This window comes from Pipistrellus hanaki (genome assembly GCF_964339955.1).
Source record: "Pipistrellus hanaki genome assembly, chromosome: X".
Classification (NCBI taxonomy): Eukaryota; Metazoa; Chordata; class Mammalia; order Chiroptera; family Vespertilionidae; genus Pipistrellus; species Pipistrellus hanaki.
Genome location: NC_140524.1, coordinates 64,848,326 through 64,909,273, shown reverse-complemented (window position 1 = coordinate 64,909,273; position 60,948 = coordinate 64,848,326). Strand labels below are relative to the sequence as shown.

General features: G+C 42.0%; 2 protein-coding genes across 2 annotated transcripts; both read right to left on the bottom strand.

The window, feature by feature from the left end:
* Positions 1–665: 665 nt before the first annotated feature.
* LOC311615461 (uncharacterized protein) lies at positions 666–9,852 on the bottom strand (the record flags this gene model as incomplete). The annotated part of the gene is made up of 8 exons (XM_084870850.1): positions 666–1,259; positions 1,599–1,688; positions 2,052–2,249; positions 7,967–8,032; positions 8,402–8,584; positions 9,109–9,181; positions 9,655–9,697; positions 9,793–9,852. 8 exons carry the CDS (start codon positions 9,850–9,852, stop codon positions 896–898), a joined length of 1,077 nt encoding a protein of 358 aa, XP_084726976.1. The 3' UTR covers positions 666–895.
* Positions 7,785–14,784, bottom strand: LOC311615459 (nuclear RNA export factor 3-like). Its single transcript, XM_084870848.1, has 12 exons — positions 14,699–14,784; positions 14,353–14,506; positions 13,132–13,215; positions 12,909–13,037; positions 12,734–12,808; positions 12,382–12,517; positions 9,793–9,908; positions 9,655–9,697; positions 9,109–9,181; positions 8,402–8,584; positions 7,972–8,032; positions 7,785–7,861 (listed from the first exon to the last, which is right to left on the bottom strand). The coding sequence occupies exons 1-12, from the start codon at positions 14,716–14,718 to the stop codon at positions 7,808–7,810; spliced, it is 1,128 nt and encodes a 375-aa protein (XP_084726974.1). The 5' UTR covers positions 14,719–14,784; the 3' UTR covers positions 7,785–7,807.
* Positions 14,785–60,948: the final 46,164 nt, after the last annotated feature.

Here is a 60,948-nt window from a genome sequence, read left to right as displayed (position 1 = left end):
TATGTAAGGAAGTCCTGGGTTTATTCATCTGGCTAAAGGCCCACAAAATCATTTAGTCTGGCCCTGCCAAGGCATTAGGGGTGAGTTAATTAAGTGTATGACTAAATGTAGCAGGCTAATTTTTAAGTTGATAATTTTGTATGGCCCTCAAATGATTTTATAAATATCCAAATGGCTTTTGGCAGGAAAAGGTTCCTCACCCCTGGGCTAAAGTATCCAAATTTCATGACTAAGTATTTACTAACTGACCCTCCTTCTTTTATAAGATCATTAAAAACTAGTTTCCACCCTGGCTAGTGTGGCTCAGTTGGTTGAGCGTCATCCCATGCACTGAAAGGTTGCTGGTTTGATTCACAGTCAGGGCACACACACAGATTGTGGGTTCAATCCCTTGTCAGGATACATATGGGAGGCAAATGATCAAAGTTTCTCTCACATCTTTGTTTCTAGCTTTCCCTCTCCCTTCATCTCTCTCTAAAATCATTAAAAGCATATTTTAAACAATATTTTCTATTTCTTCTCAAACTTCAGATAATATAAACTAAAACACATCAACCCATCTCACAAAAATGAGTCCCTGTATTAGTCATTTGATATATTTAATTTCAGCATTTTCTTTTCATGTATTAAATTAATATATGAAGTGAAAAGAATACAGAGATTACTTTTTAAAACTGGTTTATTAACTTCACAATACTGCATAAATGATAAGCATCTTTCCATGAAATAGGTGAAATTCTCCTGATAACAAAATCTCACGAGATGGATGAAAAGCACCACATTCAACTAGAAGCTGGTAGTAAAGACCCACCAGAAACATGTGACATCAAAAGATTTACAACAAAGGTATATAACAAACGTGTGTGTTTAGGAAGCAGGTGTCTCCCTATCAACTTCAGGGAAAACACCAAGATTCAAGGCACAAGGCAAAAGTCGTGATGGTCACGGTGAGGGGGTCAGTGCTAACTGCCCGCAGACTGTGACTTAACTGCTTTCCCCTCAGCGTTTCCATCAGCCGTCTCATCTCCCCAGCTCTCTCCCTGTGCTCTCCTCTCAGCCTGGCCTGTGGCTCTCCGAGCCTCTGAGCCCCGGCCCATCTGTACTGCAGGAACCGTCTGCCATTTCCTCTGGGCACACAATAGTCACCAGGCTCTCCTTTATCAGCATCTTGCTCCTTTGCATCCTTTGTCTCCTTTTCCTGTTGGGCATCTTCCACGTTGAGATTTTTAGCCACTGTTCCTCTCTGGACGCCATTGCTCCTAGAAGATAAAAGGGGAGGGAATTAAATTTTTGGTGTACAGAACCGAAGACAGATACCTTACTACTCATCTTTCAGAGTCCTGGATAGCAAAGGTTATTTTTAAAAACTCATATTTCCCACCTGAGAAGCTCCCTACACCCTCTAGTGGGCCTCCAGTCCCAGCTCTCCCACTTCTTTCCCATACCTCGCCCCAAATCCATCATTTCCCCTACAGATTCATCCCTAGGCCTCTTCAGGTAGCCGGGGACTAGGGGTAGAGGACTTGGTGGCTGAAGGCAGGGGGAGGTCTCAGGCTGCTCTATGCATCCGCCCCGCAGCACTGTGCCCCCGCACCCACCTGGGCCTATCCTTGATGTCTCCCCTCTTCTTGAATCTCGCCGCGGGGTGCTCCACTGGATACTTGACACAGACCCACAGACCCACGGATCTGCAGAGGGCCGGGGTGGAGGGAGCAGGACTGTGGCCAAACGTTACTCACCGACTCGCCGCCGCCAGGTCTCTCCCCTCCCTCCCTCTCCGCCCCCCCCCCCCCCGCCCCCCGCGTCTCTCCCCGGAGCGGAGCGGCTTCCCCGCGCTCCCAGGGCACCGGGCGGCGGCGATCTCCACTGCCAAGCGGCTCTGCCGCCCGCCCCGCCCCCGCCGCCCCGCACCCCGCCCCACGGGGCCCCCGGCTTAAGCCCCGAGACCGCCCGCCGGAGCGGACGAGGCCGGGGGACCGGGCGCTGACCCCGGCGCCGGCCTCCGGGGTGCGGGGCGGCCGCTGCCCCGGCCCGGCGCGCCCCGCGCTTACCCGCCGCGCTGATCCGGGCCCGATGCCAGCCGCCGGCGCGGGCAGCGGGAGGGAGCTGGTACCCAGAGGGAGTGACGGCCGCCGCTCCGAGGCTGCTCCCTCCGCAGCTCCGTCACGTGAGGCCTCGCGTCACCGAGGAGCTCCAGAGCTCCCAGCCCCCCGGCCCCCCCCACCCGCCCCCGCCACACACACCCCGACCTGAGAGGAGTTTGACTGGACCCGCCCCCAACTGCCCAAGCCTATCTTCTCCCTCCAAGTCACTGCTAGGCCCTTCCTTTCGCTCAGCCTGGTCCTCTCCGTTCTGAGGGCTCACCCTACGATTGGGGGTTGTTCCCTGGTTACCAGGGAGGGTCTGCACCTCCCTCCCCCCAACAATAGCACATTCTTGGCACTGGCTTTGGCCTTTTCTGCTTTCTCTCCTCTTCTCTCTGGCTATATATCTGCTTCCTAACCTCCATTTCTCTCTCTCTCTATCTCTATCTCTATCTCTCTTTTTAACTATTTTTCAAAGCATTTTTATTTATTTTTAAGTGATTAATACATGCTCATTTTTTAAATGTTTTAGTGAAAAGAATATTTCAAAGAGATATATGCACTCTCATGTTTACCCCAATATTAATCACAATAGCCAAGATATTGAAACAAGTTAAATGTCCATCAACAAATGAATGGATAAAATATATATGGTATATATGTATACACAATGGAACGTTACTCAGCCAGGAGAGCCTAACCATTTCTCTTTATTTCCTTTTTAAAAATCAGTATGGTCCAAGGAACTGAAAAGTATGAATTTCATTTTTAAAAGACACACTTCAACCTGGGGAAGTATAAAACATAATTGTTTATGTTCTCTGGCACTACACAGAAAACATTTTTTGGGGGGGGTCCATACAACTTCATTTTTGGAACATTCTGGCTTGTTTCAAAATTTTACAGATAGGAGGAGATATGTGTTCCTAAACACAGTTGGTGTTTTGAAAATGATCCTTGAAGTAGATCTTTGGGAAGAAGTCCAGTTGTCAGATCATGGCCATTTAATGTAAATAATCTACCTTTTCCCCCTTCTGGGTCAAATTTCAAGTTTTATTAATAAACATGTGCATCTTATCCTATCTAATAAAGAGGAAATATGCTAATTGACCATCACTCTGCTACAAAGATGGCTGCACCCACAGCTGAGGCCAAGTTCCCATAAGGAGCCTTAATGAGCAATCAGCAGGGACCTGAGGCTACACCCTCCCCTGACCCTATGGGGCTTGACAGGGGACGTCAGGCTGCATCCCCCACCCTAGCGTCAGGCTGGGGGACCTCAGGACACACACCCCACCAGGTGCGGCTTGACAGGGGACTTCAGGCCACGCCCCCACCCCACCCCAGCACCAGGCCAGGGGACCTGAGGCTGCACCCCCTTGCTTGGCTGGGCTTGATGGGACCTCAGGCCTTGCCCCATTCCCAGAAGGGCTTGACGGGGGATCTCAAGGTGCACCCTCAGTGCTTGGTCGGGATAACTCAGACCACGCCCCTGCCCAGCAGTGCTTGATGGGGGACCTGAGGCTGCGCCCCCCTCTCAGTGCTGGGCCAGGAGACCTGAGGTTGCACCTCCCCCCCACCCCCACCTGGCGGGGCTTGACCAGGGACCTCAGGCCATGCACCCCACCCAGTGGGGCTTGACAGGGGACCTCAAGGTGCACCCCCAGTGCTGGGTGGGGAAACTCAGGCCACGCCCCCCGCCCAGTGGGGCTTGATGGGGGATCTCAGGCCATAGCTCCCATCCAGAGGGTCTTGATGGGGAACCTCAAGGTACGCTCCCTGCCCTGATCTGGGCTGGGGGACCTCAGGCCATGCCCCCCATCCTGGCGCTGGGCCAGGGGACCTGAGGCTATGCCCCCTGCCAGGCAGAGCTTGACAAGTGTGGGACTGGCAGGGTCTGGATCTAACCCAATTGGGGGGGGAGGAGGGGCAGGTATGGGTCTCATGTGATTTTGAGGCGCATATGGGTGGGCTGGGACTTGACTCTGGGTCCTGTGGTGCACCCCAGACTTTGACAGGAGGAAGGTTTTCATATACATTTTACTATTGGGTCGGCAGCTAAGTAATTGCGGGTTTCACACATATATGGCTTCAGTTGAATTTTTAGTTTGCAGACGTAGTACAAATGTAAAACACATTTTGTTATTTGATAGTTGGCTATTCAGCTGTTAATCAGTAAAAAAAGTTTTTTGATCTGTTTTGTAGTTTTCGTTTGGCGTTCGTTGAAAAATGGAAAATCAAAAGGAACATTTTCGTCATATTTTGCTTTTTTATTTCCGCAAAGGGAAAACGCATCGCAAGCTCATAAAAAGTTATGTGCTGTTTATGGTGACGAAGCCTTAAAAGAACGGCAGTGTCAAAATTGGTTTGCCAAATTTCGTTCTGGTGATTTTTCACTCAAAGATGAAAAACGCTCTGGTCGTCCAGTTGAAGTTGATGACGCCCTAATCAAAGCAATAATCAATTCAGACTGTCACAGTACAACACGTGAGATTGCAGAGAAGCTTCATGTATCACATACATGCATTGAAAATCACTTAAAACAACTTAGCTATGTTCAAAAACTCGATACATGGGTTCCTCAAGAACTGAAAGAATCACAGTTAACGCAACGCATTAGCAGCTGCAATTTGCTAAAGAAACGTAATGAAAATGATCCATTTTTAAAACGACTGATAACTGGCGATGAAAAATGGGTTGTTTACAACAATATGAAGCGGAAAAGATCGTGGAGCAGGCCAGGTGAACCAACTCAAACAACATCAAAAGCTGAGATTCATCAAAAGAAGGTTTTGTTATCAGTTTGGTGGGATTACAAAGGAATTGTCTACTTTGAACTCTTACCACCCAACCGAACGATCAATTCTGATGTCTACATTGAACAACTAACGAAATTAAACAATGCAGTTGAAGAAAAGCGGCCCGAATTGACAAATCGAAAAGGTGTTGTATTCCATCATGACAATGCAAGGCCACACACATCTTTGGTCACTCGGCACAAATTAATGGAGCTTGGTTGGGATGTTTTGCCACATCCACCATATAGTCCTGACCTTGCACCATCTGATTACTTTTTGTTTCGATCTTTACAAAACTCCTTGAATGGTAAAAATTTCAATAATGATGATGATGTCAAATCGTACCTGATTCAGTTTTTTGCTAATAAAAACCAGAAGTTTTTTGAACGTGGGATTATGATGCTGCCTGAAAGATGGCAAAAGGTCATTGATCAAAATGGGCAATACATTACAGAATAAAGTTATTTAGTTCCATGAAAAAATTCTTTGATTTTTTTAAAAATCCGCAATTACTTAGTTGCCGACCCAATAATTTTCTTTCATCTCTGACACTTCTATTATAGAGAAAGGGCAAGTAGCAATGTTAAACTATTTTCTCTAATTAATCCCCGTTTAATGTGCATGAATTTTGTGCACCAGGCCACTAGTTCTATTCTGATAAACATTCATTAAATATGAAAAAGCATTTGCTGACAACTGAAATAATCTGCTGAAGTTTAATGGCTAATACTAATGATAGTTTTGAGGCAGATTGAGGGATGAAGATAGTCAGATCATCTCTTTTTTGATAAGAGACTGGTCTTCCCGCTGCCACATTCCAGAGCAAGCATGTTGAACTGCCTCCTGCAGGCAGCATGTGGCCCACAACAAATATTTTTGTGGCCCAGCCAATATAATGGTATGTAAGAAACGTTTTAATAAAAATTTTGTAACTTAATTTTTACAATATACTGTTATACATAATTATTAATAATGAATTACAACGTTTGCTAATGACTGATTACTATAAAAGGATTGCATTCATTTCCCTTACTCGCCTTATGTGCAGGTGCATCATTTCTATTCACTAATACTAGCAGTGAATATTTTAGCAGCTGATTGCCACGTCATTAATCTTGGACTGACTTGGTTGTTGTGCGCAACAGGAAATATTTTGCTTTAGGAGAACAAGAAAAATAAGTTTATTTGCTTTACACTTATTAATTTGTGCAGTTATTCAGTGTCTGGTAAGTTAATATTCAAGAAAAATATTAATTTTTATTAAAATGTTCTATTCTTTTATGTTAATGATGACTCAGTTCTTTCAGCCCTTTGTATTCAGCATGTCTCTATGGAAATAAACCTACCTTTCTATGAAAATTGAAGCTTTTGTTTTTTTGTGGCCCACATAAACTTAAACCTTGTTTATTTGGCCTGTGTTAGCTTTTGAGTTTGACATGCTTGTTCCAGAGCCTCTCATTCCCTACATTCATACTCCTGACTGTTACTACTCCTGTTATATGGATGGAGAGGTGACCAACGTATTGACCTGAGCAAATCTTTGGGTTCCTTCCTTTTCTTTCCCAAATTCCCACCAAGTGATTCACTTCCCAGATGCATGGTGGGGGCAGGGGTCTGTCCTCATAGTGGAAATCAGATGGGTCTCTTCTACACCTGGTGGTCGGGTATTCCAAGAATCATAGATAAGTGATTGCTGGGGGAAGAGCCTCCCCAGTCAGTCTGCTCTCTCTTCCTTTTCACCTTGTATCAATAATGTGAGAGACACGCGTTGATTTGTTGCCTCCCCCACAGGCCCTGACTGAGGCTGGGAATTGAACCTGTAACCCAGGTATGTGCCCTTGATCAGAAATCAAACCCATGACCCTTTGGTGTGTGGGCCAATGCTCTAACCACTGAGCAACACAGGCCAGTGCAATTTCTGTTCTTTTAAGCCATCCACTTTGTGGTACTGTTATAGAAGGTCTAAAAAAGTAATACAGCAATATAGTGCACATATTTTTCAAAGATACAACTATCAGGTTTCTTCTTTCTTTTGCTAAAATTTGTCTCCATTTTATTTCAATGCTAGAGGCCCAATGCACAAAATTTGTGCAAGCCCTCGCAGCCCCTGCTTTGTTTGGAAGCTCGTCCGGACAGTGGTTCTGCTATTTGGTCTAATTAGCATATTAGCTCTGTATTATATAGGATTCACAGTTCTGGCTAAGTAGGTAATTATGGTTGGATAGCTTTTCATAGGGCATTTCTACTGCTTTTAATAACAATTCTGCTTTAATATCAGTTCCCCCTTTCTCTACTGATTTCTTTATATATCAAAAATATTACTCCCATATCAGTCATAAATGATGACAATTTTTTCTTCCTAGGTTTTTACTGCTCTTTAATACAGTTTATCCCCAAGGGAATTACTTTTAAATTTGAATAGATTTGTATTGCTAAGAAGGTAATACTGTTTTCTGCCTAAAAATGTTGGACTAATATACTAGGGGAGCCACCTCCCCCAGGTCTACCGGAGTAACAGAGCACACTAACTCAGAAGCCACATAACCTTCGGGACATACACAGCCTGGGTTTAGAGGGATCCAGGATTTGAGTCTCTACCACATTGTTTTCCAGGTACTCATTGGCCATCTTTGACTTTCCTCCTCTGTAGACCAATGAATGGATTTTGACTTGAATGGATTTCGCAGGGACATAACATGCAACATCAATCTTTATTAGGAAAAGAATCAGGGTTCCTGGAAGGGACAGATACATAAAACAACCAGCCCTTTGGGTGGATGAGTGTCACTTAAGCATTGACTTATTAGCTCCAACCAGACCTCCTGGCTCAATAATAGGAATATAGTAAGACTGGAGGGAAAACATAACAAAGATGATGAGGATGAAGATGATGACACTCAAGGGGATTTTGGTGAGGTTGTGTTCTTAGGATCCGGGATCAGCCTGTGGGAGGGCCTCCTCTGAGATCTTGTACTTGTCCTGGAGGAAGTGTAGGGAGCTAGTTGGGAGACTAGTACAGCCAGGAGCCCTGAGTCTCATCCCCAGGCCATCCATTCTTCACTCACTTGGCCCAAATTCCCAGACCTCACCTTGTACAGAGTGAGCACCTGTTCAGCCTTCGTGTAGTCCCAGTGGTTATCATGAAGACACCTGGGGAGGAGGAAGGGCAGGAGACATCCATTAGGACAAAAGTGGAGTCAATCTGATAACCCCCTGCCATTTCATAAACTATGTGACAAATATGCCTTCACATTTATATATGCAACGAAATAAGCTCTATGTTGGAAAAATTCCTGAAATCCAAATGTGTCAATAAAAAAATGAGGTCCAAGAAATAAAGAATTCCATAAAGGAATACATACCTGTTAAAAACAACTGTGTTGTTTATACACAATGAGAGAGAAATGTTCAGAGGGACAGGTGAAATAAATGAGCAAAACAAATTACTTGCAAGTTTCTATTATTCACTCCTCTGCTCCTCCCAGCTCCATCCTATCCCCATACACACCCAGCACTCACTTCTGAGACCACTGGAGGCTCATTCCAGACTTGGTGGAGAAAACTTGCACCATTTCTTGCTGCTCCTGGGAGAGGGTGGTCATGGAGCTGGTGGTGGGTGTAGGCACTTCTATGGGATGCATACTCTGAGTTGTGTTGGGGGTGGCGTCCCTCACAAACAGTTCATCATTCATGATGCAGAGACTGGAGAAAAATGGGCCCTCAGACAACTGATGGATAGACACCTCCACATTCATTATCCTGCTTCCACTGCCACTCAGCGACCAGATTGCTCCCATACCCACCAGTATCTGCTCCCCAGATTCCTCTTCCCTTCCCACCTCCCACCCCTTGGAGAGATTGCCTACCAGCTTCACTAGGTTTGTACCCCTAGCCCCATTGCATTTACTCAGTGAAACAGCCCAAGGGAGAGGACAGTTTAATCCCATTTTCAGAGGAAGACATAGGTCACAGAGAGGGTCACGGGATTTCACTCAGGTACAAATCGAGTGAGTGTTGATGCCATGAAGAGAACCTGAAAGAAACCTGAAACACTTTCAGTGTTCTAACTCCAGAGCCCACACTCTTAACCCCTCTGAAGGACTATCCCTGATATCAACCTGCTGGCTTCCCACAACACTGAGAAAACCCTGAGAATATGCACCGTCACATTGCCACAGCCATGAGCCCAGGTTGGGCTGTATGTCCCCCCAGAGCATAACACTCACCTGGAATCGCTGGCAGGGGTAGTGATGAAAGTCCGGGTGAAGGCACGCACAGAGCCCTGAGACCTTCCTTCCACTTCAACAACAACAAACAACAATGCCCCCTTGGAGTCACACAGGCTTCACACACTCACTCAGCTTTCCCAAGTCAGGGTGGGACTGCATACTCATGCCCAAGGAGACAACTATTCTCTGGGAGTCACTGTGCGGGGAATTGGGAGGGCAACATTAGGAGCAATTTCTTCCCACTAACATGGTTCCTACTATGTGCCAGGCCCCAGAACAACCACCTCACAAGTTCATTTAATTCATTGTTTTCAGCCATAGGTATTATTAGTCCCATTTCATAAATGAGGAAAATAAGAGATTAAGTAATGGGCCCAAGTTCTTACAGTCAGGATCTGGGATGATAGCCATCAAACCCCATATCTGTGTTCCCAACTACCAAACTGTGCAGGGCTTATAGGAAGCTGGGAGAGTTCTGAGAGGGAGCCCAGCAAGGGGGAGGGAGCAGTGGACATCTGGATAGGGAACTCTACAGGCACTCACCTTCCTTGAACACCCCATTGACACAGAAGCAGAGCATCTTTTCCTAAAAGGGAGGAACACAGGTGCTCAGTCACCATCTACAGCTCCCACACACCTGTGTCTTTCTTGGCCTGTCTGAGGGAGGAAGCAGGTGCTCACCGACTGGAACAACATGTCCACCACAAAGGAGCTCAGGTCATGCTGAGTTTTGGGCAACATACAGAGGGTGCATATAATGTCACGTTTTGTATGTTTCAGCAGTTGAAAATGCAGGTCTGAAGGGGAAGAACAGCAAAGGTCAATGTTGCCACTCCCTGGGCCCTATGAGAGACCCTTCATGCGCCATTCCCTGCCCAATCTTCCCCACCCCACACGCACTGGGGTCCTTGAGGTTCTTCATATTCCTGTTATCCTTGAAGTACTCAAACAAGCTGCTTCTAGGAGAAAAAATAGGAATAGGGTGTGGAGGTCTGGCCATGAGGGTGCTTCTAAGAGCTGACTGGTTTCTGCTGGAAACCCCCCCCCCCCAACAGAAAAAGAGTTTGAGCTGTGATACTCACGGGGCTGGGTCCTTGGGGTTGAAAGAAATGGTCAGGGAGAAGCAGGCATCGTCATGGTAAGTACAGAGGAGACAGTGCCGGTCTCCAGAGTCATAGATAGAGTAATACCTGTGGTGGAGCAAAGGGGACAAGCTGCTTTGTTAACCAGGCCCCAAATGAGATGTGAGAGTCCCAAACAGCAGTCCCAGGTCCCCCGATTCCTGGTGTTTCCAGGAGTACTTACTGCTGCAGAAATTGCAAGACTAGACTCTTCAGTGGGTCAGATCCAAAGAAACTTCCCTAAAATCACAACAGTCCTCAGGACCACGGCTGATACCCCATCTTCACTCACTACCTGAAACCCTGCTTCATTCCCCCTCCTCACCTTGCAGGATGGTACATTCTTGTGGGCTTCAATCTCAGAATTAGTTGGTGGGGGAGGCTCCTGGTCATCCTGGAGAAAAGGAAGTCAGCCTTTCAGACCAACAGGTGGTACTGAATGATCAGGAAAAGGAAGGACCCAGGAGAGGGTGAAGGTCAGAAGTCAGATGCAAAAGAGCCCTGGAAATTCCATGAGCAGGACTACACTTGTACCATCATCATGGGGGCCCTGGAGCCTGTGGAGAACTTGTGTGAAGAAGGTCCAGAGCCTTTATCAGATTCCCACATGGGTCAATCCACAGATGAGGATTAAGGGTCTGATACAAAAATGTAACTTGAGCCAGACCTAAAGGGGTCCAGAGCAGGTGGTGAGAAATGTCTGTGCCACTTAAAGGAGTCAGTCACAGAGAAATACACTTACCAGGCATAATAATTTGGGGAACAATTCCAGGATGGAGCTGCCAAAATAAAGACAAAACAGAAATGTAACTGAATCTGCAGAGCATCCCTGCCTTGTTGTAGCAAGCAAACCTACACCAGACATATAGCCCAGCTATACTCTAGTGTCACAGCCTTCCAGGGACCTGGGAACCTTCCCCAAGAACTGATCCATAGGAAGAGTACTCGCCCTCCCTCCTGCCCTATTCCCACTCATTCTCCATTCTGCTAGGTAGCTCCCTTCTAGATGCCCTGACTCCCTTCTCCAGTGACATAAAGAGCAGCATTTAGAGCTGCATACTTTTCCTGCACCTGCCACTGTTGGGCTCTGGGATCCCAGTTAGGAATGAAAAACTTGAACATGTTGAACTTGGATCCCATGGGATATTGGTTGAGTCTTTGTCACCTGTGAGAGTCTGAAGTGGGCATGGGAAACACAACAACCATAGGATCAGGAGTCCTTCTCGGGAAGGAATAAAGAAAAGATCAGGCCCAGCTCAGCTTAGGGAGGGGGAATGTGTGGTCCCTTCTTATGATCACTGCCTTCTCTCCTCATAGACCACTATGCGCCTGTACCTATCTTAGTTGGTTTCTGAGCAATCCTACCCATGTTGGGCTACCCAGGGTTCCTCTGAAGGACCAAGTAGGAGATGTTGGTATGTGGAGGGAGGGGCACTGAGAGGACTGTCCTTCTGTATCCTCAACGCTTTGTGCCTTCTGCCTTCCACTTCTGCCTCCAGAGACTCTCTGCTCACTGGTGGTGGCTCACTTCTGGCCCCTTAACTCAGGGAAACCTGGCTTTTCTCAAGGAGAGCCCAACTCGTGGCATTGTTCCAGAGGAACTAATGTCATAACAGCAGCCACCCAGCCCTTAACATAGGGCAGTAAACTTCCCATGTCTGCCTGGGTTTGGAGAAGAGCCCCCTTTGGATCAAAGGAAAGAGGGCTCATCTCAGGGCAGGGGAGGGTAGCTCTTCTCTGCACAGAATAGGAAGACCTGTCTCAACATGAGGACCTGTGTTGGAGGACCTTTCCCATTCCAGGTCACCAGCATCTGACCCAAGACTGGTCACCCCTAGTACTGGCAATGAGGGGATATCACGCTTCCTAGAGTACAATCTTAGGAGGGCATGATGGATGTGTGATGCCCTCTTATGATCACTGCCTTTTCTCCTCATGGACCACTGTGCACCTGTGATCCCATGATTACTTGCAGAGTCAGGAAACTGACTCTAGACCAGGAGAACAGGTGAGCAGATCAGAGGAAGGAAAGGATACCTCTAAGCACAGGTGAAGGACATAAAAAAGAGAGTGGAGGGTCTATGATACTCCCAGAAGATCTATTTGTTGCCTCTGCAAACATATACTATCAAGGGTAGGTCAGGCTCACCAGGGGTGGAAGAGGGTACAACTAACCTTATGTTGGTTGAATTATCTGGTAAGGTGGTGCATGAGGGGTTTCTTTTTGCATTCATGTCTTCTGGCTCCAGCTTTTTTCCCTGGTCCAATTCCTCTGCTGACTTCACCTGTGATTATGGGAAGGAACCACATAGACCATAGAAAGAGAGCCAAGATGCCTGTAGCCCCAGTCCCTTCCTTTTCTAACAAATCCACGTCACTGTCCTTTGTCATCACCCCATGGGGTTCAGTGGCTCTGACTCTGATGTAGTGAAAATGGTGGGGTAGAAGAAGTGGGTTTGAATATGGTTGCACAACTGATCTGGAGTCTGCATTACCTTTACCTGATCCTCCTTTTCTGACTTCAGCTCCTCCTGCACATCCTGGGGTGCATTAGAGGGGATGACAAAGATAGATATCTGCAGAGAACACAAGAGGGGCTGGGTAAGCACCAGGAAATCTGAGCCTTGGGATTAAGCAAGAATTTGCCCCTGTCCTGCCCTCTTGCCCCTAGCCAGTCCTAGTCATGCCTTTGACACGTACCTTCTCATTATTCTTATCGTAAATCTTGCCACTAACATTCTTCAATGCAAAGGCAATACTGGCATTCTCAACGAAGAAGTGGGCCTGCATTTTCTCATAGTGAAACTATAGGGATAGTGACAAGAGAAACAGAATATGAGAACAGAGCCACTGCTCATTGGCCCTGTTACTTCTCATCCACCTTATTGTCTTCTCTTACTTTGACTGGAGTAAAGGGGGTGCTGCATTGCTTCTGAATCAAATTCAGCAACCACTTCTCATCATATTTTATGCCGAATGGAACCTAGAAGCCAAAGAAAAGATAGGAGAGAAGATTGACATAATGGGATCTAAGGTTATGAATAAACCCAACCAGGTTTTCTTTTCAGCCTTTAAAACAACTGTTTAAGATAGGATAGTATCCATTATTGCTAGCTTTTGTACCAGACATGAATTCCCTAAATACCATTCTTTCCATTCAAATAGATTTTCTCAAATAATCAAGTTAAAATGTTTAAAATGTACTTCCTTTTATAAAGTTCTAAGAGATCCTACTTAAGGCAGACTTAGCATTTCTCACAAGGACCCCAGGGACAAAACATTCTACTGCATTCAGTTTGGGCCAAACCGTGTCTTCAGGTATGGAGTTGCTCCATCTCCTTAGCAGTGTTTCCTCCTTTGCTTTTAGACTACTTGTCTCATCCTCTTTTGCAATCAGTCTGTTTTATTTTTTAAAATATATATTTTATTGACTTTTTACAGAGAGGAAGGGAGAGGGATAGAAAGCTAGAAACATTGATGAGAGAGAAACATCTACCAGCTGCCTCCTGCACACCCCCCACCAGGGATGTGCCCACAACCAATGTACATGCCCTTGACCAGAATTGAACCCAGGACCCTTCAGTCCGCAGGCCGACGCTCTATCTACTGAGCCAAACCAGTTTCAGCAGTCTGTTTTCTTTATAATGATTCTCTAAATCTGCCCTTATATGGCCTAGGACAGCGTTTTTCAACCGCTGTTCCGCGGCACACTAGTGTGCCGCGAGATGTTGCCTGGTGTGCTGTAGGTGCAGACAAGACAAGAATTTTATAATTTTTCACTATTTTGTTTACTTAATATTTCATAATAAAGTAATTATAAAATACTTTCTTTGTGTTTATTTGATTCCTATTCAAGAGAATTACTTTATATATAGTCAATATAGGCACAGAGTTAAATTTTTTAACATTTTCTAATGGTGGTGTGCCTCGTGATTTTTTTCATGAAACAAGTGTGCCTTTGCCCAAAAAAGGTTGAAAAACACTGGCCTAGGATGTTAACTCCTACTAATAAAAAGACACATTGCCAACTCCTATGCCTCAGAAAGGTATTTAGCATTTCTACATGAATCTAACACAGCTCCCTCTGTTCACATTAGTTCCAGATTTCTAGGACACTCACTGTGATCTTGAACCAGCTTCCTGATATCTCATCCTGCTTCTTCTCCTCCATTTTTGTCTTTGGAGGATTTTTCTCTCTTTCCTTGTTAATATGGGTTTGGACTTGTTCCTGAAAATGGCCTCTCCAATGATAGCGTGGAATGGCATAGGGAGCACTGTGGGGCAGTGGAGAAAAAGTAGTCTATATATACTCAGGAAGTCTTCTATACATGTTCACCCCATTGATACCTCAGCTAAAATAAAGTTTTCTGAACGATTAACTTGATCTTATCATTACTCATTCTTCCTGGTTGGAGAGAAGAATGATATATTTAACTCCAAGGTTATATATTTCACTGGTCACTTACTATCTTACTCCGGTGTCCATGTGAGCGTCAATTGTTGCTGAATCTCCATCTTCTTGCTTGTGGGATGAAGGATGAGTGCCAGAACTTACTTGTTCAGACACACTGTTATATCTCCTTCGGTAAATACCCCAACGTCTTGGTCTTCTATCTGTGGTGTCACTATCTGGATTGTGCCCTGAAATCAAGAACAACACATCAATGGTCTCAATACTAGAAAATGTCCTGGGGAGAAATAACTAAGAGAGAAATATTATTGATTCTTATAATCTATACTAATAAAAGGGTAATATGCTAATTAGACTGGGTCTACCAGACATCTTCCAGTCTTCTGCTCCTCCTTTTGGACAAAGCCACAGTGGCATGGGCAGAGACAGATTAGGGGCAATCAGGCTGGCAGGGGAGGGTGGCTGGGGGTGATCAGGCAGATGGCAGAGGTGGTTAGAGGCAATCAGGCAGGCGGGCAGGTGAGCAGTTAGGAGCCAGAAGTCCCAAATTGCAAGATGGATATCTGAGGGGTCCCAGATTGAAGAGGATGCAGGGCAGGCTGAGGGACTCCCCACCCGTGCATAAATTTTGTGCACTGGCCTCTAGTCTATATATATATATATATATATATATATATATATATATATATATATATATATAGCCAGTGACCAGAATGCCATAATGACTGGGATGACTGGTCACTATTACATCCATTGTGACCAGCGAGTGCCCAATCAGGGGTGGGGCCGGCCAGCCAACCTCCTGCAGCCCATCTTCTCAGCCAGCTCCGTCCCTGATAGGCTCCCACCACTCCGGTTGGCCCACGGCCCCTCCCCGAGCCAGCTCTGCCCTCAATCTGCCCTCCCCACTCTGATCAGGGGCAGGGCTGGCTGGCCAACCACCCATGGCCCTTCCCCCAGGCTGCTGGTTCCTGATAGGCCTTCACCCCATTTGGCCCATTGCCCACAGCCCCTCCCCCCAGCTGACCCCACTCTCAATGGGCCCTCACCATCCCTATCCGCCCATAGCCCTTCACACAGCCATCTCCACCCCCAGTTACTCCCCCACACACCAATCGGGGGTGGGGCTGGCTGTCCAACCTCTCATGGCCCCTCCCCCAGCCTCATTTGGGAGCAAGGCCAGCTGGCCCTACCCCCAATCTGGGGTAGGGCCTGCTGGCTAATTGACCACAGCCCCTCTCTCCATCCAGCCTAGCCCTGATTGAGCCATGATCAGGGTGGCCTGCCGGCCAACCTCCTGCCATCTCTTCTTCCTAAAAGGCCAGCCCTGATCCACTGATTGGGGCCAGGCTGGCCAGACCCCACCTGTACACAAATTCATGCTCTGGGCCTCTAGTCTAAAATGAAATATATCACAGTGCTCAAAACATTGGAAGGGGAGAGGACAAAATGGTGGCAGAATAGACACTTATGTTCTAAGCCTTGTCCTGGAGCAGATAGAATGAGCAGCTGAAATGAATAACACCCATCCCGAACTGGCAAAGGAGACTCAGCTGGTGAGACAATTTGCAGCCGGTAAGGGCATAGGACACCGGGAGAAGGGTAAAATCAAGGATCTGGGCAGGAGAGATCTGCCAGACCTCTGAGCCCTGAGGGTCAGAGGGAAACCGCATGGCACAAAGCCATGTCCCTGGGGACAGGCACAGTGTCTGACTGTGGAAAGGATGTCCACAGGACTGCTGGAGGCAGGGGATTCTGGGTCCATAGTCATGGCAGACTGAGCCCAGAGGGGGCCACCTGAAGGGCTGATCAGACCATGCAGTGCCAGCAGGAGCCGAGCTCACAGAGGAGCAGTCTTTCCCCTCCCTGTGGCCTGTGCTTTGCTTCACTGAACTTTCAGATAAAGACACTCATCTGTGGCTGGGGTTCAGGAGGAGGTGCAGACTTGTGGAGTCTGGGAAGAGGCTGGGGAGAGTTGGGGCCCAGGAGAAGTGGCAGCGAGTCTGGTACTGGGTCATGCCTGAGCCCGGGACCTGGGAAGCCATTTTGTCCTGAAGAGACCCTCCCTCCAGTCTCCAGGCAACCAATACAGCCACACCCAGATTCCCTCCTGAATGGTACAAAGGATTTAAAAAAATATAAATAGTCCCTGAGAGTCCAAAGGGACTGGCCTAAAGAGAGGTCTTCACTACCAGTAAAGGAAACTGAGAAACTGAAGACAGTACAGAATACTGGGATCTTAAGCCAACCAAAGGAATGACACTTCACTTTTTCATTTTTACTGTTACTTTTTATTATTTTGTTCTCTCTTTTTTTTCTTTTTTCCTTTCCTTTTTTAGTTTGTTACTTTATTTTCTATTTCTTTTCACATTATTTCCCCATCATTCTATTTATTTGCTATTTTTTATTGTTATACATTTTTAAATCAATTTTTGTAAATTTATTATTATTATTATTATTATTATTATTATTATTTTCTTTTTGTTCCCTTTCTTCTTATCCACCCATTCCCTTTCTACTTTCACTACACTGAACTGAGGACCACCCCATATTCATCTAATTCTTAACCTTATTTTCTGTATATAAGCTCAGCCTCTACAGATTCTGCCCCCACTCTCTTTGCTGGGTGTTTGCATTTTTGTTGTTTATCTGTTTGTTCTGTGGTGTTTTCTCCTCTAGTATATATATATACTAGAGGCCCAGTGCATGAAAATTCATGCATTGGAAGGGGGTCCCTCAGCCTGGCCTGCCTCCTCTCACATTTCAGGAGCCCTCAGGGGCAGGAGATGAACCGGTGACCGGTGATCAGGGGAAGGTGATGACCCATCACACCTCTGCTGCTGCCACTGCTGGCAGTGCAAGGCTCAGCAGGCCCTGGTTACCTGAGTCTTGAGCAGCCCTGAGTGGCTGAGCAGCCACCTTTCAAGGCTTCCCTGTACCTTGGACCATCCCTGGGTGGTTGGGCAGCCGAAGCTTGCCTGTGTCTTGGACTGGGCCTGGGTGGCTGGGCAGCTGCCATCTGAGGCTTGCATGCACCTCCAGAATACCTTGCATGGCTGAGCAGCCAACCCTGGGTGGCTGAGGCTTGCTTGTGCCTTGGGCATTAACTGGGCAGCTACCATCCAAGGCTCACCTATGCCTCAGGCCAGCCCTGGGAAGCTGGGGGGTTGAGGGGATTGGGGAACTCCAGAGGCAGGCCCAGCCTTTCTGCATGCATGCTTCCCCGTGGGGCTGAGGTGACTAGGTGCCACCATCTTGTGGCTGTGGGTGCCAGCATCTTTGAGGGAAGGTCAGTCTATTAGCATATCCCCTCCTTATTGGCTGTGGGCACTGCCATCCTTGTGACAGCATGAGGATCAATTAGCATATTCCCTCTTTATTATATAGGATTCTCCTTTTACTTCCTCTTTCTTATTTCTCTCATCTTTTTCTCTCTCCTCGCATATCATTTGTGTTCTCTTTTTTCTCCCCTAATTCTCTTTTCTCAGGTGGTCACTTATATTGGGGTTATTGGTGTCATGAATAGGACTTTCCTAAGGCAAAACTGACGGGGAACCAAAGCTGTCTGTGCCACCCGAGACTCTGCTCCATCCAAGCAGAACACAGAAGCCCTCCTAGCTGAGACACTGCTGATCCTCACAGCCAATTGGCTTGGAGATCAATGCTTCCCAGTAATACCAACAACAAACAAAGCTTAACAACACGACTGCACACACAGCCCACAAAGGGCTGCACCAAGACTGTCCACCTCAGGTAACTAGGAAGGCTGTGCTACTGGGCTCTACCAGGACACGTAGCACACAAAACTATTTCATCAAATCAGGGAAACAACTAAAATGCAGACAAGAGGCAGGACACAAAGGAAGGAAATGGAGGATAGTAAAAGAATGAACATTGAGTTCAAAGCTACAGTTATAGGGTTTTTCAAGAATTTCCTAGAAAAGGCCGATAAAATAAATGAGACCTGTGAGGATATGTAAAGGAATCAACTAGAAATAAAGAATACATTGTCTGAAATAAAAATATTATACAGAGTCTTAAAAACAGATTGGAAGATTGCAAGAATCAAGTCAAATATTTGGAACACAAAGAGCCAGAGGACACTCCTCCGCAGAAGCAAGAAGACAAGAGAATCCAGAAAGTTGAAAATAATGTAAGAAACCTCTGGGACAATTTCAAGCAAACCAACATCAGAATTATGGGGGTCCCAGAAGAATAGAGAGAGCAAGATACTGAAAGCCTATTGGAAGAAATAGTGACTGAAAACTCCCCCCACCTGGGGAAAGAAATAGACTTACAAGTCCAGGAAGCACATATAACCCCAAACAAAAGGAATCCAAAGAGGACCACACCAAGACACATCATAATTAAAATTCCAAGAGCAAAAGACAAAGAGAGAATATTAAAAGCAGCTAGAGAAAAGCAGGTAGTTACATATAAAGGAGCACCCATATGATTATCAGCTGATTTCTCAACAGAAACCATGCAGGCCAGACTGGAATGGCAAGAAATATTCAAGGTGATGAATAGCTTGAACCTACAGCCCAAAATAATCTCTACCCAGCAAAGCTATCACTGAGAATTGAAGGAGGTATGAACATACACTGGAGTCAAGACAGTCTCTTCAATAAATGGTGTTGGGAAAATTGGACAGATACATGCAAAAAAAAAAATGAAACTAGATCAACAACTTACACGACACACAAAAATAAACTAAAAATGGATTCAGGACTTAAACATAAGACAGGAAATCATAAAAATACTAGAGGAATCCACAGGCAGCCAAATCTCAGACATATGCCAAAAGAACTTCTTCAGTGATACCGCCCCTAAGGCAATGGAAGCTAAAGAGAAAATAAACAAATGGGACTACATCAAAGTAAAAAGCTTTGCACAGCAAAAGAAACCATTAACAAAACAACAAGAAAGCCCACTATGTGGGAGAACATATCTGCAAATGTTATCACTGATAAAGGTTTAATCTCCAACATCTACAGGCAGCTTATACAACTTAATAAAAGGAAGATAAATGATCCAATTAAAAAATGGGTAAGGGACCTAAATAGAATCTTTTCAAAAGAAGACAGAAAGAAGGCCAAGAGGCACATGAAAACATGCTCAAAGTCACTAATTATCTGAGAGATGCAAATCAAAACAACAATGTGTTACCATCTCACACCTGTCAGAATGGCCAACATCAACAAATCAACAAATGGCAAGTGTTGGTGAGGTTGCGGAGAAAAAGGAACCCTCGTGCACTGCTGGTGGGAATGCAGACAGACTGGTGCAACCACTGTGGAGAACAGTGTGGAGTTTCCTCAAAAAAACTGAAAATGGAACTCCCATTTGACCCAGTAATCCCACTCATAGGAATATATCCTAAGAAACTAGAAACACTAATCAGAAAGGATATATGCACCCCTATGTTCATAGCAGCACAATTTACAATAGCTAAGATTTGGAAACAGCCTAGGTGCCCATCAGCAGATGACCAGATCAGAAAACCATGGTACATCTACACAATGGAATACTATGCTGCTATAAAAAAGAAGAAGTTCTTACCATTTGCAGCGACCTGGATAGAATTGGAGAACATCATGCTGAGTGAAATAAGCCAGTCAACGAAAGAAAAATACTACATGATCTCACTCATTTGTGGGTAATAAAGAACATTATAAACTGACAAACAAAAAGATAGGTACAGAGATAGTAAAGCAACAAACAGACTGTCAAATTACAGCAGGAAGGTTAGGGAGAGGTGGGGGAGATAAGAGATCAACCGAAGGACTTGTATGCATGCATATAAGCATAACCAATGAATGCAAAACTCTGGGGTGTGAGGGCATATATGGGAGGGGGGGCAATGGTAAGATATGTACACATATAATACCTTAATAAAAAATGAAAATAAAATAATAAATTCTAAATTTGTATGCATGTTTCAGAGCCAAAATATGCAAAGCAAAAAGTGATTGGAATGATGGACAAATCCACAGTTACAGTGGGAAATTATATATATATATATATATATATATATATATATATATATATATATATATACTTGTTTTTAGAGAGAGAGGTAGAGAAAAACATGTACATAAAAGGGAAACATCAATCAGCTGCCTCCTAAATGATCCTACTGAGGATTCAGCCCACAACCTGGCATGTGCTCTGACCAGGAATTGAGCTGGTAACCTTTTGGTGCATGGGACAATGTCCAACCAACTGAGCCACACACTGGCCAGGGCAACAGTGAGAAATTTTAACACCTCATTGGGTGGCATATAAAATGTCTGGTAAATATTCAGCTGCATGGAAATATAAACCAATGCACATAAACAACCATACAGGGAACATTCCAGAATAGGCCATATGCTGGGCCATAAAGCAAGCCTCAAGAAGCTTCTATGGGAGTAATACAATCTACCCTGAATACTTAATGTAAAGATTCAAGGGTACTGGTGGGTTCTCTGCCCCTCCCCCACCTCTAGTATGCATCCAAATATGTTAATTTGTAGCCTCCAATCTAAGTGACCCTCCCTACTCTCCAACCCCCGGACTTAAAGAGTACTGCACAACTCAGGTCTTTTCCCTTTAAGAAAGGAAAAAAAAATCACCTGAGCCACATCCAAAAGGGGAGGTTTTCCATGTGGAACCAGGTTGAGTGTGCCAGGGACCACTTGGCCCATTTCCTCAAGAGGAAGGGAAATAGCTTGGGCTTGTCCTTACCACTCCTCTTTTAAAATGGAGGCTGCCTAGGTGTCCTATCAATTGGGATGGGGGAGGGGACCCAGAACTCCTCTAGCCCTGTGGGAATCTAAGGCCAAGGCCTCCTGCTTATCAACTCACCCATACTGTTGCCTGAAGGCAGTGAGTGACCTGTCACCAATGTCCTCACCGGTTTCTTGTGAAAAGAATCTGGAGGTTTGAAGATCAAGGTGGGCTGCTGAGGAAGACAAGAGCTGGTCCCAAACAACTTCCTCGGGGCCAGACAGACAAGATGGAGTCCTTACAGGAAGTCTCTTTCTTAAAGGCATAGTGAAAACTCTGGGGGCTAGAGTATACTTAACTTGCTACTATTCATATAGAGTCCCCTGAGCTTGCTACAAACTGCCAACAAGTATATTGTTTCCAAATGAACACTCCCAGCAGAGAAGGCCAAATAGAGTCAGGAGGCCTGCGACCCAGCTGTTTGTAGCTACCAACACAGGGAACTCTGCATGCTAAGCTCTGTGTCGGCTGCCTACACACTGTGATCCCTCATTCTGCAAACCCAAGGAATTTTAGTGCAAGCTATTGGCCAGGCTCTGTACTTGCTACATTGCATTTGCTCTTTTTCATTCCTTTTTATTGAATTTATTGGGGTAGCAATGATTAACATTATACAGGTTTCAAGTTCACCACCCCAAGTCAAGTTTCTGAATATCACTATTTATCCCCTATACCCTCCTTAATCTCTCTCCATTTGCCACCCCCCACAATAACCAAACTGTTGTCAGTGTGCATGACATTTTTCTCCTTTTTTTTTCTTTTGTGTTCTATCCATCCATCCCCCACATCCAAACCCCACCCTAGATCGTTGTCAGCCTGCTCTCTGTTTGAGTCTAACTTGATTTTGCTTGTTAATTCATTTTGTTCATTAAATCCCAAATGAGTGAAATCATATGGAATGTCTTTCTCTGACTGCCTTATTTCTCTCCAGAACCATCCATACTCTCACAATGGGTTAAGATTTCCCTCTGTTTTTATGGCCAAGTAGTATTCCATTGTGTAAATGTGCCATGATTTTTTTTATCCACTCATCTACTAATGGGCGCTTGTACTGTGTCCAAATCTTGGCTGTTGTAAATAATGCTGCTAGGAACATACAGGTGTATATATTCTTTTGAATTAGTGTTTCAGTTTTCTTCAGACAAGTTCTCAGAAGTGGAATCACTGGGTCATATGACAGTTCCAATTAAAAAAAATTCTTTTATTTGCCTTCCCCCTACCCCCGCCCCCCTCCCCACCCCAATTAAAATTTTTAAAGAACTTCCATGCTGTTTTTCACAGTGACTGCACCAATCTGCATTCCCACCAAAAGTGTACAAGGGCTCCTTTTTGTCTCTGTTGTTTGTTGATACACTGATTCTGACAGGTGTGAGGTGATATTTCACTGTGGTTTTAATTTGTTTTTCTCTCATTATTACTGATGATGAGCACCTTTTCATATTTCTATTGGTCATCTGTATTCCTCTTTGGAGAAGCATCTATTCGGGTCCTTTGCCCATTTTTTAATTGGATTGTTTGTTTTTTGATGTTGAGTTTCATAAGTTATTTTTTTTTCTTTATTGATTAAGGTATTACATATGTGTCCTTTCCCCTCCATTGCCCCCCCCCCCAATCCTCACTCATGCCTTCACCCCCCTGATGTCTGTGTCCATTGGTTAGGCTTATATGCATGCATACAAGTCCTTTGGTTGGTGTCTCCTCCTTACCCCCATCCTCCCTACCTTCCCTCTGAGGTTTGACGGTCTAATTGATGCTTCTCTGTCTCTGGATCTGTTTTTGTTCATCAGTTTATGTTGTTCATTATATTCCATAAATAAGTGAGATGTGTGATATTCATCTTTTTCTGACTGGCTTATTTTGCATAGCATAATCCTCTCCAGATCCATCCATGCCTTTGAAAATTGTAAGAATTCATTCTTTTTTACTGCAGAATAGTATTTCATTGTGTAGATGTACCACAGTTTTTTAATCCACTCATCTGCTGATGGGCACTTAGGCAGTTTCCATATCTTAACTATGGCAAATTGGGCTTCTATAAACATAAGGGTGCATATATCCTTTCTGAGTGTTGTTTCTAGTTTCTTGGGATATATTCCTAGAAGTGGGATCACTGGGCCAAATGGGAGTTCCATTTATTTATTTATTTATTATTTTTATTATTATTATTATTATTTTTAGGAAACTCCTGAAAGAATTATAGGCCAATATCCCTCATGAACATAGATGTCAAAATCCTCAACAAAATTCTAGCAAATTTGATCCAGCAGTACATCAGAAAGATCATACACCATGACCAAGTAGAATTTACCCTGGAGATGCAAGAATGGTACAATATCCACAAATCAATAAATGTGATACATCACATAAACAAATTGAGAGATAAAAATCACATAGTCATATCCATTGATGCAGAAAAAGCATCTGACAAAATCCAACACCCTTTCTTGATAAAAACTCTCAGCAAAATGGGAATATAGGGGTCATAACTCAACATAATAAAAGCCTTATATGACAAACCTACAGCCAATATCATACTCAATGGGCAAAAACTAAAACCATTTCCCCTAAGAACAGGAATGAGACAGGGATGCCCACTTTCACCAGTCCTGTTTGACATAGTACTGGAAGTGCTAGCCATAGTGATCAGACAAGAAGAAGAAATAAATGGCATCCAAATTGGAAAAGAAGAAGTAAAACTGTCCTTATTCACAGATAACATGATACTGTATATGGAAAACCCTAAAGACTCCATAAAAAAAAACTACTAGACTTAATAAATGAATTTGACAATGTAGCAGGATACAAAATTAATGCCAAGAAATCTATGGCATTTTTATATAACAATATTGAACTTACAGAAGAGAGATTAAAAAAAACAACCCATTGAGAACAAAGGTGGTGGCATAGATAACCACCTATACTTGCTGCCTCTCACAACCACAACTAAGTTACAACTAAAAGGCAGAACAACTACCACCTAGAACTGTGGGAAAGCTGCCTGAGTGAAAGTTCCATAGATAGAGAGGTGAAGAAAGTACATTGAGACTGGTAAGAGAAGCAGAGGCATGGAAAGTGCTGGCACCTGGATGTGCTGCTCTTTTAATCAGAAGGGAGATACAAGCTCCAACTTGCGCTGAACTCCAGTTCTGGGCGAGACTCTGGGGACCCAGACACATATGGGGAGAAACTGGATTGTCTGGCATTGGGACAGAAACGTGAGGGCAGCTTTCTCTCACAGGTTCTCACAGCGATCATTGTTCCTGCATGGGGGCATGGGACATGGAGACCCGCAGACCTCTACCATGCAGGAGTGACTGTCAGCCTTTGCTGTTTGCTTTGCCCTGGTGATTTCCAGAGACCCCGCCTCACCCAATTTACAACCCCACCCAAGCTGTGCACATTGGCTTTTGCATATAAATGGCCTGTCCTTTCACCTAAAACCTGTCAAACTGCAGCTGGGTGAGAGAGCCCTAGAGCTTCCAAAAGAAGGCCTAAGTCCTGGCAGCAACAGCTGGCCTTGCTTCACAGTTGGGCCTCTTCTGGGCACTTCCAAACGCCATACAAAGAGGAATCTACAGATGTCTCTGTAGCTCCTACTGGGTGGCCCCAGACAGTGGCTGAGCTTGCATCTCCTTGGAGATCCAAGAGCCAGTGTACCCAGTAGTCAATGTAAGACCATACCAGATTACAACCCTTCATATTCATAAGAGACACACTCAAGGGGCAGGCTCAGTGAGCTCCAAAGCCCCACTGAAGCAAATCCTGCCCCATAAGGGTGTCTCCTGCACAACATATCTTCCAGTGTAGACACAGCTGGTCATCACAGCCAATTGGCCTGGAGGTCAATTCCTCCCAGTGATACCAACAACAATCAAGGCTTGACTACAGCAAGACTGTGCACACAGTCCACAAAGGGGTGCAACAAGAGTGTCCATTTCAGGTCACTGGGGAGACTGAGCCACAGGGCCCTATAGGACACCTACCACACAAGGCCACTCTATCAACTCAAGGAGACTTAGCAGCTCTACCCAGTACATAGAAACAAACACAGAGAAGCAGCCAAAATGCAGAGACAAACGGGTCACAAATGAAAGAAATGAATGAAAGCCAAATACTGGATATAGAGTTCAAAACCACGGTTATAAGGTTACTCAAGAATCTTTTAGAAACCTCTGAGAAATTTAGTGAGACCTCGAGGTTATGAAAAAGGACCAATTAGAAATGAAGCATACACTGACTGAAATAAAGAATAATATACAGAGACCCAACAGCAGACTAGAGGATCCCAAGAATCATGTCAAAGATTTGAAATATGAAGAAGCAAAGAACACCCAACTGGAAAAGCAAAAAGAAAAAATAATCCAAAAATATGAAGATAGTGTAAGGAGCATCTGGGACAACTCCAAGGGTACCAACATCAGAATTATTAGGGTGCCAAAAAAAACGAGAGAGCAAGATATTGAAAACCTATTTGAAGAAATAATGACAGAAAACTTTCCTTACCTGGTGAAAGAAATAGACTTATTGCCGAAACCCGTTTGGCTCAGTGGATAGGGTGTCAGCCTGCTGACTGAAAGGTCCCAGGTTCGATTCTGGTCAAGGGCATGTACTTTGGTTGAGGGCACGTCCCCAGTAGAGGGTATGCAAGAGGCAGCTGATGGATGATTCTCTCTCATCGATGTTTCAAACTCTCTATCCCTCTCTCTTCCTCTCTGTGAAAAATCAATAAAATATATTAAAAAGAAAAGAAAAGAAATAGACTTACAAGTTCAGGAAGCGCACAGAATCCCAAACAAGAGGAATACAAAGAGACAAAGACACATCATAATTAAAATTCCAAGAGCAAAAGACAAGGAGAGAATCTTAAAAGCAGCAAGAGAAAAACAGTTAGTTACTTACAAGGGAGTACCTATACGACTGTCAGCTGATATCTCAACAGAAACTGTGAGATAAGGGACTGGCAAGAAATATTCAAAGTGATGAATAGTAAGTACCTACAACCAAGATTACTCTACACAGCAAAGCTATCAATAAAAATTGAAGGTCAGCCGAAACTGGTTTAGCTCAGTGGTAGAGCGTCGGTCTGCGGACTGATAGGTCCCAGGTTTGATTTCGGTCAGGGGCATGTACGTTGGTTGCGGGCACATCCCCGGTGGGGGGTGTGCAGGAGGCAGCTGGTCGATGTTTCTCTCTCATCGACGTTTCTAGCTCTCTGTTCCTCTCCCTTCCTCTCTGTAAGAAAAATCAATAAAATATATATATATTTTTAAAAAATATATATATATATTAAAAAAAAAAAGAATTTAAGGTCAGATAAAGAGCTTCACAGATAAGAAAAAACTAAAAGACTTCATCACCATCAAACCAGGTTTATATGAAATGCTGAAGGGTATTCCCTAAGAAGAGGAAGAAGAAAAAGTAAAGATAAAAAAATTATGAACAAAAAAATGAAAACAAATACACATCTATCAACAAGTGAACCTAAAAATCAAATTAATAAAAAACCTGATGAACAGAACAAACTTGTAAATATAATAGAATCAGGGGCATGGAAAGGGAACAGACTGACAATTCTCAGGGGGAAGGGGTTGTTGGGGGTGCGGGAAGAGATTAGACAAAGAACTTACACCTATCGACAAGGTCAGTGGGGGGGGGGGCGCCTGGAGTGGGGTGGGAACCAGGTGGAGGGAAGTTATGGGGGGGGGGGAAAGAGGAGCATCTGTAATAATCTGAACAATAAAGATAAAAAAAAAGCATTTACCATTGCACCAAAAATTTTTTAAGATACCTAGGAATAAACTTAACTAAGGATTTAAAAGACCTGTACTCAGAAAAGTACAGGACACTGAAAAAAGAGATAGAGGAAGACATAAACAGATGGAAGAACATACTGTGTTCATGGATTGGTAGAATCAACATCATTAAAATGTACATACTACCCAAAGCAATCTATAGATTCAATGCACTTTCCATTAAAATACCAATAGCATATTTCACTGACTTAGAATGAACTCTCAAAAACTTCATCTGGAATAAAAAAAGACCCCAAATATCTGCAGCAATCCCGAGAAAGAAGAACAAAGTAGGAGGGATCTCAATACCAGATTTCAAACTGTATTACAAAGCCACTGTTCTCAAAACAGCATGGTACTGGCACAAAAACAGACATATAGACCAAGGGAATAGAATAGAGAATTCAGATATCGACCCAAACCACTATGCTCAATTAATATTTGACAAAAGAGGCAAGAACATACAATGGTGTCAAAACAGTCTCTTCAATAAATTATGTTGGGAAAATTGGACAGATACATGCAAAAAAATGAAACTAGATCACTAACTTACACCATAAACAAAAATAAACTCAGAATGGATAAAGGACTTAAACATAAGATGGGAAACCATAAAAATACTAGAGGAATCAACAGACAGCAAAATCTCAGTCATGCCGAAACAATTTTTTTTACCAATACAGCTCGTAAGGCAATGGAAACTAAAGAGAAAATAAACAAATGGGACTACATCAAAATAAAAGGCTTCTGTATAGCAAAAGAAACCACTAACAAAACAACAAGAAATCCCACTGCATGGGAGAATATATTTGCCAATGCTACAACTGATGTGTTTTACAGGGAACTCTTACAACTTAACAAAAGGAAGATAAACAACCCAATCAGAAAATGGGCAACGGACCTAAATAGATACTTTTCAAAAGAGGACATAAGGAAGGCCAAGAGACATATGAAAACATGATCAAAGTCACTAATTATCCGAGAAATGCAAATCAAAATGACAATGCAGAACCATCTCACACCTGTCAGAATGGCTATCATCAACAAATTAACAAATGACAAGTGCTGGTGAGGATGTGGAGAAAAAGGAACCCTCTTGCACTGCTGGTGGGAATGCAGACTGGTATAAATTCTTTATAAATTTTGGATATTAATCCCTTATCAGATGTATTGGTGAATATATTCTCCATTCAGTGGGTAGTATTCTTATTTTGTTGACGGTTTTCTTTCCTATGCAAAACCTTTTTACTTTGAAGTAGTTCCTTTTTTATTTTTTCTCATTTCCCTTATCTGAGGAGATATGTCAGAAAAAATATTGCTTTGAGAAATGTCCAAGATTTTACTGCTGATATTTTCTTCTAGGATTTTTATGGTTTAGAGTCTAATATTTAAGCCTTTAATCCATTTTGACTTTATTCTAGTGTATGGTGTAAGAAAGCGATCTATTTTTTACATATATCTGTCCAATATACAAATTGTCCCCTCTACCAGGAGTTCAACCAGCAGGTTGGCTGGCCAACTGCCCATGCCCCCTTCCCCTGGCCAGGCTGGCCGGACCCCACCCATGCACAAATTCATGCACCGGGCCTCTAATATATACACATACACTGAGTGACCAGATTAATATGCATTCAGAGATAATAATAATCTGGCCACTCAGTGTATATTTATCTCAATATATGTTTTGCCTTGTCAAATTATTAATAGACTATAAAGGGGTTGGTTTATTTCTTGGATCTCTGTTCGTTTCCATTAACCTGTATGTCCGTTTTTATGCCAGCACCATGTGGTTTTGATTACTATAGCCTTGTAGTATACTTTAATTTCAAGTAGTATGATTCCTCCATTGGTATCTTGATAGAAGCTGCATTGGATCTATAGACGGCTTTGAGTAGTATGGACATTTTAATGATGTTATTTCTTCCTATCCATGAACACAGCATATGCTTCCACTTATTTGTATTTTCTTTTATTTCTTTCTTCAGTGACTTATAATTTTCTGAGTACAGGTCTTTTACATCATTGGTTAAATTTATTCTTGGATATGTTATTATTTTTGAAGTAATTGTGAATGGTATTGTTTTCTTAATTTTCCTTTCTGATAGTTCATTGTTGGTATATAAAAATGCAACTAGTTTCTGGATATTTATTTTGTATCTGGCAACTTTATTGAATTCATTTATCAGTACCAGTAGTTTTTTGGTGGAATCTTTAGGGTTCTTTATATACAATATCATGTCGTCTGAAACAAAGACAGTTTTATTTCTTCCTTTCCAATTTGGATTCCTTTTATTTCCTCTTATCTGATCGCTGTGGTTATGACTTCCAGTACTGTGTTGAATAAGAGTAGTGAAAAAGGACATCTCTGACTTGTTCCTGATCTTAAGGAAAACACTTGTAGATTTTGCCCATTGACTATGATGTTGGCTGTAGGTTATGTTGAGGTATATCCCCTCTATTCCCATTTTGCTGTAAGGTTTTATCATAAATGTGCTAGGGCTGGAAGTCCAGCCTGTAAGTGTACTGAATAGAAAGCTGCAAGAGTAACTGTGTGGGAAATTGTTGTGAAGAAGGTTGAAGTATAGAAACACACAGATACCACACACACACACACACACACACACACACACACACAGAAACACTGTAAAATAAAGTGTGCTTATATGCTTCTTTCCCCCATAAAAACCTTTATTCATAAAACCATGATTTTATTTTTAAAGCAAAGAATATAAAAGCATCACATTTATAATCAGTTTATAATCATTTTATATCTCTAATCTTTTATTTTTTTTAAATTCCATATTTTAAAACCTACAGAAATAGAACATTTTTAAAATATTCTAAATCTAAGTAGGGGAGGGTGGGGGTAAGGGGAAGAGATCAACCAAAGGACTTGTGTGCATGTATATGGGCCTAGCCAGTGGCCATGGACAACAGGGGGGTGGGGGCATATGTAGGGAGGGGTTTGGGATGAGAATGGGGGGGGGGGAATGAGGACAATTATGTGATACTATAATCAATAAAAAAATAAAAAAAATTAAAAAAAGCAAAATAAAATAAAATATTCTAAATCTCACTAGTGCTCACATATTGAATTATCAGAGAAACCTTTTAATTTTCTATTTTTATGCAGCAGTATATAAACATATTTCTATGACAATAAATGTATTTTTGGACTGTCGTTTTATGACTTAATCTGCAGATTTTCCTATGAATAAATTTTAAAAAATATATTTTATTGATTTTGTACAGAGAGGAAGGGAGAGAGATAGAGAGTTAGAATCATTGATGAGAGAGAGTCATCGATCAGCTGCCTCTTGCAAATCCCCAGTATATGCCAGCAACCAAGGTATATGCCCTTGACCGGAATCGAACCCGGGACCTTCCAGTCCCCAAGCCGACTCTCTATCCATTGAGCCAAACCGGTTTCGGCCCTATTAATAAATTTTTATCTCAACAACTTTTTCAGATTACTTTTTCAGATTACCAACGAATACTTTGCATTGGTTAACAATTATTAAACAATATAGAAATGTAAACATAGAAACTAAAATTATTTTCTTGCTCCTTATAGACCTCCCTTCTGCTCATCATAATACAAATATAGTATCCATTAATTTATTTGTGCCTGTTTTTTATAATTTTCCTCTGTGTCATGCACCCACTTATAATTACACTCATATATACACATGTTGATTGATATATACACATGTATTCTTTTACAGAATAAAATAATATTATATATTATATTTTATAAGTTCTCTGTTTCATTCAATCGATTCATTTTAATTTTATTTAATTTGTTCATTTGATGTATTTCTAAGTGTTTATTGTGAATTTTTATTTACATTCTCTCTGATATCAGTTGACCCATCTCTATTATTTAAGAGTATTTTTTACATCATTTATATAAACCTTATGTCAAAATATAGGTGGTGAATAATTTCCTTGTGTAACTTTTCACATGGAATTTGACTGTTGCTATTAACATGGCATTTTGCATTATATAGTGATTTTTAAGCTAAGTGTATATCATTTATATACTGGCCTCCTGAAAACTCATAGTAAAATGCATACTAAGGAAAAAAAATAATTTTTTTATTATAATTTTTTTAAGGAAAAAAATAATTTTTTATATTAATATCTTCTTATTGCATTAAGAAGATATTAATATAAAATTCTAAATTTGTATGTCTTATTATGGAGTTAGAACATGCAAAGCAAAAACTGATTGAAGTAAATGGAGAAATGGACAAATCTATGATCAGAGTGGAAAATTTTAACACAGTTCACTGATTGACACATAAATGGCAGACACAAATTCAGCTAGAATGAAAAGATTTTAAAATGTGAACTAAATAAATTAACATAAAACAATGGACAGAACAACCACACAGGGGACATTCCAGAATAGGTCATATATTGGGCCATAAAGCAAGCCTCAATAAACTGCTATGGGGTAATACAATCTACCCTGAATAGCTGATGTAAAATTCAAGGATACTGGTGGGTTCTCTGCCCCTCCCCAATTCTGGTATGTTTCCAAAGAATGTTAATTTATACAAAATCCTCCCAACCTAGGTGACCCTCCCCACTCTCCAAACCCTGGACCTAAGAGACCCACATGAATTAAGTATTTCCCCTTAAGCAGAGAAATAAATTTCACCTCAGCCACATCCAAAGGAGGGGAGCTTTTCCATGTGGAACCAGGATGAGTGTACCAGGGACCACTTGGTCCATTTCCTCAAGAGCACAGAAAGCAGTCAACCTGAGCCCTTGTCACCTTTTCTCTAAAAGAAGGTGTTCAGCTGGATGAAGTATCTGTGGATTGGGATACCAGAGAGGACCCAGAACTCCTCTAGCCCTGTGGGAATCTAAGACCAAAGCCTCACGCTTATCAACTCACCCATACCGTCACCAATGTCCTCACCGGTTTCTTGTGAAAAGAATCTGGAGGTTTGAAGATCAAAGTGGGCTGCTGAGGAAGACGAGAGCTGGTCCCAAACAACTTCCTCAGGGCCAGACCGACAAAATGGAGTCCTTACAGGAAGTTTCCTTTTTGAAGGCATGGTGAAAGCTCTGGGAGCCAGAGGAGTCTAAACGTTCTATAACTACTGCCCTTTGAGTTTCCTACTGGCCTAACACCCAGGCAACTGTTTCGAAGTGGACCACTCCTGCAGAGGAGGCCAACTAAAGTCAAGAGGCCTTGGGATCTAGGTACTTGTATCTAAACACAGGGAATTCTGAAGGCCAGGCTCTGTGTCCTGGCATTACACTGTGTCCTTTCATTCTGCAAACCCAGAGAACTTTGAGTAACAACTATTGGCCAGTCTCTGTACTTGCTACATTGCACCTGTTGTTTCATGTATTCTTCTGGGGGATAAGGGGACTCTGATATCAGAAGCACCAGCATGTCAAGATTGCTGAGGGTTACTGTGGTGCTTGAGCTTATCTGAAGAAACAGAGACTGGAATTGAGCTCCATGGAATAAGGGTGGCCGCTCCAGGCATAACATTATTAAATTCTTGCTGTAATATGTGGGATTTTCTTAAGTTAGGGTAATTTAACAAAATGTTCTCAAAATAGTTGCATGGCTAGAATTCACTCCACCCCATCCCAGAAAGATAATACCCAAAATAAACAAACAGAGTTTGGTGAGTCACTATAAAGAGAATAGAAAAAAAAATTGTGTCTTCCTTTAAAAAAAAGAAAGTATGACTAGAATGTTTTGCAAGGGGAAGGAAAGAAGACCAGCAGCGAGTTGTGGGTAGATTAGAGGAAGTAGTCCTAGAAACAGCCAGAACTTTTTGGAATTTTTCACTCCTTGTCCATCATCCTTCACCAGATCTCTATGCCCTGAAAGAGTAAGTCCAGCCACTGAGAGAGGTGGAAAAAAAATCTGCACACGAGAATGTGAACATTTGGAGTGAGGGAGTGTAAAACAGAAATATATATACATGCCGCGACCTGCACAGCGAGATTCAGAATCTGAAGGAGGGGATGATGCACAAATGAAAATTCTAAACAAAACATTAATTATTAAGGGGTGGGGGTCAGGTGCCAGGTAGAGTCTCCTTCTTGAAGAGACTCACTGAGTCCTGGCCTTGTCCACTTTTTACTCAGTTTTAGATACACATCTTGCCCTCAGTAAAGCACGGCAAGCACATAGCAGACAGACAGTCTCAAAAGTCAGTAAAGACCAATAAGGTCCTGTAAACATTTACTTGGAGGCTATCAGGTTGGGAAAGTGCTTCGAACCACCACAATCTCAACGTGAACAATCAAACAATCGGTGCTTAGCATAAGCCCTGCTAACACTCAAGGTCTGTGGTGGCTTCCCGCATATACAGAAAAATCAAAAATTGGAATTTTTAAAACTTATATAAAGCAGTCTCAAGTATATATTTTTTAAATATATTTTTTAATTGATTTCAGAGAGGAAGGAAGAGGAAGAGAGAGATAGAAACATCAATAATGACAGAGAATCATTGATTAGCTACCTCCTGCATGCCCCACACTGGGGATCAAGCCCACAACCTGGGCATGTGCCCTAACCGGGAATTGAACTGTGATCTCCTGCTTCATAGGATGATGCTCAACCACTGAGCCACACTTGCCAGGGTTGGCCTCATCTCTAAAAGAGGATATCACCAAATCTTGTTGGTTAAGGATCTGATATCAAGCTAAACTACAAGCCATAGTAATCAAAACAGCATGGTATTGGCATAAAAAGACATATAGATTAGTGTAACAGAACAAAGGTCCCAGAAACAAACCTATACCTATATGGTCAATTAATATTTAACAAAGGAGGGAAGAACATACAATGGAGTAAAGACAGTCTCATCAATAAATGGTGACGGGAAAATTGGACAGTTACATGCAAAAAAATGAAACTAGACCACCAACTTACATCTTACACAAGAATAAACTCAAAATGGATAAAAATAATTAAATGTAAGAAGTTAAACCATAAAAATCCTTAAAAAAAAACAACCCACATAGGCAGTAAAATCTTGGACATATGTCATAGAATTATTTTTTCTTATATATCTCTTCAGGTAAGAGAAGCAACAGAAAAAAAAAAATAAACAAATGGGACTACATTAAGTTAAAAAGTTTTTTCACAGCAAAGAAAAACCATCAACAAAACAAAAAGACAACTCACTGTATGGGAGAACATATTTTCCAATGATAAGGAGTTAAAACCCAAAATTTATAGAACTCAACATCAAAGAACAAACAATTCAATTAAAATAAGGGCAAAAAATCCTGAACAGACACTTTTCTAAAGGGGACATACAGATGGCCAATTGACATATGAAAAGATGCTCATCATCACTTGTCATCAGAGAAATGCAAATTAAAACCACAATGAGATCTCACCTTACAACTATCAGAATGGCTATCATCAGTATATCAGCAAACAAGTGTTGTCAAAGTTGTGGAGAAAAGGAAACCCTCATGCACTGTTGATGGGAATGCAGATTGGTGCAGTCATTATGGAAAACATGGAGATTCCTCAAAAAGTTAAAAATGTAACTGCCTTATAACCCAGCAATTCCACTTCTGGGAATATATCTGAAGAAATCTGAAACACTGATTCAAAAAATATATGCACTCCTATGTTCATCATAGCGCTATTTACAAAAGCCAAGATTTGGAAGCTGCCCAAGTGCACATCAGTAGATGAGTGGATAAAAAAATGCTGTGGTACATTTACACAATGGAATACTACTCAGCTGTAAAAAAGACCAAAAGCTTACTTTGTGCTAAGTGAAACAAGCCAATCAGCGAAAGATAAATGCCATATGATTTCACTTACATGTGGAATCTAATGAATAAACAAAATAGAAAGCAATTCAAAGATACATTGAACAGACTGACAGTTGTCGAGGGGAGGGTGGTTGGGGCACTGGGTGAAAAATATGAAGGTATTAAACAAAAAAGAAAAAATTTATAGGACAACAGTATGGTGATTACCAGAGGGAAGTAAGAGTGAGGAAGGTAGAAGAAGATAAAGAATAGATAAATGGTGATAGAAGGAGACTTGGCTTTGGGTGATGAAGGCACAATACAATATACAGATGATATAGTATACTTGAAACCTATATAATTTTATTAATCAATGTCACCCCAATAAATTAAATAAAAATTAAAAATAATAGATTTGTAAGAATTCACTTCCCATTTTCTAAAACTATCTGTTTATTTTTATATCTACTGAATTGTTTTTGGTAGACCAACTATTTTCAAATAAAGTCCTTTTCATCTAGAAATTAACCTATTTCTTTTTTTTTTAAATATATTTTATTGATTTTGTACAGAGAGGAATGGAGAGAGATAGAGAGCTAGAAACATCGATGAGAGAGAGTCATCGATCAGCTGCCTCTTGCACAGCCCCTACTAAAAATGATGAGCATCTTTTCTTGATATGCCCGCAACCAAGGTACATGCCCTTGACCGGAATCGAACCCGGGACCCTTTGGTTCCCAAGCCGACGCTCTATCCATTGAGCCAAACCGGTCTCGGCTAGAAATTAACCTATTTCTAAAACATTCACCTATTTCTAAAATATTCACCAGCTTTAATAACAAAAAGGAAAAAATTCTGTTTAACTTTACTGACCTTTTCTATGAATATATTTTTTCTGAAGCAGTCTTATTTAAAAAAGTAAGTCTTTTTTTCTGTATGAATTGTTACAAGCTACACATAATATCGAACAACTCCAGTGCTGTCAGCTTATCCTTTTCTAGGCTCCTTAAGCTCTCTTCCAAGATCATTAAAACAGTTTTGAAGAAACAACATGTGAATTTCCTTGTTAGTTTAACTCCTTTCTCCATTTTCATTTTCAATGTATTTCAAAATTACATAAATACATTCTTCTATCTTACAATCATTTGGAAGTGTGGTTTTATGTCTGCTTGACATTTTAACTCATTTTCTGTGGCCAGCAACAATGGTAGCCATCTTGTAAGGCACACACTTAAGGATGCTATCTTCTCCCATTTCGGTAAAATCCAAAATCTCATTGAGAGCTTCTGCTCATTTTGAGGAAACTGAAAAGTGACAAAACTTTTTTAGTGAAAGTCTCAAAGTTCTAGGTAAGTAAATCACCTCTCTTTTTGCCTTGTTATTTACAAGTTTCATTTTCTTTGGTATGGACTAAATGCAATTTGACAAATTTTAAGTTTGTACTATCTTCCAAATATGTACAGATCCAAATCCAGTTTGAATTTGGACAAGAAGCACCATCCTTTGTTTTATGTTTTGTGTGGTTACATTAAAATCTTTATAAAATTAAGAAAGACTATTTAAATCTCCATTTCTCAAACATAAGTACCTAAGAGCTAAGGGGATATGTTTTTTCAGTTTTATTGGCCATGATTTGAAGCATCACTTTATATGCTGTAGAAAGTATGGTTGTTGATAAGATCATGTTGATATGGTCTCATACTATAATGGACCTTCACATTTGTTATAAAAATTTCCTCTTTTGTTCATTCATAGGATATTTTTTTTTAAATCAATCTTTATTGTTCATATTATTACAAACGTTCCTCATTTCTTCCCCCCTCCACCAGGTTCCCACCCCACCCTCCGCCCCCTCCCCACCCCCCATTGTCCTCATCCATAGGTGCACAGTTTATGTTCAGTCTCTTCCTCCCTCCCTTTCCCCGAGAACAGTCAGTCCACTCCCCTCCCACATTCATAGGATATTTGTTTCATCTTTCAGATAATAGAATATAATTTTGTTAAGTTTCATACAGCAATCAGAAAAACTGCATGGTAATGCAAATTCATTTGCTTGGTATACCCAAGCTAATTCAACTGCCATTATTTTTTATTGAGTGTGGTGTCTTTTCAGAAAATGGGGGGGGGGGGGGAGAACCAATATTGATTTAGAAAAAAGTATCTGTCTCATCCTATAATTGGACCATTCAATCTTTATATGTGCTTCTACATCACCTTCTCTATCATTCTTTTTTTTTTAAATATATATTTTATTGATTTTGTACAGAGAAGAAGGGAGAGAGATAGAGAGTTAGAAACATCGGTGAAAGAGAAACATGGATGAGAGAGAATCATCGACCAGCTGCCTCTTGCAAACCCCCTACTGGGGATATGCCCGCAACCAAGGTACATGCCCTTGACCGGAATCAAACCCGGGACCTTTCAGTCCCCAAGCCGATGCTCTATCCATTGAGCCAAACCGGTTTCGGCTATCATTCTTAATTTTAAATTATTTTCTGTATATTGTGCAATATGTTCTGTTTTAGCATTTACTTTCCTAAGTCTATTTTTATATATCCTTCCATCTGTCATTAAAATAACAGTAATTTAGTCTTCTTTTTTAGTGATATCTGGGTCATGCAGCCCTTGGTATTTTAATTATTCCCATTTTCATTATTTGAACTTTTAGAAAACAAAGTCACTATATTCACAATGTAATTAAATATTACTATCTTAATAAAAAGCACAACAGTTAATTTACTAGCAGAGTTAAAGACAGAACGTTGTTGTTCATGTTTACAATACACACTTAAGGAGGGTGTATTTATCTGAGGAGGGTGTTTTTAGGGTGGTGGAGGTACCAGCAGTAGCCTACTTAGGGCATAGATGCCCGAGTCAGGTGAGGAAATCTTCAGTGGAGGAGAAGGGATGGTGTCTCCAATTATAAATTATCTACATACAGGTGATTGGTGATTACATAAAGGATGATTCCTCATTAGGGCACAGACCTAAATTGCAGGTTTAATCCCTGGTCAGGGCACTCTAGTATAGAGGGCAACCAATCAATGTTTCTGTCTCACAAGAATGTTTCTCTCTCTCTCTCTCTCTCTCTCTCTCTCTCTCTCTCTCTCTCTCTCTCTCTCTCTCTCTCGGCTTGAGGACTGAAGGGTCCCGGGTTCGATTCCGATCAAGGGCATGTACCTTGGTTGCGGGCACATCCCCAATAGGGGGTGTGCAGGAGGCAGTTGACCAATGATTCTCTCTCACCGATGTTTCTGGCTCTCTATCCCTCTCCCTTCCTCTCTGTAAAAAAATCAATAAAATATATTTTAAAAATAATAATAAAATAAAATAAAACATGCAATACCTGACTCTTTAGTCAGGGGCACTGGCCTCTTTCCCCTGAGATTGTCAAATAAAAAAATGATAACCACCAATACAGCATAGCCGTCTGGTGTGAATGAATAAAAATTATACCTATTTTTTGTCAGATCAGTAAAAAAAATATACTTTTGGTGTGCCTCAGATTTTAGTAATTAGTTTATGTGTACTATGAGATTAAAAAAGGTAGAAAATCACTCATATAGGATAATGTTCTTTTCTGCAAGACACACACAATAAAGTAGTTGGGCGCTATGGGACATCGTGTTAGCAACTTTCTTGCATATGGTCCCGGAAAGGAGAGGAATTCTTTGTTTTACTCCAGCAACTTTTCTACAAGTTTGCAATTTTTTTCAACAACAGAAAACAAGGATCATTTATTGTTTTCAATAGAAACAAAATAAATATGGGCTCATATTACAGATAAGAGCTGAAAGGACCAACTTTGGGTTTTATAACAATGATGCCATTGGTGACCTTGTTGAGAAAAGATTCAGCGGAATGGAAAGAAAATTAAGGGGTCAGATGAGGAGCTTGGAAAATGGAGACAGTGAATATAGTACCCCCTTTGAAAATGTCTATGAAAATGAGAAGAGGGAAGGGAGGATGTAGCTTAAGGGACACAAGTTGTAGGGGAGGGTTTTTTGGTATATTTGGTTGTCTATTTATTGGAAAGAGAAATAGAAAAGCAGTTCATATTAATGATGAAAAGGAAAGCCCAATAATGAAAATAGAGGGTTCACTGCCTAACAGTTCAGACGAAAAATAGGAACACTCAGCCTTTAGTTTGCTGACTCTTCTGCATCGCCAAGACAATGCAAACACTGTATTCAATATTTTCAGGGGGGCTGGTGTAGAGGATATTCTTCCACAAAAGGGTCTTGCTATAAAGCTATAGCAAGAAGATGCACCAAACTACTACAAGTAATACATATCTCCAGGGCTATATCAAATTTATCGATTTTGGTGTTTGAATTTATCTTACAACCAGGATTTACTACATATTTAACTATAAGAAAACATATTTAAAAATGGGAGGAAGGAATATACTTTTAAATTTGTTCACAAAATTGTTGTAGAGAGAGATTTACTTATCTGATAATATATCCACAACTACACATGCAGTAAAAGGGAGGCAGATTAGAAACTACCCATAGCATCATCCCAATCAGACAGGGTATGTCTGTCATGAGGCCCAGAGACCACAAGGATAATAGAAGTGGCAGCACAGGGTTTTGTGCCACATTTTTAGATGTAGGAAAATCCATCTGGTAGATTTAAGGAACCCTTGTTTTGTTCTCATCCCTTCCTAATCTGTTCTCAATTGAGAGATTCAAGTTGCAATTCCAGTTCTCATCACCAGAGAACAAAGAACTCTATTTCTTAATTTTCTTTTTAAGCATACCTTTTTAGGAGAGAAAATCAAAGCAATAGCCATTTTTATATGTTTAAATAAATGTTATTTTGTAGATCAGTTTTAAGTTTAAGGCAAAACTGAGCAGAAAGTATAGAGTTCTCATATACCTATTGTTCCCACACAGTCTTCCCCCACTATCAACAACCTGCCTCAAAATTCTACATTTGTTATAATCTATGAGCCTACGCAGACACATCTGTTATCACCCGAAGTCCATATTTTACATGGCCAAAGCAAAAGAAAAAAACATTTTAAAACTAATTTTATAAAGCAATCTCTCAAACAGGAAGTATGAAATGAGCCTCCATCTTATATACAATTAGGAAAAGGTTAGAAAGAGTAAAATAAGATCCCATTTGGAAAATCAATCTGAGGTCCTATATGAAACTGTACTTCCTAGTAATTATACCAGCAGTCAAAATGAAGATATAAAAGAATTCTGCATGATAAGTAATAGATGAATGGTATAGAAGCAGTTTCTCCTAATAAAACAACACGTTAAAAAATATTTATTGCTCTAAGAATGAGCCACAGGCCACCTTTATTACAAACAGCTGATCTCTTGGTAAACTGCAACTTTTGAAAACTTACCCCAGACCTAATGAGACTCAGGAATCTGTATTCTAAATAATTTCCCTGATAGATTCGGATGTTTCCTATAGTTTGAGATCTGCTAAAAAGATAATATCCAAGATTTCTTTAACTATTTTATACACTGTCATCTCTGATTCCAATGTCAATTGGTTTTGCCACTCAACTTTAAGTATCTGTTTCTGTTTTAGTGTTTCTGGTAGGTAATTCAGAAATGTAGCACATACAAATTGGCTATTAGGCCGCAAGACAGGAAAGGGCCTTCCTCTTATGGGGCTTACATTCTCGTTTGGATATACAGAAAATAAAAATAACCAATGTAATTTCAATGGGTGAAGAGTTCCATGAAGAAAATAAAACAAGGAAATGAGATAGGAAATAATGTCTATGGAGAGAGCAGTCAAGGATGTCTAGTGCTACCTCATTTACCTACTTCAAAGACCATCACTTATTTAGACTGACTTAGACTACACCATGCATAATGATCCCTGCAGTTGTGCCATGCTTTATCACTAGAGAAGCCATGCCATGGACATGACTTTTCAGCTAAGACCTTGATAACAAGAAAGAACTGTGTGGGTGTAAAGATCTTTTGATATTAGACCAAGGAACAGTACATTCTGAAGTAGGAGGGAGCATGACTTGTTCCAGAAAAAGACAAAAACCAGTGTGACTGGAGCCTGATGGAAAAAGGATGGTGGTGGTATGGGAGAAAAGGTAGAAGGAAGGCTACTGCAGGATATGTGCAGTACTTAGGCCTGGCTGGCAATCTTACCCACATTTCCAATCAATATAATTTCTGACCACTGCAGCACAACATCTTCAACACTCTCTCACCTCAATATTCTTAACTGTTCTTTTGGCTTTTTGTTTCTTTGGAAAAGTAGATGTTATCACAGAAAAAGTCGTCTATTTGCTCCAAACTTATCTGTATCAGCAACTATTCTTTCTTTTAAAAAAAATATATTTTATTGATTTTTTATAGAGAGAAAGGGAGAGGGCTCAGCCTCTCTGAGAGAGAAACATTGATCAGCTGCCTCTTGCACACTCCCTACTAGGGAATGTGCCCACAACCAAGATACATGCCCTTGACCAGATTTGAACCCGGGACCTTTTAGTCCACAGGTCAACGTTCTATCCACTGAGCCAAACTGGTTTCGGCAGCAACTACATTATACTTTCTTTCTCTCCTGTGACAAACCTTCCTCAGGCAGCCCTTCTCTTTGCAATGGGTCACACACTCCAGGACTATGATTGTGTATTATCCCCCTTCTCCCTTGAGCCAGCAATATTCCTCTCTATTAAATACTAGTAAATGAACATATGCATGAATAAATAAATAGATGAACTCATGGAAGATTTTAGAATTAGGTAAGGGGGTATAAGAGGGAGGTGTCAATGTAATTCTCAGCAGTCTGCCCCCATCATCGGTGTGATAGATAGTGAGGTTAATCAGAATGGGCAACATACAATGGTTCCTTTTTGGAAGGGATGTGATGGATCATCTTGATTTTTAGTACCTTTGTACACCTCATAGACTGTTAAAATGCAGTAAGATATTTGGCTCACAGACTGATCTAGAAAGGGAAATGCAGGAATCATATGTGAGTGAATGCAACTGAAGATATAGGTATAGATGAGATAGCTGCCTAAGGAGACATCATGATGTGAAAGGGAAAGGTAGCCAAAAATGGGTACCAAGGAACTCCCAACATTTGAACTTCAAGAGTCTTTAGTGAGAGAAACCATGATGGCGGCATAGGTAAACACCTAAACTGCTGCCTCACACAACCATTTCAAAACCACAACTGAAAGACAAAGCGGAAATCATCCAGAACCACAGGAAGGCTGGCTGAGTGAAAATTCTACAGCTAGAAGGAAAGAGAAAAGAACACTGAGACTCAGAGGAGCTGCAGAAGGCAGAGATATGGAGGTGCATGGGCAGAGAGGGAAGGCAACTGAGTACGCAGCTTGCTTTCTCAATCAGGAAGGAGACAAAAGCTCCTGAAGACTCTGAACTCCAGTTCCAGGTGAGGCTCTGGGGACCCAGACTCATTCGGGGAGAAACTGGACTGTCTGGCAACAGGCGAGACTCGAGGACGGCTTTTTTCTCAGAGGTGCTTGCAGCAATTACCATGGGACACTGAGACCCAGGGGCCTCTTAAGGCAGGCCTGATGGGAAGCCATTGCTGTCTCCTCCACCCAGAGACTCCTCCCCATCCAAGCTGAGCACTGAGGCTTTTGCAAGTCTTGACTCATAAGGGTGTCTCCAGCACAGAAATTCTCCCAGTGTAGACACAACTGATCCTCACAGCCAATTGGCCTGGAAGTCAATTCCTTCCAGTGATACCAACAACAATCAGGGCTTAACTACAACAAGACTGTGGACACAGCCCACAAAGGGTACACCAAAAGTGTCCACCTCAGGTAACTGGGGAGGCTGAGCTACTGGGTCCTATAATTCACCTACCACAGAAAACCACTCCATCAACACAGGGAAGCAGCCAAAATACAGAGACAAACAGATCAAAAATGAAAGAAATGGAGGAAAGCAAAATACTGGATTAGAGTTCAAAACCATGATTATAAGGTTTTTTAAGAATTTCCTAGAAAAGGCCAATAAATTTAGTGAGATCCTCAAGGATATGAAAAAGGACCAACTAGAAATTAAGCATACACTGACTGAAATAAAAACTAAGATACAGTGATCCAACAGCAGACTAGAGGATCACAAGAATCAAGTCAAAGATTTGAAATACAAAGAAGCAAAAAACACCCAACTGGAAAAGCAAAAAGAAAAAATAATCCAAAAATATGAAGATAGTGTAAGAAGCCTCTGGGACAACTTCAAGCATACCAACATTAGAATTATGGGGTGCCAGAAGAAGAGAGAGAGCAAGATACTGAAAACCTATTTGAAGAAATAATGACAGAAAACTTCCCCCACCTGGTAAAAGAAATAGACTTACAAGTCCAGGAAGCACACAGAACCCCAAACAAAAGGAATCCAAAGAGGACTACACCAAGACACATCATAATTAAAATGCCAAGTGCAAAAGACAAAGAGAGAATCTTAAAAGCAGCAAAAGAAAAACAGTTAGTTACCTACAAGGGAGCACCCATACGATTGTCAGCTGATTTCCCAACAGAAACTATGCAGGCCAGATGGGAATGGCAAGAAATATTCAAAGTGATGAATAGCAAGAACCTACAACCAAGATTACTCTACCCAGCAAAGCTATCATTCAGAATTGAAGATTAGATAAAGAGCTTCACAGATAAGAAAAAGCTAAAGGAGTTCATCATCACCAAACCAGTATCATATGAAATGCTGAAAGGTATTCTTTAAGAAGAGGAATAGCCCCAACTGGTTTGGCTGAGTGCATAGAGCATTGGCCTGTGGACTGAAAGGTCCCAGGTTCAATTCCATACAAGGGCATGTACCTTGATTGCGGGCACATCCCCAGTGGGGGGTGTGTAAGGGGCAGCTGATCAATGTTTCTCTCTCATTGATATTTCTAACTCTGTCTCTCTCCCTTCCTCTCTGTAAAAAATCAATAAAATATAATTTTTTAAAAAAGAAGAGGAAGAATAAAAAGGTAAAGATAAAAATTATGAACAACAAATACATACCTATAAACAAGTGAATCTAAAAATCAAGTGAATAAAAAATCTGATGAACAGAATAAACTGGTGAATATAATAGAATGAGGGGCATAGAAAGGGAGCGGACTGACAATTCTCAGGGGGAAAAGGGTGTGGGGGGTGCTGGAAGAGACTGGACAAAAATCGTACACCTATGGATGAGAACAGTGCAGGGAGGTGAGGTCAGAGGGTTGGGTGGAAACCGGGTGGAGGGGAGCTATGGGGAAGGGAGAGATGAACAACTGTAATAATCTGAACAATAAAGGTTTATTTTTTAAAAAAGAGTCCTTAATGAGTACATGGCAGAGAATTAACAGCCAGGTTATTTGTCTCTTGTTTCAACTGTGCTCTTTCTTCTATAGGATGCTACACCTGGGATGAATCTCTTCAGGGTTGGCCCAGCCTTTGGGCCTAATAGCCCAAAACAGAATTCTGTGAACTGGCTTTTTATGGGTTCTACCCAATCTGAACAAGTAACCCTCCCACTTCACTAGACTTATACCTCCTTTTGTAATGGCGTGCTTCCCTGTGCATAAAACCCATGAGGATATAAATCCCTTAAGTACCTGGACACTGTCATGCTCTTCACTATGTCCTCAATAGCCCAGAGAATATGGATTTAGCCTAAATGTCCATTAATTTAGCTCTAGTTGAATACATAGGTATGACAGAGAACATAGATGTGTCAGAGCACCATGCAGTCATCGCAGGGGCAGGCTGGGAGAGGTCAGTGGCAGCAGGAGCATATGTAATACTTTCAACAATAAATATTTAAAATAAATAAATAAATAAATAAATAAAAGATGTAATTCTATACACAGTAGTGTGGTATTACATTTTGAATATATTATTATGTAAAGGACATGAAAAGGGCAGAACAGTACACTTCTAATTCTGTTCCTGTGGAAAATGTACTAATTAGGCAGAGCAGAATTATTCCAGCTCTAGCTGCCAACTATATGAGTGAGCCACTTTGGATATTCTATCTGTTGAGTCTCCAGATTGTTATATCCCCAAATAAAACCACATGGAAGAGAAAAAAAAATTGCTCATCTAAGCCCAATTAAGCCACAGAATCATGAAAGATATTTATATTTGATATTATTTAAGCCACCCCAAATTCTGTTGTGGTTTCTTACATGGCAAAAGGTAACTGAAACACCTTAGTTTAAAGTGGACACCTTAGAAACTCTGGTCAATAGCCCCAGCTGAGCTCCCTGCTAATAATAGCCTGCATCTATGCCAGAAGATCTCGCCCATTTAGGTCTTCAGATGCTCAAAGCTCCAGCTGAGATTTAACTGCAACTTCATAAGAGATGCCATGGAGCCACAACCGGTTTGGCTCAGTGGATAGAGAGTCTGTTTGCGGACTGAAAGGTCCCAGGTTCGTTTCCGGTCAAGGGCTTGTACATTGGTTGCGGGCACCTCCCCAGTAGGGGGTGTGCAGGAGGCAGCTGGTCGATGTTTCTCTCTCATCGATGTTTCTAGCTCTCTATCCCTCTCCCTTCCTCTCTGTAAAAATCAATAAAATATATATTTTAAAATAAAAAAAGAGATGCCATGGAAAACACCCAGCTGAGCTCAATAAACCCACAGAACTATAAGATTTGATGATGAAGACACAATAAAAAAAAATGTTGTTTTAAGCTACTAATTTTGGGCATTGCTTTATATGCAACAATGAACAACCAGGATTCTATAGAAAGTGAAATAAGTTAGTGTGTAGACTTAAATGATTTCTATATGCATATAATGAAACACATGTATTTTATATTTATAAATATGTTTAGTGGAATCAAATGATGTATACCAATATGATTTTCACTTAAAATAAGTCTTGGTTATATGTTTTGTTTTTTGGTGGTTGTTTTTTTTTTTTTTTAATTCTCACCCAAGGATATTTTTTCCACTGATTTTTTTTTTTTTTACAGAGAGTGGAAGAGAGGAGGAAAGGGGATAGAGAGAGAGAAACATTGACTTGTTGCCTTCCAAACAGGATATTTTCCTTAATGATATTCTTCTACTTTTCCCCCCTTTTTATTCCCCCCCGCCCCCGCCCAACCAGGCTGGGGTTTGATCCTGCAACCCAGGAACATGCCCTTGACTGAGAATCAAACCCTGGAACCACTGGTGCAGTCTGACATTCTAACCACTGAGCAGCAATGTCCATGGCAGTCTTGGTAATAGTTTATGTCATTAAAAATACAGCTCCATCATGTTCTGAAATGTATGAAGACTGTTCCATTTAATTTTTAAGTAATCACATGATCCTATATAATAAAAGGCTAAAAAAGCTGTTCCTAAAGTGTTAACTAAAATTTTTATTGGTAGTTCATCTCATGATAAAATCTCACAACAGGAAAAGAACCCAAAGCAGTCATATTATAGTGCAAAAAATTAAAATTTAAAAGCTATCAAGACTACATTATATAATTTTCAAAAACCTCTTAATATTTGAATAAAAAGGGGGGGAAAGTAGAAGAATATCATTAAGGAAAATATCCTGTAAGTAAATATCCTATAAGTAAATTACATCTAGAAAACATGTACTTTAGAAAATTAATTGTAATGCTAACAACAAGACACCCATGAAAAACACACATGGTGTCAAAACAAGCCAGAGGAAAACCATTTGGGCAAAAAATGAAAAAAAGATCCCACGTCAAATTTATAGAAAATATTTTTTTATTAACTTTTGGTCGAGAATATGTTGGTATATTTTCAGAAAACAACTCCGAGACCATGTGGATTCTGACAACAGAGAGGAATTGACAGGGACTGCTCCAACCATGAAGGCAGAAGAGAAGCAGTCCAGAGATGGAAGACACTGATGACGCCTTGCCATAATAGCAGTCAGCAGCTGTGTGTCACTGCAGGTTGCTCAGAACCAAACCAGAGAGGGTCGGACCTGCATTACCACCATTTGTCCACCATCCAGAACTGAAATATCATTGCTGACATGTACACATAAAGAACTGTTTGACATTAAAAAAAATTGGGTCTCAAAAACCTGTTGGCTCAGAAAGAAACTCACTACAGACTGATTCATTTGCCTCTCAGCATAACGATTATTGCTTGTCTCATTTTTTATTCTTATAAGTATATTTCCAGTAGGACATGATCTCACTTATCTAGGGGAAATGGTGAACAACATAAACTGATGAACAAGAACAGACCCAGAGATAAGGAGCTATGGGTCAGGCTGTTGGACCTCAAAGGGAGGGTGGGGATAAAGGGGAGAGATCAACCAAGAGATTTATGTGCATACATATGAGCCGAACCAGTGGTCAAAGACAATAGGGGAGTCGGGGCATGAGTGAGGGTGGGGTGGGGGATTGGAATGGGGGGTTGAGGACAAATATGTGATACCTTAATCAATAAAGAATTTTTAAATAAATAAATTAATTAATTAATTAATTAATTAATTGTCCTCTTGGCTGGGAGTTCCACAAGGAGTTTGACCAGGGGGTGGGGTGGACTCCCTGATCAGGGCGGGATTGGCCAGGCAACCTCCGACATCCCCTCTCCCGGGCCAGCTCAGCCCAGTCCTGATTGTGGGCCAGCCAGACCCCACCCATTCACGAATCATGCACTGGGCCTTTAGTATAAATATAACTGAATTTGCCTCCCTTTTTATTTACCCATCCTCTCCCCAGAGGTAACCACATTCCTAAGTTGGTGTGTCTTTCCACATATGTTTACATACTTTTACTAGACCCTATATAATAAAAGAGTAATATACAAATATCCTGAATGGCAGAACAACCGAACAACCAATCAAAGCGTAATACGCTAATTATATACTAAGGCTGCTCAACCACTGGCTGTGATGTGCACTGACCACGAGGGGGTAGTCAACTGGTTGACAGTTGGTATGATGTGAACTGACCACCACAGGGCAGATGCTCCAACCAGTAGGTTAGCTTGCTGCTGGAGTCCGGATGGTTAGGACTGAGCGAGATGGGCTGGACACACCCTGGAGCACTCCCACAGTCCTTCCCCGGCCCTATCATGCACTGGTGGGGTCCCTCAGCCTGGCATGAGCCCACTTGCAATCCGGGACCCCTCCGGGGATGTTGAAGAGCCTGTTTCAGCCCCATCCCACTAGCCACTCCCCTTGGGCGTGTGCCAGATACAGGGCTCATGGCTAGCAAATGCTGCTACAGCAGCATGAGCCTAGCCTCAAGACTCTCCTGTTCGGGACTGATTGGGCAGGCACAGTGGGGCCAGAATGAGCAGGAGTGGCAGGTAGGATCTGCAGAGGCATTGAACTACAGGTTTCAGCCCAATCCCTGCAAGCCACCCAGAGGGATCCCACCTTTTTTGTGCAACAGTCCTCTAGTATATACAATATATAAAAGTTAAATGTATAAAATATATATAAATACATTTTATAATATATAGTATAATATAAAATATATATAAATTACTTTGGACATGTAAACATTTTGATAATGTTTACATTATCAAATACATTGTTTTCAACATGCTTTTCTCATGTAATATTGTGTTTTAGATATTCACTAATACTGCTGTGCGAAGATATGTCATTTCATTTTAACTGTGAATAGTGTTCTGTTGTATAAATGCATCATAATTCTTTATTTACCTCTTAATTATATTTTTCTATTAATAAATGCATTCATGCTTTTCAGTTCGTGGTTTATATGACCATTCCCCACATTATCATTCTTGTCCAAGTCACCAATGCTTTTAGCTTCTGACTGACAGACCCACCTCATTGTGTTTATTGTTTCCCAGGGAGGTGACACTCTTTAGTGGTAACATATTTGAATAGTGCTTATAATTTTTACAATCACCTTTAAATATATTACCTCATGCAATCTTTTCAAATACTCTTAAATTTAGTTAATTTGGTTATAAGCTAGTAAACTGGACTTAAAAATGGCTTGTTTGGGCACACAGAGTTGTGGACTCAAGTTTAGGTTGTTTTATAGGCCATGCCTTGCCTATTCGAGGAGAAGGGGGCATGTTGAAGAATATATAACAACTCCATCCCAATTATCTCTGAGAGGGAGAATTGAACTGAGAAGTATCCTTTTGTATTGAACAACATACCATATTCAGAATCAGAAAACTTGCATTTCAGTCTCTCCTCTGCAATTATGGCTGGAAAATAAAGTTTATGCAAAGTCAATCGTCCATTAATCAAATAAACATTCAGACCCAAAGTTTATGTGGTATATTTCAAGCAATAAAGCTCTGAGTTTAAATATGCAAATTATTCTTTCAATTTTAGAGTTGGTAATTTCTGGATAACTGCAGAGTCTGGTTCATGGAGCAAGCATGTTTGTATAATGTGCTGGCTTCCATGTGTCTGGGAGGTGTTACAACATGTATGGTTTTTTAAATGTTATCAGGACTAATTCTTGTCTACAATAATGTATTTTGATAACTTTGGGTCTTTTGTCATATGTAGTTATTTTTGTTCACTGTTCTTTTTTCCTGATTATTTTTAGAAGACTTGAGGGAAAGAATTTATTCTCTCAGCAGACAGAAAGAGCATGCGGTAAAAGGGGGGGAGTTGGGAATTGACTAGTAATCTTTTAATCTTAAGAAAATTTCTTTTGAATAGATATAATTTTTAAGTTGCATTATTTATTATTTTTAGAAGGACTCAAACAGTACCCAAATAGTTACTACTCACAATGGTAACAAGACTTTTTATTACCTTTTGATGTTCATCTATAATTTTCACCTCTCATAAAACTTTTAAACATATTTAGAAATATGAAATTTCCACAGCTATATTTCAGAAAGCAACTTAAAAATGTTTTTTTCAAACCAAGTCAAATATATCAAATATTTGTGACAATATACCAAACATTATAATTAAACAAGTGTCCTATTTAACTTTCTGAGAGAAAGTAAACATAATATTGTATTACTCATTTAAAGAGGATACTTTTTAAAAATAACTGTGTGCTGCCATTTCATTTTAGAGAATTAAAAATAACAACAACATATAGAGAGAAGACATCGCCCAAAATGGCAGAACAGGTAACTCAAAAGTTTCCATGCAAAAAACTCTCAGAATCAACTTCTGCAGAACTCTGGAATCTAATCCAAAATTTACAATAATGAGGGAAAGACTTGAAGAAAGAAACTAATGCGTTGCATTAAGAGAGTGATATGGGGTTGTAAATTGCCAGCTCACCATCCTCAACACCCCAGATCAGCTGTTGATGGTTGCTAGTACCAGAAGGAGCACTATGGACCTTATTCTCAAAGAAATGTGGCTGTGCGGGCTCTTCAGCCCCAGCCTGAGCCTGCCGCTGCAGGGCCCGGCCTTCTCGGCCTTCAGGGAGGCCCCCACCGCCAGCCACGCGGGCCGCTTGGGACGCTCACGCCTGCTCAGGAAGGAGGCCCGGCCTGGCCCTGGCCCCGGAGGAGGGCGCTTGGCTCGAGTGGCTGCAGAAGCTCGGGCTCCGATGAGGACGTGTTAGACCTGAGGTACTCAGACGAGGACCGGCAGGCCTGGGGCAGGAACACCAGCGAGCTGAGGACAGCAGCCCCGTGGCCAAGGGCAAAGTCCTCCAGCTGTGAGCGCCAGTGTGTCCGGGCCACGCATAGACGTGTGCGTGGACCTGTGCGTGTATAGTGACACTGGGTAGGGGGACGGGTCCCTGACCGCCCTGTACATATGTACACTAACAGGAGGTGATGCCCCTATTTAACACGTGTGTCCTGGTAAATATGATTTTTGTAAAAAAAAAAAAAAAAAAAAAAAAAAAAAAAAAAAAAAGAAAAAGAAGAAAAGAAAAAAAAGAAATGAAGAGATGTGGCTGTGGGCATCAACCAGTTTGGCAGATTTCCCTCAAAGACCAACAAAGATTTTTCTTTGTTTTGCTGACTCAGAATCTTCCCAGGAGCCAGGGCTTTTGCTAAAGCCACCTGAGGTAAATGATAACATGCACGACAAAAAATAACAAAATGAGAAATTTGGGAGGAAGAGGCTAAAGAGATACATGGGGAAATACAGGCGTTTTAAAGTTCACCAATATACTAGTACAGGGGGACTGAGGCCACACTTAATGCTCCGAATGGAAAGACCTGAGGAGACCCACAGCTCTCATCCCTGGCTGACTTTCAGACTTTGTACAAGTAGGAAGTGAAAACTAACGAAGAATTGTAAATTGCCTGGCTAAGCATAGAATGAGTTCCCACACAGACCAATATGCAAAGAGTGGGAGAGTCTTTCTTCTTTTCTTTCCTTTTTTTTTTCTTCTTCTTTTTTTCTTTTTCTTTCTCTGGCTCTAGGTATTTAAAGTAATTGTCAAAACACCAGCTGACCCCACTAAGCTGGGACAACACAGAGTTCAGTGGACACAGATGATAAACAATTCAGACTTTACAAAAAATAGTTTAGAAAAGTCAATAAACAAACAAAACAACCCACAATTGCCAGTAACAACAAATCCTGAGAGGGAATATGATTCCCACATAATAAAAATATCCAGTTTCAACAATAACAAAAATTACGAGGTATACAAAGAAAGTATGGCCTATTCACAGGGAAAATAAATTAATCAAAATTTTCCTTGCCCTGTCTGGGATGCTCAGTTGCTTGGAGCATCATCCAGTACACCAAAAGGCTGCAGTTTCAATTTCCGTTCAGGGAACATTACCTGGATTGTGGCTTCTGTCCCTGGTTAGGGGCATACAGATGGCAACCAATTGATGTTTCTCTCTCACATCAATGTTTCTCTCTGTGCCGTGCCAGCACAGCCAAGGGTTTGGCAAGCCTGAGGGAGGGCGATGTAGGATGTAGAAAAGACAGACAAAGACAATAAACTGGGTCTAGGTGGATATTCCTGTGCCTGGCTGAGGCCACAGACAGAGATCCAGATGCAAGCTAAGCCTTTATTTTATAGTCAGAGGTAAACAAGGTAGTGGTCACCGTAGTAACAATGTTCTTGTGAGTTTCACTTGTTTTGGCAGCACTTGCTGCACCTCCCACAGCCCTCTAGCTACCCAGGAAGGATCTAGGGAGTGTCATCAGGTCAAGCTTAATTATGCTAAGTGGGCTGTGCCCTCCAAGCTGGGACTTGTTTGTGGCTTTGCCAGCAGGTCAGTCCCAGGCTTAACCCGATAGCCGCTCCCTACATCTCTCTTTCTAAAAATCAAATAAAAAAATATCCTCTGGTGAGTATTAAAAAACTAACAAACTGTCCTTGAGGAAGCCCAGGCAGTGGACATACTAGTCAAAGACTTTAATCAACTGTCTTTATTGATTTTTTTTTTTTTTTTTTTTACAGAGAGGAAGGGAGAGGGATAGAGAGCTAGAAACGTCAATGAGAGAGAAACATCGACCAGCTGCCTCTTGCACAACCCCCACCAGTGATGTGCCCTCAACAAACGTACATGCCCTTGAACGGAATCGAACCCGGGACCTTTCAGTCTGCAGACCGACGCTCTACCACTGAGCCAAACCAGTTTTGGCTAATCAACTGTCTTTAATATGCACAAAGAGTTAAAGAAAATCATAGACAAATAAGTAAGATAAACCAGGAGAATTATGTCTTACTAGGTAGGGAATATCAATAAACAGGAAGAAATTATATAACTGTACCAATTACAAACTCGAGTTGAAATGAAAAATTCAGAAGGTTCAATATGATATGTAATCAGGCAGAAGAAAGAAATAGGAAAATTTCAAATAATTCAATTTAATTTATGAAGTCTGAGAAGCAGAAAGAGAAAGCAAAGAGAGGAAGGAGCAGAAAGATTATTTGAAGAAATTATGGACAAACCTTTAAAATTTAAAGAAAGAAAGTCAAGAATATAAACATCAAAGAAGCTCAACAAATCTTAAGCAGGATACTCACACCAAGAAACATTATAATCAAATTGTCAAAGCCAAAAGCAAAGAGAGTATCTTGAAAGGTGCATTAGGTATTAGGTCTTATTTGGATCCTGATCCAAACAAACTGTTAAACAACCAGAACAAAAAAAAAACTATTACAGAATTGAAAATTTGAACAAGGATGGAACAGAAAATGATATTAAGGAATTATTAATTTTAGGTATGGAATAGTACTGTGGTTTTACATAAAAAAGAAAGTCCTAGTAGATATGTACTTTGAAATCTTATGCACAAAGTGATATGAGATTTGCTTCAAAAATCATCTCTAAGGGTGGGAAATAAGTAAGGATATCTTATATGATAAAAGGCCAATATGCAAATTGTCCCCAGGGGCAGGAGTTGTACCAACCAGGAGTTAGACATGCACTGACCACGAGAGAGCGGCACGGAGCATGGCGGGCGTCAGTGACACAGGGATGACAGTGAGCAGCAGTGGAGGCACTGCTGGCTCCGATGGGCCCTGATGAGAGCAGGACCGCAGCAGGATGGTGGAGCAGGCCAAGTTGTATGTGAGCAGGAGCCCCAATCACCCTGCCTGTCACCCCACAGATGGCAACCAGTGATGGCAGGGACCAGAGCCAGTGAGTAGGTGGCACTAGACCAAGGCAGGTTTGAGCAGTGGCCCCGATCACCTTGCCAGTTGCCCCACAGATTGGCCCTGATTGCCAGGCAGGCCTAGGGACCCTACATGTGCACAAATTTCATGCACCAGGCCTCTAATCCTATAAAATAAAAGGCTAATATGAAAATTGTCCCCTTGAGAGTTCAACTGACCAGGAGTTTGAGGGCTTGCTATGAGATGCACTGACCACCAGGGGGTGGCGAAGAACCAAGGAAGGCCTTGGCTGGAGCCAGAAGGCCCGATCAGCCCTGATCATGGGCCAGGCCTAGGGATCCTACCTGTGCACGAATTTTGTGCACCAGGCCTCTGCATATAAAATAGGATTGACCATGAGTTGTTAACTGTGAACAATTGGTACTGAATGTATTTGCTTTCATTATACAGTGGGCCCTCCGTATCTGTGGATTCCACATCCTCACCAAAAATCAAGAATAGTAAAAAAAATAAAAAATAAATAAATAATTACATTTATGGACACTCCTGAAATCAAGATGGCGGCATAAGATATACAACTGCACGTTCTGCCTCTCACAACCACACCAAAACTACAACTATTGATAAAAGACAAAATGTCTATCACCCAGAACCATGGGAAAGCTGGCTGAGTAGAAGTTCTACAACTAGAAGGTAAGAGAAAAGAGCATTGAGACTGGGCAGGACATGCACAAACACAGAAAAGCAGAGGTACGGAGGAGTGCGAATCAGGCTGGCAGCTGGAGACTGGGTGTGCTGTTTTATTCAAACCAAAGGGAGACACAAGCTCCCAACTGCTCAACTCCACTTTCCGGTGATACTCTGGGAACCCAGACTCCTACAGGGAGAAACTGGATTGTCTGGCAATGGGTTGAAAAGTGAGGGTGGCTTTCTCGCAGAAGTGCGCACAGGAATCATTGTTTACTGTGCTGGAGCATGGGATGTGGGAACTCGGAAACATGGGGACTCGGAAATGCAGAGATGCAGAGACAGCTGACTGGAAGCCATAGCTGTTTGGCATACCCTAGTGATTCCCTGAGACCCCACTCCACACAATTTACAAACCCACCCAAACTGTGTGCAGTGACTTTTGCATAATAATGGCCTGCCCTATCGCAGCTTAACCTAACAAACTGCACCTTTGGTCTGACAGCTCCAAAACTTCCAAACCCCAACAAAAGAGGAGAAATCTGCAGATATCGCTGTAATTCCTGCTGGGTGGCCTCAGACAGTAGCTGACCTGCACCCCATTGGAGATCCAGGAGCCAGTGTACCTAGTGGTCAGTGTGAGATGACATCAGATTTCAACTACTCACATCCATAAGTGACATATTCAAGAGGCAGACTCAGTGAGCATCAAAGCTTCACTGAAACAAACCCTGCCCCATAAGTGTGTCTCCAGGACAGCAGTTCTTCCATTATAAATACAGTGGGTCCCGACAGCCAATTGGCCTGGAGGTCAGTTCCTCCCAATGATACCAACAACAATCAAGGCTTAGCTACAACAAGACACAGAGGGTTAACCACAAAGGGGTGCACCAAGAGTGTCCACCTCAGGTGATTGGAGAGGCTGAATCATTGGGCCCTATAGGTCACCTACCACATAAAACCACTCTATCAACACAGGGAAGCAGCCAGAATGTGGAGACAAAGAAACATGTTATGAATAAAAGAAATGGAGGAAAGCAAACTACTGGACGTAGAGTTCAAAACCACAGTTATAAAGTTATTCAAGAATCTTCTAGGAACCTCTGAGGAACTTAGTGAGACTTTTTAATGAGAATGAAAAAAAAAAAAAAAAAAAAAAAAAAGGACCAGACAGAAATTAAGCATACACTGTCTGAAATAAAGAATATATAGAAATTCAACAGTAGACCAAAGGACCCTAAGAATCAAACCAAAGATTTGAAATATGAGGAAACAAAAGGCACCCAACCAGAAAAACAAAAGAAAAAAGAAGGCAAAACTATGAAGATAATGTAAGGAGCCACTGGGACAACTTCAAGCATACCAACATCCGAATTATGGGGGTTCCAGAAGAAGAGAGAGAGAGAACAATAATGAAAACCTATTAGAAGAAATAATGACTGAAAACTTTTCTTACCTGGTGAAAGAAATAGACTTATAAGTCCAGGAAGTACAGAGAACCCCAAACAAGAGGAATCCAAAGAGGACCACACCAAGACACATCATAATTAAAATGCCAAGGGCAAAAGACAAAGCGAGAATCTTGAAAGCAGCAAGAGAAAAACAGTTACCTGCAAGGGAGTATCCATACGACTGTCAGCTGATTTCTCAACAGAAACTATGCAGATCAGAAGGGAGTGGCAAGAAATATTCAAAGTGATGAACAGCAAGAACCTACAACCAAGATTACTCTACCCAGAAAAGCTATCATTCAGAATAGAAGGTCAGATAAAGAGCTTCACAGACAAGAAAAAGCCAAAGGAGTTCATCACCACCAAACCAGGACTGCATGAAATGCTGAAGAGTATTCTTTAAGAAGAGGAAGAAGAAGAAAAAGGTAAAGGTAAAGGTAAAAATTATGAACAACAAAAGACATCAAATACATACCTACCAACAAGTGAATCTAAAAATCAAGTGAATAAAAAATCTGATGAACAGAATGGACTTGTGAATATAATAGGATCAGATGCATAGAAAGGGAGTGGACTGACAATTTTCTGGGGGGAAGAGGGTGTGAGAGGTGTGGGAAGAGATTGGACAAAAATCTTACACTTATGCCGAAACCGGTTTGGCTCAGTGGATAGAGCATCAGCCTACGGACTGAAAGATCCCAGGTTCTATTCCGATCAAGGGCATGTACCTTGGTTGCAGGCACATCCCCAGTAGGGTATGTGCAAGAGGCAGCTGATTGATGATTCTCTCTCATCGATGTTTCTAACTCTCTATCCCTCTCTCTTCCTCTGTAATAAATCAATAAAATATATATATTTTTAAAAATCTTACACTTATGGATGAAGACAGTGGCAGGTGGTAAGGGCATGGGATGGGTGTGGGGGAATCAGGTGGAGGGGAGCTATGAGGGGGAAAAAGGGGAACATCTGTAATAATCTGAATAATAAAGATTTATTTTAAAAATTGCATTTATGCTGACAAGTACTATGTTAGGCCGATGATGGTTGCATTTGAACATGTACAGACATTTTTTCTTCTTATTTCCTAAACAATATAGCATAAACTATATAGCATTTACATAGCATTATATATTATAAGTAGGCTAGGGATGATTTAAAGAATGTTGGAAGGTGTGCATAGGTTATTTGCAAAGACCATGTCACCTAAAATAATGAAAGTATAATATGCTAATTAGACAGGACAGCCAAACCACCTTCTGGATGTCCCTCTGGATGACTTTCTGGATGAAGCTAGGGCTGTAAGGGCCAGGGCAGCCACCACAGTTATAAGGGCCGAGCCCCTTGCTTGAATTTTGTGCATTGAGCCTGTAGTTTTATATAAGGGATTTGAGCCCTGAAATTTTGGTATCCCCTGGGGTCCTGGAACCAATTTTCCATTGGTATCCATGGAGGGCTATACTATTTTATTTTTAAATATGTTTGAAATTTCCCATAAAAATGTTAATGTGAACTATATAAAGAGAATAAATTTTTAAACAAAAAGGAATGAACAAAGGTATCCTACATATTAAAAGGCTAATATGCAAATGATGTAATGGTAGAATGACGGGTCACTATGATGTGCGCTGGCCACCAGGGGGAAGACACTCAACACAGGAGCTGCCCCCTGGTGGTCAGTGTGCTCCCACAGGGGGAGTGCAGCTCAGCCAGAAGCTGGGCTCACAGCTGGCAAGCACAGTGGCAGTGGTGGGAGCCTCTCCGGGACTCTGTGGCAATGCTAAGGATGTCTTACTGACAGCATAGTGGACATCCCTCAGGGCTCCCAGACTGCTAGAGGGCACAGGCCAGGCTGAGAACCCCCACTCCCAAGTGCACGAATTAATGCACTGGGCCTCTAGTTAAGAACAATTAGGAAAAAAATCCATGTCCTTGACTCATTTCCTGTCTCTCCATGCATTTTTGTTAAACAGCGGGCATTTGTAACAAGGAGGATCAATATGTAGTGCACATTGCCCATCATAGGTATTGTTACGAAGCGAGTTCCCCAAGAGATGAACCACCGAAGCCAATTTGATTAAGCATGCAAGAGTTTATTACAGATTCGAATCCGGGCTCAAACCTTGGCTGACACAGCAGCCGGCAAACACCCAGGTGAGAGCCCCGATGGAGGGGCAGTCCCTCCTCTTATACCTATTTTTCCCCTCCACTCCCCCTGTAGGTCTGTCACTCCCTGATTGGCCCCTCAGGACAAAGAACTGGCTGTCCTTAGCTATTCCTTAAGTGGTTTACACAACCTGGCCTGTTTTGCCTCAAGCAGAATGTCTGTTCTGACTCCAAACAGGAGTGCAGGATGCTGCTGTTTTGATGATGCCAATCTCCTAGCCAGATCTAGAGGGAGGTCTGCATGTCTTACTACAAAAGAATTCCAGGCACTGAGTTACAACTGACTTTATTTTTTTAAACCTTTCTCCCCTGGCCTGGTCTGTCTCCAGAGTCCTTATCTCTTGGGCAGATGAGGCCAACCGTCACATTCCCTACTGGTCTTATCGGGGAATCAAATCTTTGATTCCTCCTCCTCCTGGTCCTCCGTATTGAGACTATGATAGTGAGTTCGGAGGACCATGATCTTAAGGTCCTGGGCTCTGGATTGTATTAAACTTACCAGAGATCTGAACAAACAAGGACCCACAGTTAGAGCTAGCAATAGAATGAGGAGGGGGCTGGCTAAGGCACTAATAAAAGTTGTTAGCCAAGGGGACCAGGTAAAGAGGTTTTCATACCAGTTCCCCTGGCTGGCCCTGGCTTCCTCCCTTTCCTTTAATCTTTTTCTTAGTTGGCTGAGGCTCTCCTTTATGACCCCAGAGTGGTTGGTATAAAAACAACAAGCTTCACCCAGGGCTAGGCAAAGCCCTCCCTGTTTGAGAAAAAGTAGGTCTAAACCCCGTCTATTCTGGAGGACAATTTCAGCTAGGGAGCTCAGTGACCCTTTTAGCTTGCTGACTGTACTCTCAAGAGTGCTAAGGTCAGTATCTATCTGCTGGCTCAATTCTTTGTAGTCCTGGTTCCCCTTAACAAGGGCTGATGTTCCCACAGCCGTTGATCCTGCAATTCCAATTCCCAGTAAAAGGGGAATAAGGACTGGGCCCTCTTAACCCGGTGTGGGGCGAGACCTAAGTGTTCTCGGCCCCCTTCCCCAGAGAAGTAATAGACCTGAGGAAGTATGTGTGCTAAGATGCAGAGGCCTGGCTATTCCTTGTCTAAGAGAAACGGGGGAAAAACACAAGGAGTTATTCCATTGGTACAAGCCCACCAAGTCCCTCCAGGGGCAGCCAGCAGGGCTGCTCCTCCTCGAGATGGCTCCTCCGGTAGCAGGATGGTGGAGGCGCAGGACGAGGCGTAGAAAGAGTCCTTCAGAGGGTAATTAGCAGGCATCAGGCACGTCCCTTGTCCTTGTAGATCCCCGAGAGTAAGTTTCGGGTTACGACCCCACTGGCAGTGACCCTCCGCAGCATCCATAGAGATGTTTTTTATGTCCTGTGGGGTATCTCCAAGAGAGATGTTAACAGCAATCCCTGAATAATAAGGGGGTTCAGGGTTGAGACATAACCAACAGTCATCCGTGAGGTCGGGGGAGGATTTGTTCAGGAACCTGAACATGGCTTCTAAAGTTCTTAACATGTTCGTGGGGAAGTAGAGAGGTGCGTCCGGCTGGCTGGGTTTCAATTTATGTGCTACTCTAATTACTGCTCCAGGGGAAAAGTTCCCTGGGGGATGATAGGTGGGAGTTGGTGGCCCCAGAATGGGTGTCAGGGGACCTATAGGATTTCCCTGATGTGGTAGGGATTTTCTTTGTATCGTAAAGAGAATCCCAGGGTCCCTTCCAGAAACGTATAGTCTGAGGCCCCATGTCTTCCCTCCCATCCAATAACTTGCCCTCCAGGTGACGATTTCGAGCTTCACTGGGTTGCACTTACTTACGCGGCAAGTCCCAGCCTGGTCTGGAGCCCCTGGGCGCCTTATTCTGGTGAATCTGATATCCCTGTCTCTAGTCCAGGGGGCAAGAGTCTCGCATCCCCATGCAGCGCAATAATAACTATCTCTCCCCCCCCCCCCCCCCGCACTCACTAGGACCTTCCCGAGGGCAGATGTAATGTTGACTGTGCCATAGTCCTTTTTCCAGGCTACGATCCCCGCAGCCGTAGCCTTGGACTGCTGCCACTCCTCCTCCCCAGTATTCAAATCCTAGAGAGTCCTCTTTCCTAGTTCTGCCTCAATTTTCCCCAAATATTTTACATAGGTCAAAATGAAGGGTAGGGTACCCGGCTGTTGTAGTATTTGCTATTACAAATCCATCTAGAGTCCGAGTAACTTCCCAGTGATAGAGGGTAGGCTGAGAGGGGGCGGAAGAACTAGCCCCTGTAGGGCTCAAGATGAGAATGACTAGGATCGGGAAAACTTGACCTTTAGTGGATCGGACGTGGGTTGGATTCTCCATTCTTCCTTCTGGTCACCCTCCGCCTTTTTCAGTCGGGTGTGGTGGATCCAATGTTGTTTCCCTGCGACCTTTACCGCTGCGGGGGTGCTGAGGACCACCGTGAATGGGCCGTCCCACCAAGGCTCAAGTTGACCGGGGTTGAGCTTTTTAACCCAGACAAGCTCCCCAGGTTGGACGACTGGGCTTCTGGATGTTTGGCCTCTCTCCGTCTCCTCTCCTCAGACTGTCTTCTGGATTGCTCTCCGAGTAAGCTGGAGTGCCTGCAATGACTTAAGAAGATTTGGGTTGTGGATGGCCCCAAGATGTTCCTCCCTCATCCAGGGAAGGATTGGGGGTGGCCTTCCAAAAATAATCTCATAAGGGGTAAAACCTTGTGAATAAGGGGTACATCTGGCCCTAAGGAGGGCAAAAGGGAGGAGATTTACCCAATCACCGCCAGTTTTGAGTCTCAGTTTTGTTAAAAACTCCTTGAGTGTCCGATTCATCCTTTCTACCTGTCCTGAACTCTGAGGTCTATATATACAATGAAGTTTCCAGTTAATTTTTAGAGAGGATGCCAATTGTTTGGTGACCTGGGCGGTGAACGCCGGACCATTGTCAGACCCCAGATATAGTGGTAGGCCAAACCGGGGGAGAATTTCGGAGACTAATTATTTAACCACTACCTGTGCTGTCTCTTTTCTGGTAGCAAATGCCTCTGGCCAACCCGAGAAGGTGTCCACTAATACAAGGAGGTACCTGTAGCCTCCTCTCGCCGCAAGTAGCTCTGTGAAGTCCAGCTCCCAGTGCTCTCCTAGGGTGCTTCCCCTGAACCGAACTCCAGGTTCCCTAACTTGAATAGGGTTAGGATTCACCCGGGCACACGTTTGGCATCTTCGAGCAATGTCCTGAGTGAGTT

What these genes read in the sequence shown, in the direction of transcription:
- LOC311615459 (XM_084870848.1), bottom strand. Translation starts at nt 14,718, where the DNA reads ATGGACACCGGAGTAAGATA. An exon ending in CCCCCTTTACTCCAGTCAAA is followed by an intron (nt 13,038 to 13,131) that starts GTAAGAGAAGAC and finishes CTATCCCTATAG; the next exon opens with TTTCACTATGAGAAAATGCA. An exon ending in GTGTCAAAGGCATGACTAGG is followed by an intron (nt 12,809 to 12,908) that starts ACTGGCTAGGGG and finishes TGTTCTCTGCAG; the next exon opens with ATATCTATCTTTGTCATCCC.